Source organism: Gobio gobio, assembly GCF_949357685.1.
Source record: "Gobio gobio genome assembly, chromosome: 13".
Lineage (NCBI taxonomy): Eukaryota > Metazoa > Chordata > Actinopteri > Cypriniformes > Gobionidae > Gobio > Gobio gobio.
Window position 1 is genome coordinate 51462432 of NC_137106.1, and position 72089 is coordinate 51534520.

The window sequence follows — 72089 nt, forward strand, 5'->3', positions numbered from 1 at the left end:
GCGGGCTTTAGACGATGATGGACAGATGATAAACAGAAACGTAATCATCCACGTCATCAAAAGCGCTTGGGTTGAGTTTGTTCTAATCCTAAACAGAGAACTTGTTCGTATATGCATACACCTTTACTATTTCTCTCAGAAATGATGATCGTGTTGGTAAGTACTCTGTGTATCCTTAAATTATTTTTTTACAACAACGGCAAATATAATTTACACATCTTTTTCTTCTAACGCTAGGCTACTTATTCCAGCGTGCGTGCAGGGACAGGGTTGCCAAGTTTTTACAACAAAACCCGCCCAATTGCTAACGTTCCTCAAAACTAGCCAAAAACAAGCCCAATAGCTTTCCAGGGGGGGTTCTCCGGGAAAAAAGGCATTTGGGGGGGTAAAATATGTGTTATTTTGGCAGGGCTGGCAGCTAAAAATCGCATTCCTTGGTCTGTATATCACATAATTGGGGTCGCTTCAACCCGCGGACATGGCAACACAGTGCAGTTGAGTTCTGTTGACATTTGACAACTAACGTAACGTTATGCGTCGCTCCGTTGCTCTGATTGGTTGTAGGTCTATCCAATTGAGGTCTTTCCTGGTTCGGTTGAAACACGCCCCATAATCACAGCCCAACGGAGCAGTATCAGACTCATATTCTGACTAGAATTGAGTATGACGACGTCAGGCTAATAATTATGATAAATGTGTCCGTTTTAAGCTCAAACTCACTTCAATTTTCCAGAAAACAATTTTATATATATATATATATATATATATATGGGATGCAACAATACAGTTAGTCCACGGTTCAATACATACCTCGGTTTTTAACCACGGTTTTCGGTTCGGTTCGGTTCTGATGGCTTGTCACATACATTTTTTGTTATTCTATTCTTAGGCGACAGGAACAGCAAGAGGTTAAGGAGAAAAAAAGACTATTTATTATTGCAATACTTTATTTTACTTAAAAGAATTGAAAAACCTACCTTAAACTTAACTTTACTTAAAAAAGATGTATATAAGATTTACACTGGCAGCTCAGAGCTGTACAGCAGCATTAAAATATTAAATTGAATTAAAAAAATAAAACACTACATAGACTTCACTATAAAATATACACTGATTCTTAGTATTAGTTTTTCAGTCAAGAGCAGTGAGTGATTTTCTCTTTGTCTTTTGTTGTTGTATTAACATTAAAGGGATAGTTTATTCGAAAATTAAAATTCTGTCATCGAGAAATGAATACAGGTATGATTAAAACAATATTAGAGTGAGTAAAGGTGAACGGTCCCTTTAAGGACCGCATGTTCACTACTGCAGTGTTGTCAATTTAAGACCTCCGTGCATACAGACACACGCGATTTTACTTTCACTTTAGACATAACCGACTGTGTTTATGTTAACCTTGTGTGTATTTGACAGTATTAGCGCAGTAAGACGACTATTTAGTCCTGTAATCACGTGTTTGACAGGCGTTAAGTGCACGCGCTCTGAAAAGCGCATGTTAAAACCGCGCACGCGAATGAAACCGGCAAGGCTTTAAAACGCATGCAAATAATGAACCAAGTGATTGTGAATAACTAGTGTTCCGTGAGTATAACTCTACCACTAACGTGTGATGTGAATGTATGTCGTGTTGTTCAGTAGCCTATATTGGGATGGAGGCAAATGGTAAAATTTGTAGAAAAAGAATTAAATACAAAACCGAGAAAACCGCAATTCACAAGCGCGTATTGAACCGTGAATGCCGTACCGAATGGTTCAATATTATATTGAGTATTGTGGCATCCCTAATATATAGTTCAGCTCATAGGACTTGATGTTAATATCCCTTGTAATCAGCACTTCCTAGTTTTTAAATGGGGAGAGGGGTAAGAACGTCATCAGGGTCTTCAGGTGGGCACCCTCCTTCACCGGTGTTTCGTTGATAGGCCCACGACACCTCCAGAGGGCTCAACGGCAACACCTGGTGTCCCAGGTGAGCCCCCTTCTGCTTTTACCCCTCCTTGTTGTTCTTTGCAGCCCAGTTAGGATCCTTCCTCTTTATCCATATCCACCTGCTGCTTCGCTCTGCTGCCTCCGACATTGATCTGATGGCTTTCCTGAAGGCCTGTCCCCGAACTCCCACTCCATTCAGGAGCCTGGCTATGGATGTGGCCACAAATCCTCTGCAACCAACCTCTACCGGAAGTACCGGTGTACACCAGCCTAGTTGTTTTGCCTCCAAAGCCATCTCAGTGTACTTCAGCTTTTTCCACTCATACGCTTCTCCTACTGCAGCCTCCCATGGTACCGTTAGTGCCACGATGAACAAGGACTTCTGTGAAGATGACCACAGAACAAGATCCGGCCTGAGATTGGTGTTTAAAATCTCAGGTGGAAACTTGAGTTGCTGATCTAAGTCCACTTGCATTTTCCAGTCCCCTTTCCAATCTTGCGGTTGGTTTTGCTGGGCACTGCCCTGCTGTCAAGAAGGGGATAGTGGATGAGTGACCGGATGTTGGGTGAGGGAGAATGACTGCCAGTTGGCGAAGGACCTGGTTATGCCTCCAGGTGTAACGGCCTTGGGACAGACTGGTTTTGCAGCCGGTGAGGATGTGTCTGAGAGTTGCTGGGGTTTATATATAGTCACTTAGCTTATCTAGTAAATGCATCTTGATTTAAGATTTTTTAGATATATTTAGACTAGAAACAAGACAAAAATACTAAATAAGAGATTTTTTTTGCAGCGCACACATGGCAAAAAGTAACATATTACTTCTATATCTAGAAAGGCTTTATGGTACTTAGTCTATAAACAAATACAAATGCACAAAACTGCAAGTTTATAACAAATAGTCTGCAATTCGGCCTTTATTGCGCATTTAATGTATGTCTACATTAAAAATGAAATAAAAATGAGAACCTACATTTCTGACAAATTACCACGGTTTGGATTAAGAAAACTGCAAAGTAGTTCACAATTTGATTTATTGAACGTTTAAGCGATTTAGAACAGAGTGAAGCAGATGCCCGCATGTTGATATGAGTAGGAACCACTTTGCACACACACACGTTAGCATTACAGCAGGGAGAAATCTTTAAAAATCAAACAGATTCTGAATATTCACGGGAAAGAGTCAGAGTCCATAAACGGAATGGTGAAAGGTTCTTCATAAAGCATAGAACTGGGTGGTATATAGTATTGTGGTGGCTCATTGCCTGACCTTCCACATCCAGCAGCTGCAGTAGAGGGTTGAGGGGTGGTAGTTATAGGTGGGGTGGTAGGGATGTTGGGAGTTTGCTCTGGGTATTGTGAATAAAGCTGTTGCAAATAGACAGAATAATCGGGGTAATGGTTATACTGAGGGAAACCCTTTCCAGGGTACATCGGGGGTTGCGGCTTTTGGGTTGTTGCTGGGGAGGCAGTAGGGATGGCTGGTTTCTTTGGGGGTTTTGGTTTGCCATGAGGATGGTAATGAGGGTAGTATGGCAAAAAGCCTAGGGGGTATCCTGGAAATTGAGGCTTCCGGGTTGGTGCTTGGGCAACTGATGTGGTGGTGTGCATAGAGGCTGGAACTGGTTTCTCTGCGGGCTTTGGTCTGCCATGAAGGGAATGAGGGTAGTAATACAGCCAAAAGCCATGGGGGTGTCCTGGAAGTTGAGGCCTCTGGGATGGTGCCTGAACAAAAGTTGGTTTGGTGGTAGGGCCTGTTGGCTTAGCTGTGGGATAAACAATCCCAGGATAATGGTAATGATGGTAGTAGTAAGGCCAAGGACTTTGTGGAAATGCTTGAGGGTACCCAGGAGGTCGAGGTCTGGGCGCTTCTTGTGATGTGGAGGTAGACTCTTCACCAGTTTCAGAAGTAAAGGGTTCTGGCATTGGATCTGCTGCTGGACTCAGGGCATCAGGAGCAAAGAGAGATGGTAGAATTTGCAGATATGTGGGTGGATTAGGGCCAAGGAAGGTTTTGTCTGCAGTTTTAGGGATTATAGGACAAGAAATGACTGCAGTTTCTCCATTCCATTGTATCTGAATGGCATAACTCCCTCCCTGAAAAACATCATGAACATCCAGGTTGGTCCTCCTTAATCTGTGCTCACAATAAGTGGAATTGAAAGAGCAATACCTGTTGCACGACACCGCATCCATCATAGGGTGTAGTATAGACAAGACCTCCATTAGTGGGAATGGTGTGTCCACAATGAGGCGGCAACTCGGTGAGAGAAACAGGTGAACCATTATCTGTGATTTACATAAAGGATTATAAAGTTTCTCCCCCCTGAATTGATACAATTGACATTAAAATTAAGAGTCTGACAGTTAAGCCAGCATCATTATTTTGTAAACAAATAAATGTACAGGTTACCTCGATAAAGCTCAATTTGAGCCACTTCTGGACCATTAAGTTGCAGCTTCATGAGATCGTCACCACACCACAACTTTGGAGACAAGGCACCCAAGGCGGCTTCAGAAGAACTGACTAGTTGTCCTATAACGATCTTTTTCTTCTGCAGCGCTGAAAATAAGTTCAGAAGGGTTTTCCCCCACCAAAGACTGAAAGGCTTTACAAATTCCCACTTCATTACACTGGACAAACCGTAGGGTGTATTTAGGGTGATTGGGAAAGTTTGAGTTTCCGCCTTGTGTAAGGTTTCTTGCCATAAATTAAAAACATCAGCCCAACACGATGCATTTCTGTAATACTTCAGAGGTTACCCATCCATTTGAACATGAAACAAGTTTATATCATAATGAAAGGATGTGAGGCACTATTTTATGTAGAGTTGTCAAAAGTACAGATGTCGGTTATGGACAAACAAAAAAACAAAGTGACAATACCAGCTTTGCCTCTAGCATTCAGTCTCGGATTGGCCATTGTGTTGACATGCTCAACATATACGTCTGTGATTGGCTACAATGACATTTGACACTCCTCACCGAGCGTTTACACAGACTTATACCTTAGTCTGTTTAAATACTCGATTCTGATTTACTGCACACCTTCCAGCCAAACCGTTTAATGCACAGGTAGTTCCAGTCAGTTTGATTACAGTTCGAAATTAATCCGCCACTATAAACTTTGGTAACCATAGTCACAGTTGCGCTTGCAAACAGAGCGACAGTAGCAGTATTAACATTAAGTGACATGACATCTGACGCACAGAAGCCAATGGCACAGGTCACTATCAGGGTTGCCAACTCTCACGAATTTGCCGTGAGCCACACAATTTCACGCCAAATTGCCAAACCTGCTTTTGATTTTAAACAAAGTCTAAGTTTACATTTTTTAAAAGAAGTTTTAATATGAAATTCAAACAATAAATACTGCTTTGGCGCACTTAATGTGGCATAATATTTAAAGCAGAGCAGAGTTGCGACGCGCTTTCAGCTCGCAGCGGCGCGCGCGGTCAGGTGGTTCATGGAGCGCTCAATACTTCTAGCACTGTGTCAATGCATTTGAATGGCTCAAGCGGATACACAGCAGCTTCACTTTACAGGTATTTGCAGAAAGTTTTGGTAAACCGTACAGCATAGTGTGCACTGATTATTACGTCAACCATATTTACAGAATCATTTTATTATGGAGAGTGGTGGAGATCCAACATTGTTAAAATTAATGTTAATGTTTTTCTTGCATTTAGCCCTCAGGCATTCCTTATTCCTTGCGCACACTCATAGGTGGTCAAATGTGACCATACACCTAAACCATTTTTTCAATTAAATACATTTTCTATATTTTAGCTCAATAAAACGTATTGAATGTTTTGAGGAGATCTTTTGGTACTAAATACGATGTGCAATAGCTATTGTCAATTAATGACCACTTAAAATATTTCTCCTCATTTTTTAAATTACAATTAGTGTATTTGTAAGTAAGGTTAAAATATAGAATTCCAATTCAAATAGGCAAATTAGAGTCATTTTGTGGCTAGAAAAATAATAATGTTCATTTGTAATGCCATTACCCACTGTAGGTGCCTGTATGGCTCCTTAATAAAGATATATGCGTCTAGTTGCTAAAAAGTATTGCAGATCATAACTGCTTAATTCTTCGTAGGTTTTGCATTTTAATAAGTATTTAGATATGATCAAACTAGATTTATTTAAATGTGAAATTTTAAAATGTTAATAACTTACAGCCTAATATTTTTAATGATACTTATACAAGCACACACACACGTGAATATCAATGAATGCGAGAAAATATAATTTAACCCAAGAAGCATTTAAAATAGTGCTAAGGCAAACTTATTTTCCCTTATTTGTACAAATGCAAAACATAATTTCACCTCCAAGCCTAAACCTGAAATAACCCTACCCTTTGCCATGTCTAATTTCACCATAAATGGAAATGTTGAGTTTAACATCCATTAGTGTAACGACGAGTAAAACAATCCCCAAATGAAACTTCCAACTGTTTGATTTTTGGTGTTGTTGATTTTATTTAATGCATTTCAATAAATGTAATGTGTCTTTATATTTTAGTAGCCTAAACTGTGGTTAGAGACGCCGGTTTTATTTCACACTCTACATAATTCATTTAAATAAATATTAGTTCGAATAAAGCTTGCCTTGTCACTGTTAAGTGTTGCCTGTCGTTCATAAATAATTGTAATAAATCCATTAAAGAATCATTAAGTAAGCCTATATTAGCTATATGCTTAAGCAACAAGGGGACTTCAGACTTTAAAGGGATAGTTATATTTATGCATTTGCATTTGGCAGACGCTTTTATCCAAAGCGACTTACTGCCCTTATTACAGGGACAATCCCCCTGGAGCAACATGGAGTAAAGTGCCTTGCTCAAGGACACACTGGTGGTGACCGCTGGGATCGAACCAGCAACCTTCTGCGTATCAGTTCCATGGTTTAACCCACTGGACCACAAATCTCACCCAAAAATGAAAATTTGACATTTATCTGCTTACCCCCAGGCCATCAAAGGTGTAGGTGTCTTTGTTTCTTCAGTAGAATACAAATGGAGATTTTTAACTTCAACCGTTGCTGTGTGTCACTCATAGAATGCATGTCAATGGTGACTAAATCTATTAGAGTAAAAAAAAACATGCACAGACAACTTCAAATTAATCCATGCGGCTCGTGACGACACATTAATGTCTTAAGACACGAAACGATCGGTTTGTGCGATAAACCGAACAGTATTCATATAATTTTTTACCTCAAATACAACACCATGTCCAACAGCCCTGAAAGCGCAGCACTTCATTTTTGGGTGAACTATCCCTTTAAAGAAGAGCTGCACAGTGCAGGTGACTTGCGCACGCATCTCTCTGATCTTTCTCTTTCAGTTCTCTGTCTCTCTCTTTTAATAAAGAATTTAAATAAAAGGTGATAATTTGTTCAAAGAAAAATAATCCGATGACTCTACTTTACCGTAACTTAAGAAACTAACCGTTATTTTAACCTGTGTTAAAAATGTCACTGTAAACATCAGTTACAGCTTTAACTTGTTTTTAACTTAGCAAATAACCAAAGTATAAGTGGGATAAGCCACGGCCATGCATTAAAGGCTTCACGTCGGGTGGTTCTTCACCTCTACGTCGTGCATTCAAATCATTTAATGCATGGCTAGCCATGGATTATCCCTTACATATAACGTGGAGCGTGTCAACACAACGGCCAATCAGATGTTTAACAATCTTCCCAACGCTAGAAGGAACAGCTGGTCTCACCACATTTGTAATTTCAGTACCGACTTTGTACTTTTGACAACTCTACTTTTATGGAAACTGAGCCAACCCTTTTTGGACAACCTTTGGGTGATTGGGACAGCACATCTTATTGATTTAGGCTAGTGTAAGCAGATTTATTACACCAGTTAATATAATTTCATATGCAAGACTTCTCTGTTCATCTTTTTTGGTAACATTTGGTTGAAAGGTTGTGTGGCCTCATCCCCAATAAACTGGCAAACACAATTTGCCTGCACAAACCTAATGGAAACATGAATATATGGTGCAAAACTGCAAAAGGAAGTAATAAGAAAACCATGAGGTTTCTATTTTCAGAATTAAGCGTTTCCTGTTTAGAGCATACAATGGTTGTTTAATGCAAGGTTGATCATTTTCTTAATTAGCGAAGCCTTAAAGCACTGTCCCAATCCATAGATATACATAATAAAGGCTAGAGGTCTTGCGTCTAACGTCTTACCGGCGGCCATCTTGTCACAGGCAAGCTTTCTGGTGGGCTCTGTGGTACCTGATGTAAGGCCAGTGATCTGGGTAGGGTTGCACCAGTCGTTCGTAAGTTCTTTCTTAAATTGGAACGTAAAGTCCACACTAGAGGCTTAGTAACTACTAGATAGTTTGTATTTGTAACTAGCTCTATACTTTTTTCGGTTGCACCATTTGTTCTTAAGGCAGAACGTAACTAGTAGTTCGTAAGCTCTCCGTAAAGTAATGCGTAGTCGCATAATATGACGTTTACTCTCAATGATCCATAGCAGCCTTCAAATACGTGAGCAAAAGTTGTGTTGAAATACCGTGAATTTCAGTGTATCCTTCATTATTATAACTTATTTTGCCTCACGTAGCCTTACCAACGGTAAAAATAGGTTTCCATTAAATATACTTAATCATGAATAACAAGGTCTTTTTATATATAAATAACATTCAGAAGCATTCAGTAGGCTATATGAAACGACATTAACAGGATAAATAAATACTGAAAAAAAAAATTTACATTTATTGATTATGACGGATTTTATTTGACATCATGACATGCACAACACAGACCGATGGGACAGATTCACACAGTTTTGGATGGTTTCACGTTGAAGAGCATCAAATAAAAGTAATCTATTCACATAATGTTTTCTCTTAAAATTTAAAAGGAACTGTATGTAAGAAATGTATTTCAATTAATCATAAAATGGCCCTGATATGTCACTAGACATTAAGAAATCATGTTAATTTCAAATATTTATATCACTGACAACGGTTGTCCGGCCAAGATATTGTCATTTTAAAAGTGAAGTTGCAGCCCTCAACTGATGTTGATGTTGACATGCATTTTGGCCTGAAGCGCCACCCTCCACCTGTCTACCAATCACAAAGTCAGTAGTGTTTCTGCATTCGGGTTGCCAGCTCTGCTCTAGTTAACACAGCTGCAGCTACAAACTTTAGATAAACAATGTCTAACTTTACGAAACCTAAACGACCTCGTTATGAATCAGAAAAACGTCGTGACAGTGTCCGAAATAAAACAAGGATTTGTATAAGAGATGCCTTTGAAAGATAGAGACGGCTGAAAACGGAGAATTTGAAGACTGATGCCAACGTTGCTAATTTTCTCCTGGACAGGTAAGGTTCATCTATGTTTGGCTAACTTGTACTTAATGTAAATGGACATTTCAAATATTCATGACAGTCGAACAAAGTTATGCATGTTCGTGCAAAGTAACGTTAGGTTAGCGCAGATGGAGGAGGTGGGTCATTGAATTGAAAAGGTAACGTTAAGGAATTGTTTGGTAAATAAAAACGGCGAGTCGTCATTGCTAAAATTAGTAATGCATTATCAGAGCCCGTTTCTGTCATTATGCTGGGATGCTGAGGAAAACAACATTAGCACGCCTATTATGGCACTGAAAACGTATTTGAGACAGTAGCCTAACGTTACCTCGGTAAAAATTATTCCTCATTCGTTCTTCGCATATATAGTGGACAAAACATGCTGCAAGTCGACCTGTATGACCATTGCTAATGTTATTTAGCTTTGTTGTAATTTTACTATAGTATTTTTTCATGTGGGAATGGACTGTCACATACGAGCGTTCATATTTACGATTATATGTGGCTAATCGCCATTAGTACATTTTTGCGATTCATAATTACTTCAAAACATCGCTCTTGACGCATAAACATAATTAACAGGAAGAAAAAAAAAAAAACCTTACTGCGTACGACTCGTCACTTGCCATTGGAAGCTCCTTGTAGCAGCCTACGTTCCTGCAGCCTATCTGGCAACCTCAAGTCAGGGGGAGGGGGAGAGGGGATACACCGCTCTACAGTCATTTGAAAGTGATTGCAGTACCAGTTTTGGCCACAGTCCTACATACCGCTCCTTTAAGCGAGTGTAAATGTCAGCATTATCATATATGCAGAGCCGGCTCTCCCTATAAGCGAACTAAGCGGCTGCTTAGAGCCCCACCGCCACTAGGGGGCCCCCTAACTACAGATTGCACTCGCCAGCGTCGCCGCAGTTTCTCACGCAAGACGCTCAATTCGCGTCATTCGCACCGCGCGAAAAGCGCCTTCCGCGCCGCGGGACCTCCAGACGCGCGTCAACGCGCCTTTCCATTGACTTAACATTGAAATCAAATCACTCGCGCCAGACACTCTATTTGCGTTTGGTGTGAACGCAGCATAACGTTAGCTGTCCGTCGATTATGCTGAATCAACATTGCTTGCGCTATGGTCCAGCCGTCGGCCCCAGCTCTGGGCTACAGACCGCGTAGAGACAGACCCACCTCCTATGAATGCATTTTATTTTTAACAGTTAACGTTACATGACCTACACTAGTTCTGGGAAAGAAAAAAATGAAAAATCTTTGTCTCAATAGACGCTTATTACAATAAAAAATAGTTTAATTATTGAACATTCGAGAGAAAGAAAGTAAAAAGGAAGAGAGAGAGCAATCACTTGACAGTCAAAATCAAAATGAAGTTTAAAATAAAGCGGTTAAATACAAGCTTTTTCTTATGGTCTTAATTGAATAGGCAATTAAAGATTATTAATAAATATTAATCTATATACTATTATGAAATATTTTATATATTGTTAAGCTAAATCGCCCAGACCATTTAAACCTAAAGAAAACAGTGTCCTCTCTGAAACATTATTGAATGATGATCGATACAAGACACCTAAAAGCAAAATGGATTTGTGGTAAATTTTTGTAAAGAACACTGTAAAAAAAAGCAGGTCCCCAATTGAAAATTTTCTAGTGAGCGATCACATCTACATTTTTCAGTTGGCCAAATTGAATTAATGTGAATTGATGCAATTTAATTCAATTAAAATTCAAGAAATTAAATTTGGCCAACTGAAAATTTTAGATGTGATCGCTCACTAGAAAATTTTCAATTGGGCACCTGATTTTTTTTTTTCAGTGAATGTATTACTGTATGTAATCATAAAAGGTAAAAAATATCTCACTCCATGCTGTGAAGGTTTAAAATATGAACAGTATGTAAGAGTTAATCAACCAATAATTAAATAATATAATTTAACATTGGATTTCTTTTAATTTACCCTTAACATAATTGTAAAAAACAAAATGTCACTTTCTCAGGAGGAGCCCTTCTTAAATATTTTGGTGGTCGTGGAGAAACATTTCAGGAGGCTGACACCAGAGATGACACAAGTAAATATTTCCCACTGCCTTTCTTGTGAATAGTTTTGTGCGCAACTTCAACATAGCTAATTTTCCTCTTGCCAATAATTTTTTTTGTTTTATAATCATAATTCACTATGTTGTCTAATTGTACTTTAATATTAATTTTAAATTAATGTGTTTTATCTACTCTGCATACTGTATTTATTATTAATTATATTATAATCTCAACAGCTGGAGGAGGTGACTCTACTGCTGCTTCAGTAGAGCATAGCGAGCCGCAGACCACTATGGCTAATGTTGTAAGTTAGCTATATATTGTTAATGCTAAATTATTAATATTTTTTGTTTACAACAAATTGACCTTAAATTTGCAAATCTGTAATCTTTACTTTTACTGTTTCAGTGAGTGTACTTTAATAAGCAGTAAAATAATTGTAGGCAATCATGTTAAAAGATTGAAGATTGAACAGATGAAATGTGTAAGTGTTAGATTGTATACAGTTGCTGGTTTGCGGTGCAATACTCCATTATTCACTGCAAGGCAGGGCCCCAAAATTATCCTGCTTAGGGCCCCCAGATTTACAGAGCCGGCCCTGCATATATGTGTAAAGAATTGAAGTCTGTCATGTAAAACAAGAGCTTATTATGCAGTTCAGTCAGTCTGCTTTATTATTCCAGCCATTTTGAGGAGGCTTCCGTAAATATTTAGTTTATACGTAGAGTTACGATTCAACTAAGTTTAATGGTGCAACGTAAAAATATTTACTAGTGCGCAAGTTGTAACTTAGTGCCCATTTACATCAAAACTAGGCTAAGTTGTAACTTACGCACAACTGGTGCAACCGGCCCCTGAACACAAATACTCTTATCTCGCTGAAATCTTGACAGATTTACAAATGGTTTGGCTTCTTACAAACGTTTACTTGGCTATAATTCTGGATGCTTGAACAAATTATGAATAATTATTTATAAGTGTGCAGTGCACTACATCTCTGACGTTTATAACAAATCAAACAGTTTGAAAATCGGTAGAAAATTGAGCAAGTTATGGTTATTTAAAAAGTGCATGCACCATTAAAACACATTGTTATGAGTGAGCGAACTGACTGTGACAAGATGGCCGCCAGGCGCGGACGTCGACCTCCGTTGGCCAGCAGCGCGGACGAGACATCTAGCCTTTAGTATTTCTATGTCCCAATCACCCAAAATCATTCTGGAAGGGACAAAATTAAACCAACCCAATTCTGAAAATACAAACATTAAATTAACACATTTAACTGATTTTGTTGCGGTCCCATATTTGACATCATGCTCCAACCACCCTTAATTCACCCAGTGCATTTACAGCCTAATGAAGTTAAATCAAGCGCTCATTACCTGCGACACGGGCGCGGCCACCGAGGTACTCAAAATCAGCCACGGACCCACCAAACCTCTCGTGATCTGGCATAAATTGTCCCGGTCTAAGTTCGCGCCCTCCATCCTTTGTTTCAGATGATTGCAGGAAACTTCGGCACTCTATTAAAAGAAGGCACGTGGAAAAAACGAACAGTTTTACGCGTATTTTCCCATAAGCCATTCTGCTACACGCACGTTCGAGTGCACGTGATGCGATGCGCTGTTTAAAGCCTTGGCATGTGAGGTCAATGAACGCGCACCTGTGAAAACACCTGCTCCTTTTAATGAACACGCGTCACGTATTATTGCATTGCAGGAAATATAGGGATGAGAGGATGAGACTAATGCTGCCTTCGCGTGCTATCGGAAATTTCCTAATTTCCACTTTAGAAGTCGTGATTACGAGCTTGTTGCATTCAAGTGCTTTGTTGTCGGACACTGATTCTTGAAACTTTGGCAAAAACATGTCCCACTTAGAAAAGTGCTAATTCTGTTTGAAATTAATAAAATTTTCATGAAGAAAAAGAATCAAAGTTATAATCAGGGGGTCCTTTGCACATATGTAAGGTTCTTTTATAGGTTTATTTTTATTTTTTAATAATTTAATGATTAAATGCTGGCCCATTGCCTCTAAAATCAGCTGTCCTCCGATAAGAGATAGTAATTTCAACTTGATTTAAAAAAAACAAAATTAATAATTTAATTGAATAATATATTTACCACATGAAAGAGTACTTTTTAATATGTATTAAAAACTACAAACAGTGAGTTGTGAACAATATTTACTATTATTTTGTGATTGCTCAAAATGTGTCCCACATATTCGTCACCACCGTCAGATATTTATAAAAAGCATTCAAATCAGGCATCTACAGGATCAACTACATTCCTGAGGACCCCATTATCAAACCTTCAGCTCTACTGCATGCTTCAAGATCACTTCAGCTCCTGTAAGTTTGCTATTTTCTTTTAAACTTGTTCATATTTTTGGTTACTGCTAGTGATGGGCAGACCGAGGCTTCGTGAAGCACTGAAGCAGTTGAAGCAAATGTGTCATATTGTTTCGAAGCTTCGAATCAATCTGACACCCGTCTCTACGGCGCCATCTAGTGGTCACTTCCATGTGTTGATCTGAAATACCTTGACAATGATCCATGTAAAAAAAATTGTTTTTAACATCTGTCTGACAAGTACATGATCTTGGTTTTGTAACCTGTAGCCTCGTCATTGTAAAGAACTATATATATATTTGTTTGTTATACAAAATGAACATTAATAAAATAAATAAAGCCACAATGTGTCACATTTGTCACAAAACATTTTTATTCAAAAATATGAATTGCTCTGCTGTTGAAGGACTCAGCTGACTTCTTTTTTTACATATAATTTCTCCAGCCTTTGAAAAAATCCTCTCACAAGGGACACTTGTTGCTGGCATGCACAAATATTTTTGGATGATGTAAATACATGGATGATGTATTGTTGCAGAAGGCTAGCTGCCTATCACAATACACACATCTCACTTTATTTGGTGCTTCCAAATGGAAATGCTCCCACACCACAGATGTACGGCATCTCTTGCGTGCAGCCTCCATTTTTATATATTCAATTAATATATCTATCTATATATCACCTATGAATCTATATCTATATAATTCTATATATCTAACTTATGCTGTGCTATCTATCTGTCACTATCTAACTTAGCCTATATGAATGTGTCACTATATCTATACTATATGTCACTGTCTATACCTATCAGTCAATATATCTAATTTAAATCTAGCCTAAATATAACTAACCAAAGCGCACTATAAATCTCACTGCTATCACAAAATCACTCTCCTCTCACAAAAACCCACGAGGTGAAGATGGATTTACTTCACTTTTAAACTGTGGTGAATTTGGTTTACAGATGTGTGACTGTGTGGCTTGTTCCCGCCCCCTTTAATCAACGCAGTTTCGGAAGGCGTCACCTGATGAAACACTTTGAAGCTTCATTTAGCCATAGTCACGTGACATGGGTGTTTCGAATCACAGTTCGGAGCAGTGTTTCGAAACATCTGCGCTTCGGGATCTCGGCAAAGCCCCGAAACGTCTGTTTCGCGTCTGCCATCCCTAGTTACTGCTACTGTCACAACCATAACATGTCAACACCGTCTTTTTTGTTTAAAAAATATTAAATTAGATTATGAAATAAATGTATACTTTTTAAGAAGAGGTCTGAACTAGCTAGCAACAGAGGGGAAACAAGATAGCTAATGTGAACAACTCATGCATTTCATGTGAAAGAGTAGGTTTTTGTCACCACCGTCAGACGTCACTACCGTCAGGTTTTCTGTCTGACGGTGGTGACGTACAGTCTGATGGTGGTGACAAAAACCTCCAAATGGTCCTCAACGGAGGCTAGAATATAATTGTTGATCACAATAAATACCAATATGACCTGTAATGTTTCAATTAATGTTTTAATTAAAGGAAGTGTATGTAAGATTGTGGCCAAAACTGGTACTGCAATCACTTTTAAATGACTCTAGGCTCCCCCTCCTCCTTGTCTCGAGGTTGCCAGATAGGCTGCAGGATCCAGCAGGAACGTTTGTAGCTGCAGCTGTGGTAACTAGAGCAGAGCTGGCAACCCGGATGTCGTAACACTACGGACTTCGTGATTGGTAGATAGATGGAGGGTGGCGCTTCAGGCCAAAACACAACATGTCAACATCAACATCAGTTGAGGGCTGCAACAACAACTTTTAAATGACAATATCCTGGCCGGACTACTGTTGTCAATGATATAAGTGTTTGAAATTAACATGATTTATTAATGTCTAGTGACATATCAGGGCCATTTTATGATTAATTGAAATACATTTCTTACATACAGTTCCTTTAATTTCAATTATTTCCCCCTATATTTCTTCCATACCGGCCTTCACTGCATGCTTCTATAGCACAAGTGAGAGTGAGGATGTTCGATCCTCACGGCTGTGGTTCGGCTATGTTTCTTTTATACAGCAGTTCCACTTGCATCTGAACACGTTTGAAGCGATTAAAAAAAAATTTTTTCTAAAGTTTTAGTGCCCGCACTAAAAATTAGCTTGGTTGCTCTGCAACTCCATTGTCTTTGAACTTAGAATGTTTGCATTACGCAGTTTAAAGCAAAAGGAGGAGTGAATATCAGCTGTGAGCAGTGAAGATTCTATGGTCGAGTGAGGATGTGCATGGATATCCTCATTCAAAGTGCATCATAGGACGTCTTTCGAATGTCTCTTGGCCAATCGGAAATAAATAAATGATTCTAAGTAACTTTGACTTCATGTATTTTAGGAAGTTATGACTACAGTTTGCAGTCCTGTTTTCGGAAGGCATTACATTATTCCTGCTGGGGCCCGTTTCAGAAAGGAGGTTAAGTGAAAACTCTGAGTATGTTAACCCTGAAATAAGGGAAACTCTGGGTTTTCTGTTTCAGAATGGGAGGTATGTCAAACCCGAGAAAGCAGGGTAAGTCAAGCCCGTTTCTAAAAGAGAGGTAACTTATACTCAGAGTCAGTTACCAGGGTTACTTACTCTGTGAACCTAACCTGGTCAGGAGCAGGATTTCTTTGGTAAACCCAGAGTTTCTTTCAGTCTCCTCCCCTTTTTTAAAGCGCCAGCTGTGTTTAAATAGTTTATTAATTCATTCAAACTGCACAAATGTTTTTTTTACTTAGTATTTTGGTCGTATTTCAAGTACAAATATCAACAAATTATACATTTAATCTAAATCTAAAGTAAGTGAAGTTTACTTAAAACAAATTAAATTATCTGCCACTTGACAAAAATACATAAAAGCATTCTTTGCAGTGGAGGTCCATTCATTCATTGCTTATATTTTCATCATGAGGACACTGTCAAACTGACAAAAATGGCATGTCCTTTTATACAGGAAGGATCCTGACGTTCACTTGATAATCCTCTAGAAGTAACCCTGATAATTAGAATTTCCTTTAGGATTTCCAGTGGTTGGATGTATTTATGACACTCATATTCCCATCATCACACTTTCTGAAAACGGATTACTGTATGGAATGGAAGGATGCTGCCAGATGGTAGTACGAGATATATGCCATAACCACCACCACAGCTGTTAAATACATTTATTTACAATTTTTATGGTCATCTTTATTTCCTACAAATACTTTATTCTTTTTCCTGTTGGATGTTAATATTCTTCCTCCATCTCCTCTTCATCTGTCAGTGGTGCTGGTGTTTGGCTGGTCTGAGTAGAAGTCAAATGTTTAATGTCATTACCCTAATTAATAAATGTAACAAGTGGGATCAGAGAACATTTCATTATGTGAAAAGAGCATAGACCCTTTTCACATTTCTGAGTTTCTCAGAGCGGAAGTCGTCATAGGGTTAACTTTTATAGCGGTGAATGAAAGAATACATTAAATATATATTTTTTGTGTCCCCATTTGCTCAAATAGCAAAAGAAAAACTCCGCAATAGTGATTTAACAACTTTCAAAAAGAGGGAAAAAATAGAGTGAGTTTGATAACGGAAGTGGAAAGAGAGAAAGATGTTAATTTTCACCATCACTCCCATAGAATTAGAAACACTCTCACAGCAGCGGTAACTTGTTTTTTGTAATTTGATGCAAAAGTAATAAAATACAAAGTGTTAGTGTTATAAATGTACATACATTTAACAAAAATACAAAATACAAAAAACGTTGCAGGATTTATGATATTGATGACCATTAAAACGCGTCATCACAGTCTGTGAAAAGGGTATATGTGGGAAAAGCTGCTGCACATTGGACACTGAATAATATTTAATTCATATGTCAAATGTTTGTAAAGTCATTAAACCAACACCCATGAACATTTTATGCTTAAAGCTTTATCTGATTGAATTATGTTTTTTATTTTTCATTTTTAGCTGCTGCCACATTCTTTTTTTGCCTTTTGGATATCATGAAAATTAAACTTAATTCAAATAATTAAGAATTAAACTTACATATTGACCTGGAAGTATGCAAACATCTTTTTGTTGGGTGCTGTTGCCATGGTGAATCATAATTTCGGAGCTCCATTGATCGTGGCTTTTCATAGTTGGAGTGCATGAGCTTAACTCAGAGTCAGTCTACTCAGAGTTGATTGAACTACCTCAATTCAGCTGTTCTGAAACCCAAAACTCAGAGTTTCCCATCTCAGAGTAAGTCAACTCAGAGTTCAGGTTTAAACTCAGAGTTGGTTGAACCTCCTTACTGAAACGGGCCCCAGGTGTTGACTTTATTTTTTACTAATTTTATGTTTTTCACAGTTCTCAGGATTGTTATTTTTTGGACAAAATAGTTAAATAAAGTTGTTAAGCAAGAAGCCATCGACTTGAGTGGTATACATTTTGGAATTGTATGTTGTAATGAGGCCACTGTCACCACCGTCAGTTCTAGAGTCACCACCGTCAGTTCTAGAGTCACCACCGTCAGAGGGAGTTTTATTTGTTTTAAATGAAAATGCTCACAATATGTTTCTTCAGTGCTGTTGAGTTATTAAAGTAATAGTCTCTCTTAATACAAAAAAATATTTTTGTTAAATAAAAAAACATGACTTTTTCTATTTTGGCTTAAAGTAAATGTTGTATGATGTTAGAGCTTTTAAAGGAGTACACTTGAAACCTTATAAAAAATTAACACAAGTGAATATTCAACCTTTCACAACATATATGTGTACTAAGAATGTCAGATAATGATGTAAAAACTATAAATGCATATTAGACCAAATAAAAAAAACAGTGTTGACGGTGTTGACAAAAACAAAGTAATAACTGGAAAAATGCCTATTTTATGAAAAAAATACAAAATGAGGAGGTTGCACCGGTAAATTGATGAACAGCCAAGACCTTGGTCTATAATAAGATACCTTCAGATTTTGTAATTTAACTAACTTTTTATTTTCAAAAATAAAACCTGTTTTATCCAATTTTCCAAGAATCACTGCGGAGTGAACAGGAATCATGGAGGACACCGGGTTATTCTTGCCTATTTATTGGGAAAATCTTATTAAAACCATCATCATTTGAAGTCTCCATGCACCGACAACCATATAAACATTCCACATTGTCCGCTTTCTGCTGATTCTGTAATTTCAGTCAAATGCAGGCTATTTTCGCTGTGTACCAAACATACAATACACTTCATATGATTACTCTTACATGTAAATATGTACTACGTTAATGTCAAGACAAGACGACCAAGCTGTGTTGGAAAAAAAAACAAACAATAAAACCACACCTGCCACAGCAGTCTAGTATTCCCCGCCACCATGTTTAAAGCTTATGATACGCCCATCTCGGGAATTGGGGTATCAATATTATTTCCGAACTTCTAAATCTAATTATTATTATTTTTCTCAAATTCGTTGTTGAAATAATCATTTAGTGGCTGTAATTTTCATGACAGGTTTATTTAAACATACATTAAATAAACAAGACATCACTAACAGGCTAAGTAGTATATAATGAATATATATAGGCTAATATAATGAATATATAGGCTAATATAGTGCATGTATTCAGTGAAAGAGTTCATCTCTCTAGTGAACTCACAGCTGTGGACACTGAATGACTTCTGAGGTAAACGTGATTCTATATGACATTGTTTACAAGCTGTTTTAATGTCTTTCCGCGGTTGAAACACCGATGGAGCGATTACACAACATAAGATACGTTTCAGTAAGTTGTAATGTATCCTCAACATACCTTAAGATATTAATTTATGTTTATTCTTTCGAAGAGATGATCGCGTTCAATCAGTCAATTCACATTATAGAGCATTAAAACGGCATTTATCGTTTGAATTTCATGGTAAAATGGACTGAATACTATGAATACACGAATAAATGTTCGTTTGGGAACTCGGATTGAAGTGTGTTCCACGCTTTAAACAAGCCGACTGTTAACTGTTAAAGATTGCATTCATAACCGTTCGGTACACGCGCGCACCGTACCGAAAGCCCTGTACCGAAACGGTTCAATACGAATACGTGTACCGTTACACCCCTAATATGTATATATTATATATATCGTCGCTGTCCGATGAAAACCACGTATGTCCATTTTGCCGATTTTGAGATTTTTCGACGGATTGAATGTCCAGGTTCATTTCCGTATACAGTATGCTTCACATATCTAAATGGCCAATGAAAAGTTGTGAAATCATGTCATCTGATTTTCACGTATATCCATTTGGTGCCAAAGCTGTCAATCACGCCGCGTATCTCCCACCCTGTGGAAGCATCTCGCCGGTCTCGTGAATTTTCATCGAAGCTCAGCACTGGATAGCCGAAAGTACGACATTGAAGCTCTCCACAGTTTAGTTCTAATCTAGTTCTTCACAGATTAGTTTGCTTGCTAGTATGTAAATAAACTCGGTCTCATTGATAAGATTCAAACTTTTTTTTCTTAGTCAAACTATTCAAATTATAGCCTGTAATGCTACTGTCATGATTGTCACTAGAACATGCCTCACTCATACACATGTCCAGCACGTATTCCTCTGTCAATATGAAACGCGACTTGGCCATTCTAATTAATGATCGGAAGAACGCGTATCAACCGCCGTTACTGTAAAATATGCACGTATGTCCATTTAAACTGTACGCAGATATTTCTTGAAACGAGAAAAAAAAAAAGATCGGATAAGGAAAGTTCTGGCTTCGTGTGGACGGGGCCTCAGTTCGAATCGTCGGGGAAGTTCGCTAAGGTTCCCTTTCGAGGGAACTCGCACTGCATCGGAATGACGAATTTGGAGTGTCCCCAAATTCGTCGTTCCGATGCAGTGCTCGTTCCCTTTCTCAGGGAACAAGGGTTATATACATAACCCGAGCCGTTCCCTTTCGAGGGAACTCGCACTGCATCGGAACAACGAATTTGGGGACACTCCCTAAGCAACAGCGTATCTGAAGTCTGAATGAAATCATGCCAATCCTGATTGGTGTTGCGTCATGACGTAGCTATGACGGCATACCCGGAAGATACATAAGGGGAGCCTGTGCATAGTGACGGCAGTTATCGCTCTTCAGCATAGCGCTCTCTGTGAAACTGTCTGTCTATTTATTGTTGTTTGTCAAAAAGTGAAAGTGTGTGTGAAATGGCGACTGAAAAGTGAGAGAGTTTAAGCAGTGTGTGCATCCGTGTCCCCGTTACATGTCGGGCTCGGATGCACACCTGCTGTGTGTGCAGTGTCTGGGTGTTCAGCATGCTCGGGCGGCTCTCGAGGGAGCCGCTTACGAGCATTATGTGAAAGCTGACACTCAGGCTGCTCCGCTCTCGGCTGGCCGTGTTCGATGAGGCCGGCCAGCCTCGTGAGCCCTGTGGATCGGTCCCGCATCTGCCGAGGCGGTGCGGCGAGGCCGGTCATGGGGCTCACGGATGGACTGTCAGCGGGACTTGGGACTGCTGAGGCATCTTCCCAGTCTTTTTTCTGACAGTTCAGATGTTCTCCTTCCCCGTGTGGAAGCCCGCGCTGCGGCTTCTTCCCCCGGGGCGGAGGACCCGATGCTTGAGCGGTCTGATTCTGAGGAATTAGACGTGCTCAGCATCGAGGCAGTCGAAGTTATAAGCACTTTTATATGTATGCAAGATTCTATAAGCGCGATTGCCGAGGCAGCGCGCAGGTTATGGGTCTGCAATTAAAGTGAAGACACGCGATCGGTGTGCATGAGATACTGGTTGGTTGCTGAGGCAACGTGTGGGTTACGAGTCCGTATAGTACGATAAAACAGTATCGTCTGATGATTATGGCTGCATTTAAATCTGAGGATTTAAATTAAATATGATCTGACTCTGAGGAGTTAGATATTCAGCCTGTCATTCAGACCATGTTTCACCATATTGTTTTATACTGTTTGGCTTTTTTCTCGAGGGATGAAAGCCAATTGTATTATGACGGCTTGAACCACGTTGCTGAGGCAACGCAGGGTTTATGAGTCCATATGAATACAAATAAAACCGTGTCGTCTGATGATTACGGCTACATTTAATTCTGAGGAATTAAATTAAATATAATCTGACTTTGAGGAGTTAGATATTCAGCCTATCATTCAGACTATGTTTCACCTTATTGTGGCTGCATTTAATTCTGAGGAATTAAATTAAAATATTATCTGACTTTGAGGAGTTAGATGTATTTTTATTCAGCCTGTCATTCAGATCAGGTGGCACGTGTTTGGTGATTATGATGGCATTTTAATTCCGAGGAATTGAGTGTCATGTTATCCGACTTTGATAAGTTGGATACTTTAATTCTGTCACCCAACCGTATTTAACTTGTGAACTGGATATTCATCTAAGATGGAGCCCTCCTGAAGTTGGTGTCGTTCTCGCCGTCTTGTGGCCTGCGGGACACATCAGGTTCAGGCAATTGCTATTCGCAGTGTCCGCCCTAGTGTTGCGGCCCTGTCGAGCTGCTCCCTTAGATGAGGCCCCTGCTGGCCAGCCCCCTCTCCCGGGTAGGAGCGACCAAGGTCGTTTTCCCCTAGGAGCTCTCGGGAAATCAGTGCTGTGTTCCCGCCGTCAAAGACGCTTCAGGCCTCACTGATTTCCCGCGCACGCACGCCGCCTTCGTCGCCTCCAATAGGACTTGCGACTGGGCAGCGAACGTGTGCGCCCACCGAAAATCGTTCTCGACTGCTCCCTGCCGGTTAGCCGCTTCAGGGGGTCGGGAACGAGTTTCGGTTGACACCCAAGGCCAGCCTCGAGAGGCTGGTTCCCTTAGTAGATTATCTCGGAGCATGGTCATGCCTTCCGAGTGTGTCTACGTGGGTCCTGCAGACTGTAGAGCTGGGTTGCAGGCTTCAGTACGGTTCTCCTCCCCCGAAGTTCAACGGGGTGGTCCGGACTGTGGTCGGCCCAGAGCAGGTTCGGGTTATGGAACAAGAAGTACAGCCCTGGTAGCCAAAGAGGCCATAGAACGGGTCCCTCTGGCAGACAGGGAGTCCGGGTTCTACAGCCGGTACTTCATAGTTCCTAAGAGGGATGGCGAGTTGCGTCCAACTTTAGACCTGAGGTACTTGAATCGTTCTCTGAGGAGATTCGGATTCAAGATTCTTAGCAATTCCTCCATTGTGATTCAGATCTAGTCTGAGGACTGGTCTGTCACGATGGGTCTGAAGATGACGCATACTTCCCTGTATCCATCCTTCTGTGTCACAGGAAGTTCCTGAGGTTCGCTTTTGGGGGCAAAGCGTACCAATATCGGGTTCTTCCAGGTGGCCTAGCCCTTTGAGACTCTACACGCAGTAGCGTGTTGACGCCTTCTCAGAGAACTGTGTTCCTGGGAGTCGTATGGGATTCTCTACGTTGTGGGCACAATTGTCTCCCGCACATATCGAGTCCATACGGGCGGTGGTCTTTAAAATGAAGCTAGGCCACAGCATCACTGTGAAGCAGTTTAAGAACTGCTGGGGCTCATTGCGGCTGCGTCCAACAGAATATCTCTTGGCCTGCTGCATGAGACCCTTACAGTGGTGGCTGGGAATCAAGGGGTTTTCCTCGAGGGGAAAACCATTCTGTATGATCAGGGTAACTCGCAGATGCCTTCGTTACCTGGTCATATGGAAGAAACCTTGGTTTCTGTCCCAAGGGCCAGTGTTGGGAGCGTCCTGTTACCGGAAATCCGTTTCAACAGACGCCTCCCTCACTGCCTGGGACGTGGTCATGGCGGCCGCTTTGCAAGGTCCGTGGAAGACCCGGCATTTCTCCTGGCACATCTACTGCCTGGAAATGCTGGCGGTCTACAAAGCTCTGAGGAGCTTTTTCCCGGACCTCCGCGGCCACCATGTCCTGATACGGAAGTAAACCAGGTGGCTTTCCTTGAGGGGAAATCCATTCTGTATGATCAGGGTAACGCGCAGGGGCCTTCGTTCCCTAGTCATATGGAAGAAACCTTGGTTTCTGTCCCAGGTGCCAGTGTTGGGAGCGTCCTGTTGCCGGGAATCCGTTTCAACAGACGCCTTCCTCACTGGTTGGGGCACGGCATCAGGGGGGTTTAAGGTCGCGCCCTCTATGCAGACTGGCGCATCACATCCTCCTGTGGTCCCAAGGGAAACTGTTGTCCATCAGGGCAATGTATGTCCCGGGGGTCCAAAATCAGGGAGCAGACATCCTGTCGAGGCAGGGGCTGAGGCCCGGGGAGTGGCGACTCCACCCAGAGGTGGTGGAGGCCATGTGCGAGGGGTTCGGCCCAGTGGAAGTGGACCTGTTTGCGTCTCGAGAGACGTCCCACTGTCCACTGTGGTTTTCCCTCACGCATCCAGCCCCGCTGGGGTTGGATGCCAGGGTTCAGACGTGGCCAAGGCTGCGTCTGTACGCATTCCCCCGATTGCTCTGCTCCCGGGAGTCCTGGAAGGGTCCGGCGACACGGGGTCAGCCTACTTCTGGTAGCACCCCGTTGGCCGACTCGAGTTTGGTTCTCGGTTATCATAGCTCTGCTAGCAGGTCAGCCGTGGGAGATTCCTCTGAGGAGGGATCTCCTATCTCAGGCGGCGGGTACGATATTTTACCCCCGCCCGGAGATTTGGAACCTTTGGGTCTGGCCCCTGAGGGGACCAGGTACCTAGAGGCTGGCCTATTGGCAGAGGTGATAGAGACCATACTCAGTTCCAGGGCTCCGTCTACGAGGAGACTGTACAGCCTCAAGTGGAATGTATTTTCCACTTGGTGTAGAGAGCGTGAGGTGGACCCAGTTAACTGCCCAGTGGCTTCAGTGCTGGAGTTCCTCCAAGAGCGTTTCTCTGCAGGGCTTACCCCGTCCACACTCAAGGTGTACGTGGCTGCCATTGGGGCTTTCCACACACCGTTGGGTGATGGGCCTTTGGGTAGGCACCAGTTGGTTGTACGGTTCCTCCGTGGGGCTCGGAGGATGAGGCCTGCGGCTCGTTCCAGAGTCCCAACCTAGGATCTGGCAGTGGTACTCGAAGGATTGGCTGAGGCCCCCTTCGAGCCGCTAGAGTCAGCGGACCCAAAGAACCTGACCTTTAAGATGGCCTTTCTCTTAGCCATCACTTCTCTGAGGAGAGTGGGGGACCTTCAGGCCTTGGCGCTTACGCCGACTTGCCTGGAGTTTGCCCCTGGCGGAGTAAAGGCCATCTTACATCCTAGGAGGGCTACGTGCCCAAGGTACCATCTAGTGTGGTCAGGCTTTTGGTTCTTCAGGCATTTCATCCTCCACCTCACGTGACGGCGGAAGAAGGGAGACTTCACCTGCTCTGCCGGTCAGAGCTCTTATAATATATTTATTGAAGTCTGCACAGGAGATCTGTACAGCTGTCTATAGCTTGCACCTCCCTGCGACGCCTGGTGCTAGGGTGCTCCAGTCCTAGCTGTGCCCGGTCTCCGGCTTCACACTAGGGCAGGCGCTACCCTCGGTGTGGCCTAGTGGGTACTCGTTCCCCAAATTCGTCGTTCTGATGCAGTGCGAGTTCCCTCGAAAGGGAACGGCTTGAGTTATGTATATAACCCTTGTTCCCTGAGAAAGGGAACGAGCACTCCATCTCGTCGCCACACCTCGGCACGCCTGGAGCGCATGCTTCATCGCGATTACTGCCGTTACTATGCACAGGCTCCCCTTATGTATCTTCCGGGTATGCCGTCATAGCTACGTCATGACGCAACACCAATCAGGATTGGCATGATTTCATTCAGACTTCAGATACGCTGTTGCTTAGGGAGTGTCCCCAAATTCGTCGTTCCGATGCAGTGCTCGTTCCCTTTCTCAGGGAACAAGGGTTATATACATAACCCGAGCCGATTGCGGGTCCCTGGAGAATTTCTTTGAAGTTTTAGGAAAGCCTCTCAAGAAGTCTGCTGGTTTCTCTTTCCGTGGCGGGGATGCCAAAGGGATCCTCCTCTCAGGGTGGCAAAGGCCGGGGTGGTCTTCCTCGTTGTGGCAAATCGTTAATGATCAGTTCCTGTTCTTATAGATGGGAAGGCCGACGCCCAGAGAGTTGGAAGGATCCAATCACGTCTGGGGAGAAAGAAGGCGCGAGTGTTCCATTTTTTCTGGATCCCCCTCCTCTTGGTTAATCAATTGGGTGATCATTTTAAGCCTCTATTCTTAGAAAGCTGGTACTTCTGTAATACTGCATCTTGTTGTAATTTGTGAACGAAATTCAGTACAGTCGGGTCTCTGCGATAACAGAGATACCAAGAACTGTCATTCTGCGACGTGAGCGTACAGATATACAGGATTATCACAGTTACTGGCATACAGGGTTTGATTTACATACAGTAAACATCCTAGTTATTCTAATACATCGTATAAAAACATTAAATCCACAAAATATATATTTGAACATTATTGAGTTTTGAGTTTGAGTTTTTGGTCCACATGGTTCAAATAACGCGTGTGTGTGTGTGTCTTAGAGAGTTCAGCGTGCTGTGTGTGTGTGTGTCCATTCGTACAAAGGGTGTGTGTGTGGACGTGAAGTCATGTGAATGTCTCGGGCTATAACATTCAACGCTCCATTCTCTTGTGGAGACGTTGTGGCTCCTTGGGTTGTTAATTAAATTTAGATTAGCCCTATCAACACACAAAGCCCTTTGTTTATGTATGATCTGATTAGGAAAGTCACAAGTTGGTGTGAGGAGTTCAGGCTTTGACCATCCGGCCAGATGGCTGATTGAATCAGAGCATTATTGCTACATACCTTTCTATGTTCTGCTGAACATAAAGATGTTTAACCCTTGTAGGCCTACGGTCTTCATTTGGGAATTACACTCAGGGTCTTTGGGGTCTCCACAGACCCCAGGCAACAAAATGTAATTTTTTTTCAGAACAAATGTAATTTTACTCTGTTTATTAATGTTTTTACTCAACATCTGTGCAGTTTTTGAAATATTTATAATAATTTTTAAATTTATATAAATAAATTAAAACAGTTTTTTTAATGGATTTTCACACAAAATAAGTTTATGTAAAATTCACTTTATAAAAGACCCAAATTTCGAACTTTCATTCGTGGGGATAATATGGATAATTTGACATGGTTTAGTGTAAGATTTTTTGCCCATCTTTTGGAAAATACAGTTTTATAATAATAAAATAATAAAAAAATACTTTTACCAGTAAATGGCTGCAGAGCTCCACTATTTGCTATTTGACTGACTGAAATACATCTTTTCACAAGTATTTTTCAGTTGGATTCATATCTAAATGTTACGAAATCACAATTATAACAATTAAAATTAATTAATTTTGTCAACGTTTAGCCTTTTTTTGTACTGAAAAAATATTTTATTCAATGATGTTACATTATGATTAGAATCAAACCTGAACATCGGATTTTCTTATAATTCTACAAATTTAATCTACACTTCAGTTACTAACTGTAACAGAACAAAACTGAACAGAAATTAATAGTTATATTACATACTGAGTAAAAAATACACAACATGAACATCAAAATGCAATGAATTGAACATCAATAACAAATTGAACAAATATTCCTGTGTGTGTGTGTGTGTGTGTGTGTGTGTGTGTGTGTGTGTGTGTGTGTGTGTGTGTGTGTGTGTGTGTGTGTGTGTGTGTGTGTGTGTGTGTGTGTGTGTGTGTGTGTGTGTGTGTGTGTGTGTGTGTGTGTGTGTGTGTGTGTGTGTGTGTGTGTGTGTGTGTGTGTGTGTGTGTGTGTGTGTGTGTGTGTGTGTGTGTCTGTGTGTGAGAGAGAGAGAGTGTGAGTGAGCATGATAATTTTGCATTGTGGATGTTTTATGCATTGTTGGAAGTGTGCCACTTCATTTCTGTATGCGTGTTCTGTGTTGTTTCTGTTTTTGAGGATACATTTTGTCCATTTTCTAAGCGGCCTGAGTGTGACTTTTTTTGTCACACGAACATAAAAACAGATATCAATCCAATTTTTTTTTTTTATTTGTAGATCTAGACAGTGTTGACATCCGTACAAAGTCTCATGCCATTTGGACAAAGGGAAATTTTTTTTTTAAATTGAGCAAATGTCCCTTGGTATCAGAAAATGTTTGTAACCAAGCAGTTCTCACCTCTCATTAACTACCCTAATCATTTTTCCCTACAATGGTAGTTAATGGGAGGCGAGACCTGCTTGGTTACAAATTTTTTTTTAAACATCTTTGTGTTCAGCAGAACATAGAAATGTGGAATTCATAGGTTTGAAACGTGAACGTTTCCTTTTTCAGTTCCTTATGATCTGTGATCAGTGATTTCTGATGTGTAGCTAATTATTCAAGTTCACACAGAACTTTATTATTCGTGCTGCGGCTTCTCTCTCTCCCGACAGAACGGTGTTTTCTATCTTGTGAGTCAGTGTTTTTGTCCGTCTTCGTCGCGTCTATCTGTTCTTAAATGTGCATACAGTTGTGAGTTTCTGCTCAACATCAGCAGAGCCACATCTTTAGAGATAAACCTCATGCACGCCGAAGCTCGGGCTGCACTGACCGGTGGGCCTTCAACATCCCCGACCCCCAGTACTGCATCTGGCCCACAGCGGAGGCACCAAACGCGGCGCGAGATTAAGCAGAAGGGGGGTAAGCGTGAGAGTATCCGGCTAGGCTAGCCAGCTTTCCCCACAATAAACTGGATTACATTCGATTACTGCTGTAGTGTCTTTGTTTGCACTGTGTACTCAATGCGCGTCACTGACACTTTTCATATAGGAATAGATAGGAAAATATCTAAAAATAATGCTATAATCAACACTTACTCGTAACTCGTTCATCTCCTGTAATGGTACATTACATGTGTTACAACCGGTTGAACCAGTTCACCAAATCGGACTGAATCGTTCTAAATGGTTCGCGTCTCGAGTCAGCGCTGATCCATAATTTACTAAAGTTACTAACTTTCTGACATGAGTGACAGCCCCTCCGACTAGAAATAAAGTAATAACCTGAAGTATATGCTAGTAACTACAACAGTTCACTGAACTGAGACATGCTGAGAACCAGAGGTGGGTAGTAACGAATTACATTTACTTCGTTACATTTACTTGAGTAAATTTTTTGGGTAACTTGTACTTTTAGAGTAGATTTAAAGATGGGTACTTTTACTCTTACTCAAGTAAATTTCTTGAGAAAAAACTGTACTTTTACTTAGTTACATACGGTGGCGTTCCTCCGTTACTGTCAAATGGTAATAATTATATTATATTTAAAATAAGTTAATATGACTTTCGCAAGTCTCGCGAAACGTTGAAGAGGCTGCTTCGCGAGAGGTTGCTACGCATCACCCGCTTATAATTAGCGCGTGTTTCGTCGGAAGATGATGGCCGAAGCAGAGGAAGATGTGTGTGAGCTACGGGAGGCAGATTGCCTGTGGCCTCAAGTTCAGTCTATGTTTTCACTGCAAGATGTCAAAAAAAATAGTTTCATAATGCGATGCATGTTGTGTGCACCAAAACGAACTGACATCTCTCAGCATACAAGAATTCCACCCTGAAAAGAACATGTAGTGGTAAGTGTCACAATGATGCCTATATTTGAACACTATTAATGGTAATTTGGTAACTATGGGAAATTTTCCCTCGTTAGTGTTTTCCTCATATGCGCTCTTGTGCAAGCAATGACAAATCGTTTGAATCCTCCAAACAACACACGTCCACGAACAAACGTTCACATCTGCACATTTACATATCCTTTTCTTCACAAAACGACTTCATGTCATTTGTAAATATGCATCCTTTCCTGTCATTCAGACCTGCAACACATTTCAAAAAAAGTTGGGACAGGAGCAATTTAGGGCTAGTAATGAGGTAAAAGGGTTAAATAATGATGTGATTTGAAACAGGTGATGTCAACAGGTGATTGTAATTATGATTTGGTACAAAAGCAGCATCCAAGAAAGGTCTAATCCTTTAGGAGCAAAGATGGGCAGAGGATCGCCAGTTTGCCAACAAATACATGAGAAAATTATTGAAATGTTTAAAAACAATGTTCCTAAAAGAAAGATAGGAAGAGATTTGGATATTTCACATTCAACAGTGCATAACATAATTAAAAGATTCAAGGAATCTGGAGGAATTTCAGTGCGTAAAGGACAAGGCCAAGCCTAAGCTGAACAACCGTGATCTCCGATCCCTCAGGCGTCACTGCATCAAGAATCATCATTCATCTATAAGCGATATCACCACATGGGCTCAGGACTACTTTGGCAAACACTGCATGAAAAGTGGGATTTTCGACCCCGTAAACGCCTGTATACTCCCGGAAATCTCCCTAATTTTCGGCAGTTTTCGACAATTTAGAGGCAGCGAACATCGCGTTCGTCTGTGCCACAAATTGTCGTAAACGAACCATGACATAGGTGGAGAGCCCCCCGCTGAGAGAGCCCGCGGAGGTGCGACGCCTCTAATTTGCATATGAATAGCAGCGAAACCAGAGAGTCAACGGCCAGACTTGAATTTACTCACTCACTATTGGCTGAAGCCACTACATTTAAAAAAGAAAAATCCCTCGTGATTGGTTGGCAGATCACTGCAAACCAATCATTATTGGTCCTCCTGGCTCATTATAAATGTAAACCCCAATAATAATAATAAATATATAATTTATGTTGTAATAATTTGTTTTATATTAATGTTATTGTGCTATGAAGTATTCATACCATCAAGGAATATATGGGAAAATTATACGGACCGTGCCGTTTATTCAAACAAGGGGCTTCATTCATAAGCATACAGCTGTTCATTCAAAGAAAGGGCTTAATTTATAAAACACAGCGGTTTACTCAAAGAAAGAGCTTTATTGTTAAACACACAACTATGTACAGTGCAGCAGTAATGTCTCGTAATGTAATGTAAAGTTCGTCGAGCTCCAGGCTGCGAGAGGGCGGTGGCCGCACAATCCATCCAGACACCCCGTCAACAAAGCCGTCTTCCTCGTCAGATATGAGTTCAATGGTTGCGGACTTCCAAATGTCCACCTCATCCAGCACACTCTCGCTTCCAGCAACTGTAATACAATCCATAAAGACAATAAGCAACCTGAAAAATACTCACATTGACAAAAAAACGGATCTAATATAATAAATCTTACCCTTTTTCTTCTTGATCGACTCCGAGCTAAACTTCGCAGTTTCCGCCTGCGATGTAAGTTCAGGTTGTTTGTATCTGAAGCTCCGGCGTGTCGATTCATAATACTTCTTACAGGCAGCTGGAAAACAATTACATGAGACTGGTATTAATAAAAACAGTCACGGTAAAATTAAACAAGGAATGAGAAAAACAGAAGTTATACTTAAGTTACACACAATGTCGTCTTGATCAGCGGTTAAATCTGGACTCGCGGAAATCGCTCCAAGCAGATAAGAGCTCACGGTTTCGTTATGAGGCGAGGATAGTCTGTGTAAACAAAATGTGCAGTTTTAAGCTCGGATCTATTAACGCATCCATTTCCTTATACAGCTGAATAAAAGCATATTCTTTAAATCGTAACGTTACATTACCCATGCTGTGGTTCATAGCGCCTGCAGTTTGCCTCAGAGTTGTGAAGACGAAGACAGCCTCCTGAAAATGAGTCCAAAAAGTTTGTCGCGTCCATGCAGAGATTGAGTTGAAGACGGTGTCCTGTCATTGTTGAACGCGAAAAAGGAAAGCAGCAAAAAACATAGGAAATGTAAAAAAACAAAAAAGCTTAAAGCTTGTCTTCTACACGTCATGGCCATGACCTCGACCTCGCACCTCATTGGACTAGAGCTCTAATATGGAACGCGCCCGGGGCCAATCTCTTTATACGAAACGCGTGACTTAAGACCGTTTCAACACGCCCTGTTTTCCGCGTCAACGCAGCAATTTTTTACGTGTTTCTTTTGTATGTGTAGACACGCACATTCTGGTCGTGTAACAGGCATACACACACAGTCGACGCACAGTTTTAACATGTTAAGAAGACACATTTGAACGTGTTTCTTAACGCGCACATTCTGTACATGTCGAAGTGTAATTTTTTTTTTTTTTAAAGCAGACTTACCTTTAGATGTAGCCTAGGCTACGTATATTAATATAAGATATTAATTAATTGCTTAACTGACTACTGTGCTAGAGTAAAGTAGCCTAATGTTGCAATGTATATTAAATGCTTAATATTATACAATTATTATAATTTATCTATATGGGTTATTGTTTGTTTTTTAAAGTTAGGCTATATATAATTTCTGAAAGTATAGGCTAATTTACACAGCACATATTTATAACTGAAAACACACACACACACAACTTTATTCACTTTCACATAATAATGTTTTTGTAATTTGGTGTTTAGTTTGTTGTATAGTTTGTTTATACTGTTCTGTCTCTGTTTTGTTTCCAGGAACATCTGATGAGTGCTATAATAAAATGACTTCATTATATTTAAAATATGTTTTGATATTCATTTTATTTATATTATTAATATTTTATTTACCCATAAACGTGTCTTTAGGAAGCCATAAGTTATAGAGACAAGAATGACTTTTGCCATTTAAATGCCACATTAATTTACTGAGGACCCATACAGCCAATGATCATGTGTGAAAACACTTATACATAAATTGATCACTTAGAAATCAAAACTAAGGTTTGAGAAAGAAAGAATATGCATACAACAAAATATATTTTTTCATAGCAGCTTCAGTAACAAGTTCAAAACAAATTCTGCTGTAAACCGGCTCTAACAAGCCAATATAGTGTCAATATTCAGCTCAAGTGACTTCAGTGTTGATTCAGTTCAGTTGATTTCAGTTCAACTGTAAATTCTTCAGTTGTGCATATTTGTGTGTAGTTAGATATATGCAAAAACAACATTTTTGGAAGAGTTAAAATAGTTTTGCACAAAGTGTTGCTTTTGCAAGAGATGTCTGATGTTTTGTGTGTTTTGTGTGTAGAGTTACAAGAAATGGAGCCATATTTTCAGAAATTGTGTGTAAGCAATTAGATAAAACTGTAAATGAATCCAGTTTATTTTAGTTCAGGACTCATAGTCCAGGTGTTAGTAATCTGTGCTTAATCTTTGTTCCAGGCAACAATTTTTTAACTCACGATTAACTAGATTAAGGCCTACTCTTGGCATAATTTAAACCCTGTCCAGGAAACCACCTCTTGAAAATCTGCATTGATAATTCATAAAATGTGGTGTGAGCTCAATTTAAATGACAATTACAGAAAAACACAATCTGACTTAACTATAAACACACAAACTTGTACTTTTCACATTTATGATTAATAGCCATTTAAAAAATCATTCACAGTGCAGGGTGGAAAATTTTATTTTGGTATGTAAACTGTATGCTTTACTTGATTTATTTGTGTGCTTTGGTTCATTGTCTTGCTGTCTTCACTGCTGTCCTGTATTATTTTATTTTTTTTACATAACATTGGTTATTGCTAATGACATATAGAGTAATTAATCTACACTGTGAGCCCGGACAAGTTGAATCTACTTAAAAAATTGGAGCAAACTGGTTGCCCTAAAAATTTAGTAATGTGAACTAAAACGAGTACATTTAACTTAAATTTAAGTTAACATTTTAACTTAAACTTTAAACTTGTTTAAAAAATTCAGAACCTAGATAAAACTCCCCCTGCTGCTACTCTGATTTGCATTTGTGTAGCTCACAGCATGTTCATTTACATGATAAAGCCTCCCCTAGAATTAAGGGGAGGGGGGGTCATGGGGGGACAACTGCCAAGCAAGGCCCACGTCAATTTACGACAATTTACGGCAGTTTTCGGTGTTGCCTGCAAATTGCCGTGCACAGTCGTAAACCTGAAGTTTCACGGCAATCTACAGTGTCACATACTGACGAAAATCCCACTTTTCATGCAGTGAAACCTTTGTCAAGTACCACAATACGTAGTTATATCCACAAGTGAAGTTTTAGTAACTAATTTCGGGAGGAGCACGTCCAGATAATTAAACCTATCTAAACAATGGAGCACGCCACATAATGTAACCTAATCAAACCCAAGTGGAGCACCCTCAGATAATTAAACCTAATTAAACACATGTGGAGCATATCAAGCCAATCGATTTAATCAACGATAAGAGGTGTGTGTATATATACAGCATATTTACCTTCTTTCGTTGACCGTTTTTATTTTTAGCATAGACTGCTAGCAAGGTCGCCCTACCCGCCCACGCTGTATAGCCTAAAATAGCTCAAACAGCTTGAAGCAATTCTACAATGCTAAAATCTTTTCCTTACAGATTTCTAAACCATTTCGGCCGCTTCCATCAGCATTTACGGTAAAATAAATTCAGCTTTTCCCAGATGTAACTGTTAATTGTGTTTGCCACAAATCACAATTGAGATTATGACTTCTAAATTCTAATCGTTGTTCTAAATGCATGTTAATAGCGTGTTGTTTTAGGAAAATTACGACAGCGTCAACCACGAAAGTGCTCGGACAGTGTAAAGAGTGCACTCCGCAGACTTGCAACAGGGGAAACTACAACAAGCCTTTCTTGCGATCTTGCCGCCTCTGTGTAGCCTATACAGACATAATTTTCACACGCGAGAAGTAGCCTACGTTCATCATGGACACGCACGCGGTAATGAACTATGAATATACTTGCTGGTAAAGCTAAATCACTAAAATGATGACAGTACAAAACGGCATATTATGCCAACAATCAGCCATTTGTTGGAACCAGCTGATAATCACTGCTTTGATTCAATACTTCTCAACTTGACGCTCGCTCACATAAGCTCGGTCACACAGGGCTCGACAGTGCGACCATATAGGTACTCACATTTGCGACAAAAAATAGAACTGCGAAAATAGAAAAATAGTGTGCAAACTAGCACACTGTATCTTGGAGCACCCATTTCCTTAAATGTAGCATCAATACCTTACAGTAGGCTATATTGTATACCATGCTATTAACGATTATTTTATGGCATCTTATATTTTGGGGATAGAAAAACATATCAGGTTACTGCAAACTTCAAAGGCTATTTCAATAAATACATGTGAAACTCACGTTTTAGATTCCGAGCGTTGTACGGGCTTGCACAACTAGGCTTCAGTTCAGAGCAGTTCACAATCAATGAATGGCGCACATCTAACATTATGCCAAGCGAATATTTATGAACAATGACAATGTTTTCTTTATTGTGATTTAATATTGTATGTTGTATACAGGCATAGCTCTTCACACAGAGAGGCCGGAGAGCTGGCCTGAATGTGTTTATTATCCGCGTCGATCCCACGCACACATGGGGCAGTTCGCATACACTCCTGACTGACAACTGCGTTACTGAACAGAAAAAATAAATGGCAAGAGCAACAGAATTTAGAACGCATGCAACGTTCACATCGCGCGCTCCATCTACGGACTGCCCACTCATCAGCGAGTGAGTGAGAGAATGTGTTCCGCCTTAAAGGAGCCGTTTTCAGTGAGGTAAAGTATTTACTAGGTTGCTTTAGGGACCGTCTGCAAATTCACCACACAGTGCAAAGCGAATCTCAACAAACCATTCAAATAAATTTTTACAGGGCCATGGTAAATGCCTAGCGAGCGAAATTATTTGGCTTTCATGATCCAAAGGTTGTGAATTCCTACTGGCCAGACTGACCTACAGGTGAAATTAACTGGAGTAAGCTCCATGACTTTGGATATTCGATATCCGCGGTTTTAGGGACTGTCTCTAAAGTTACACATGTTTCTGACTTCAATGGCATTTGAGGAGAATGGCTTTGTCATAGAACCAACTGTGAAGTGTTCATCTAGGTGTCAGGTTGATGCACACATTTTAGATTTTTATTTTTAGATTTAATAGAATAAACAAATTACATGAAGATATGGACAATTGTTTCACTGGGCTACTGTATGGGATCCATACATAAAATATGCTAGATTTAAAAGTCATAGCTGTTTCCCTAATATGAATGTGGTTCTCCATTGTCCGTCTAACCTTTTCTCCAGTGCAGCAGTGGTGCTGTTCCCTCTGCTCCCGCAGGAATTCAGTTTCTCTGGCTAACTTCTCCCTCTGCTCCCGCAGGAGCTGAGTTTCTCTAGCTAATTTCTCCACTGCCATAGCAGTGCTTCTCCCTCTGATCCCGCAGGAGCTGAGTTTCTCTGGCTAATTTCTCCACTGCCATAGCACTGCTTCTCCCTCTGCTCCCGCAGGAGCTGATTTTCTCTGGCTAATTTCTCCACTGCCACAGCAGTGCTTCTCCCTCTGCTCCCACAGGAGCTGAGTTTCTCTGGCTAATTTCTCCACTGCCACAGCAGTGCTTCTCCCTCTGCTCCCACAGGAGCTGAGTTTCTCTGGCTAATTTCTCCACTGCCACAGCAGTGCTTCTCCCTCTGCTCCCACAGGAGCTGAGTTTCTCTGGCTAATTTCTCCTCTGCCACAGCAGTGCTTCTCCCTCTGCTCCCACAGGAGCTGAGTTTCTCTGGCTAATTTCTCCTCTGCCACAGCAGTGCTGTTCCCTCTGCTCCCGCAGGAGCTGAGTTTCTTTGGCTAATTTCTCCTCTGCTCCTGCAGGAGCCGAGTTTCTCTGGCTAATTTCTCCTCTGCCACAGCACTGCTTCTCCCTCTGCTCCCGCAGGAGCTGAGTTTCTTTGGCTAATTTCTCCTCTGCTCCTGCAGGAGCCGAGTTTCTCTGGCTAATTTCTCCTCTGCCACAGCAGTGCTTCTCCCTCTGCTTCCGCAGGAGCTGAGTTTCTCTGGCTAATATCTCCTCTGCCACAGCAGTGCTTCTCCCTCTGCTCCCGCAGGAGCTCAGTTTCTCTGGATATTTTCTCCACTGCCACAGCAGTGCTTCTCCCTCTGCTCCCGCAGGAGCTCAGTTTCTCTGGATATTTTCTCCACTGCCACAGCAGTGCTGTTCCCTCTGCTCCCACAGGAGATCAGTTTCTCTGGATATTTTCTCCACTGCCACAGCAGTGCTGTTCCCTCTGCTCCCACAGGAGATCAGTTTCTCTGGCTAATTTCTCCTCTGCCACAGCAGTGCTGTTCCCTCTGCTCTTGCAGGAGCTCAGTTTCTCTGGCTAATTTCTCCACTTCTGCAGCAGTGCTGTTCTCTCCCAGAACCTTCCAATCCTATACGACCACTTGGAGATGTTTAAAGCATTCCACTTCTCTTATAACATGCATACCCTCAAATTTTCTCTCCTTCAATCAACTCGTTTCCTATCTTAATACCGTTAAGGGCCTCCAAGTATTGCACCTTAATAATTATTTAATCAACATCATCCTCAATAAACCCGTCTCCAGCATGTTGCCCCCGGTCCCTCGAATATTCCGATCTATTATGACCTCTGAACTGTAAAGCTGCCAGAATAATAATAATAATACGCTGTTTGTTAATTGGCCAGAGGAGAAATGAAGCTTATGCGCAAGTTCTGGCAGGAAGATGCAATGTTACGTCACTTATCACATTCAGACCTATCCAATCAAGTCATAATTCTCAGAGTATAAAAGATCGGTAATTAACACATGTCTGAGTTCACAGATGCTGACGCCAGCATTGCAGTTGACGATCCGGACGTTCCGTGGCGGTCGATCGCTGGTCCTAATGTGCAATACAGTGGCGTTCAAAGTCCATGTCAGCCTATCATTCTGTTCATTGGGCTGTCGCGGCAACAGACACGCGTTTAGATGCGGAACAATCACTTTCAATGGAGGACTATCCGGGCATGTTATCAAAGACATGGAAGATCTTCATCACCATTCTGGCGTCATCACTTCATCACCATTCATCACAGTGATATGTATATGATTATGCATTTCCGATATCGATCGGGTGTAGTATTTTTCTCTTTCTCAAATTGTCGCAAGCATGCGTGCACGAGACGCGCACCTGCTTGTGCGTTGCTCGTTATCGCTTGCTCGTGTTGTAAACTATCCACAGTGCCTCGTAAATGATTCGCATGACACCGGTTACCGTTAACGATTGTATTTTGTTTAGAAAAGCTGAAACCGAACAGCTGGCACAGCATATTAGCCTCTATCAATCTCCCCACGAATGCAAGGGATCCAACACGGGTTTTAAAGCGACATGCACCCATTAATCGGGGCTTCATGATTAACAGAAGTTAAGCTGAAATCGCGATGGGTTCAGTGTTATCAGATCGCTAAAGTTGAATTAACTACCGTAAATCCTCTAATATTGGCCTGTATTCCATTAGCGGCCGGGTCTCCAACATTGGCCGGTCTCGCTGTCACCGAAGGTAAATAAAGGCCGGTCTCTAATAGCGGCCGGGGCTATTATTAGAACCAACGTTTTTCTGGGCAGGCCTCAACATTATGCTTGCATGTGATAGTAACATGCAAGTACCACAGGGTACTGGTCATGTCAATCACCCAGACATCCCAAGTCTCCCGCATATTTATAGCAGCTCCCTGATGCCCGCAAATTAGTAAAATTCTCCCGCAATCTAGAGCGAGCGAGCAAGAGCGCGCATGCGAGACACAAACTGTGCACGCGCGCACGGCAGAGAGGGAGAGAGCGAGAAACCTTACGTGTGTGTGCTAGTGTGCACCTAATGAAGCGCATGTAAGACGGAGAGCGTCCTGATTGGCTTGTTTCGGTAAGTCAACCAATCAATTGTCAGTGTGGGCGGGCTTTTATCTCTTCGGGCTTTTATCTCTCGCCCCAAAAAACGAAAGTATAAAGTATAAACATAATGACAATCTTGCACGCTCTACAGTTTGTAACTAACATGTTATGGTTGAGTTAAACAAGTTTCATTCATTTCATTTAATTACGGCGCGAGGATGAGAACAGACGCGCAGCGGAACATGAGGAGGACGAAGAGGATCTGTACAATAATTAACTTGTTGTAGAGGCTGGCGCGAGTGATGAGGAGTTTACAGGGAGAGATGAAAAGGAGGAGGAAACTGAGGAGGACGAGGATTAAACAGAATTGGAGGATTTTTTTTTTTTATAACTTCAAACCAAACGAGACAGGAATGGTTAAACTTTGGAGCGGTAAGGTGTCTGTTGCCTTTTGTTATGAATCAATAACCTAATTATCACCGTGTATGGTTAAGTGTTTACAATGCACTACCGGTGGCCTATGTTTGCTACGTTTTTGTTACCATATTTCTACACTGGAATTTAGCCTGAATTACCGGTATTTGTTGTTAATGTTCTGTATGCATACCATAATGTTATGGTAACTGTACGTTTTCAATAAATGAACCTAGTATTTTATAGGTTGAAATAGACGCAAAATCTCATTTTTAGTCATTCTACTGGTAGTTTGATTTGCTCAAATAGAAATTGAGGCCTGCCTCTAATTCTGGCCTCCTTCCAATAAAGGCCTGGATCGCGATGCGCTTGAGTAAAATAAAGGCCCGGGCCTATATTAGAGGATTTACGGTATGCTAATTTGCTCAGCATATATTTTTAAGTACAGCACCGACATCAGTGCTTGATCCGTCTCATTCAATGGTGCTATTCATCTTGCAAGCGCTGTGAGTTCGTCACATACAAAATGCAATTGAAACTGACACCATAGTTTCAAGCTTAGAAGTGTTATGGGCCTGTCATCCAGCAGAGTACATATTTTGCTCAAACATACAGGGCACCCAGTGTTGAAATGGCTTCCCAGATAGCAAATATGCTGGCTCCTCGCACTGGTGTCGTCCGTGTTCTCAACCCAACACCGATGCATTTTCAATCATATTTCCCGGTCAACTATATGTCGATGATTTTTCAACAACAGGTCGTTGCCCAGTCAACTATAAATCAATGACTTTTCAACACATTGGCAAACGCTCGGTAAACCAAATATCAATGCTTAATCAATCATAAAGATAACTATAGATCAATGTTGTTCCAATATTGTTGCCATCAACATTAATAACGTCAGGTTTCATCGATATGGCAATGGTGATTCAACATTTATTTTGCATTGAAATTTCGATATCAACCATAATGATGATTCAGATGGAAAATCAATATTTATTCAATGTTGGCTTGCTGTCTGGGTTCCTTGTGTGATTCAACATGGCTTCCTTTACCATGAGGAAGAACCGTAGCGTTCTGTGCTCTTATAAAGGTGCCGTTGCTTATTGCTTTATAAATATGCGCTTCATATTAATAAATTAGTTCATTAAAGCAAACATGTATAGTAATTGTGCTTTTGTCTTTGCGTTACTCCAGTTAATATGACTCTATTCGTGTTCTATTCCGCTACTGATATCTGGATGCCTCTGTCTATTTTTAGGAACTTTAGAATTTAGTGCTATGTCTCATTCGGTCATTCTGTACTACGACGCCATGGTTACAATTATGAATTAAACAAAGTGTATCTCGCTAGTACTCAAAGCACCATATGTCAAGTAAGGTTTGCTTAATAAACAAGGTTTGACTGGATATTCAATAGCAGTAATTTAATTCCGTACTCAATCCGACCCATTTCTCATAAAGATTGCATCCTGTACAGCAACTAAATCGCAGCACGGGAATACAATTATTCAAATCTTTTATGAATATAGTAAGTGAGCAGAGTGCGTTTCCTTTATAAATGCATGAAACCATCAAATGCTTCAGTTCAACTAAACTCGGACACTAGTGGAAACCGTTTCGGTCAATCTGACTAAACCAAATCATGCATCTATAGCATGTTCTACTCTTCGTTGGTCAAACGTGTGCACTAGAAGGCAGAATTGGTCAGTGAACAAGCGCTGAGCCATTCTATCCTGATTGTGTATGTTCCGTGTCGTGTTGGCTCCTCCAATTGGCCATTGCATTCAAGCGCTCCACAGACATTTACATTTACGCATTTGGCAGACGCTTTGGTTCAGGGCGACTTGCATCGTATTTAGGGTGCACATTTGGTATTTTGTCGGATCTTGCTTTCCCTGGGAGTCGAACCCATGGCTTGGCGTTGCTGGTGCTACGCTCTACCGTTTGAGCTTCAGGAAAGACGTGTCTGTGATTGGCTACGCTCGCATTGTAAACACCAACATTTGTCAGTCTATCGAGACTAACACAATATACGGGGAGTAAATATAGTGTGACTGTTTGACAAAGTCTGCACATGCGTACTGATTTCTGCAAATTACGAGCTCTCTCGCAGTGAGCTTTTTGTATTTCTCGTCACCAAAGCTGGCACACACGGTGCGGCTTATAATCATTGTGAATCGTTGCTTTTCAGACTGTGATCCTGATGTCACGCTGTGGGAACTCCGCTGCATTAATGTCAGACTGCATGATAATCAAACGCACAAGAATTTGTCTGGAGGTTACATCAACCCACTCACATTTGTTTAATTTACTTCAGGTTACAATTTTATCATGGCTGTTGGTGAGTATGTCAAACATGTTATCAAAGACACAAGATTTTAACCTATGGTCAAAAGAATTTAGGATTGCGATATTTGTCTCAGACTGCCAAACGTGGACAGAAAAAAAAAAAATAATAAAAAAAAATAATCATCATACAGTGTGAACTTGGCTCAGGTTATCAAACGATGACTCTCACATTGATTACTGTTTTTCATTGATTCGGTTGCTTTGCAGGGTTCTATAGCCAGCTATGGTTTATTAGCTAGTAAAGCGTCTTCTAAAACATTCTTATCCTTCTGCAAGGGCATTTGTTTGGTTTTCAATTGTCAGTTATGTATTTGTCATGCTGTTCTGGTTTATTTTCTTCTGCGGGTTCTCTCAACAGGTTCTGATGGTTAGATGGTGTTCTATCTAGCTGTGAGCTGGAGTCACGCCCAATGGTTTCGAATCCTCCAACTGCAGATGCTAAGAACTGCAGTTCCCCAACTCCTCTATGCCTAGGTCACTCTTTGGATTGGGGCTGCTACGAACGCAGCTCAATGCGTGGAGTCCGCATACTCTATCAAGGTGCCGTGTACATGGTCATCCTCCGCATTATAGTACAAGCAAGATCTGACTCAAACACTCAGCAACTTCAAGTAATAATTTTCATGCAAATACTGGCGGTGGCATGTTTTCTCCTTCATTACTACTCATCAATCCTGTTTTCGTCAGTCTCTATGCCTTTCATGAATTTCTCTGTGGCCTAACGTGGTCTCTGTCCAGGTGGCCTATTGTAGCCTTCATCTCTGTGGCCTACTGCGGCTTCATCAGCGTGGCCTTCGTCTCGGTAAAAGAGGATATTTCTAAGCACATCCCTGCACCCCTAATCATTCTGCAATTTTTATATTCCCCAACGCTCTCCCATATCAAGGTGGTTAACTCGCCTAGAGACAGAACTACAGACCATCTCCTCAGTATACCGGACATTCATTCAGGGTTATGTGCTGCTACAACAGCAACTGAACGCAGGATCGTTTGGTGGTCAAGATGGTCGTCAGCATTTTAATATTATAGAATGAGCAAACCTTCAGGTAATCTAAGATTGCCTACGTGTCTTGACAAGCATCAGGTAAGTTACAGTTTATCATTTAACTCCTAATACTTTTTCATGGGGTCTATCGAGACCAACTCATGCACCCACGCTGTCTTCTCTTCACTATGGGCTATTGCAGCCTTCTCTGCGCACCGGCTTCTCATTCTCAGTCGCCGCGTCTTTCTTGTACCCTCTCCTATCAAGGCTGTATACACGACCTAACGTGGCAGTCCATACAGCCTACGCAACTTTTCGTACCCCGGCCTCTCGTGGCAGTTTATACGACCTAACATGGCAGTCATACAGCCTACGCGGCTTTTCGTACTCCGGCCTATTGAGGCAGTATACACGGCTAACATGGCAATCATACAGCCTACGCAGCTCTCTGTACCATAGCCTATTGAGGCAGTGAATATATGGCCAACGCGGCAGAACATACAGCCTACGTGGCTTTTCGTACCCCGGCCTATTGAGGCAGTGAATTTATGGCCAACGTGGCAGAACATACAGCCTACGTGGCTTTTCGTACCCCGGCCTATTGAGGCAGTGAATATATGGCCAACGTGGCAGAACATGCAGCCTACGCATCTTTTCGTACCCCGGCCTATTGAGGCAGTTAATATATGGTCAACGTGACAGTTCATACAGCCTACGTGGCTTTTGCAGTAGCATAACAATTCCCTCTGTTTATTGGTCAACACCTATGTCAATATCCATATCTATCGCATGTTCAATGTCCATATCCTAAGTAATTCTCATGCAAATACTGGTGGTGGTGTCACAGCGTCACATTCTCAGATTATTACTCATGCCGTTTGTCAGTCTCTATAGCTCTTATTCTTCGTCAATTGCCTAACGTGGCCTTTGTCTCCAGGTGGCCTAACGTGGCCTTCGTTTACATGCAGCCTAACGTGGCCTTCGTCTCCAGGTGGCCTAACGTGGCCTTCGTTTGCATGCGGCCTAACGTTGCCTTCGTTTACATGCGGCCTAACGTGGCCTTCGTTTACATGCGGCCTAACTTGGCCTTCGTTTACATGCGGCCTAACGTGGCCTTCGTCTCCAGGTGGCCTAACGTGGCCTTCGTTTGCATGCGGCCTAACGTGGCCTTCGTTTGCATGCGGCCTAACGTGGCCTTCGTCTACATGCGGCCTAACGTGGCCTTCGTCTCCAGGTGGCTTAACGTGGCCTTCGTCTACATGCGGCCTAACGTGGCCTTCGTCTCCAGGTGGCTTAACGTGGCCTTCGTCTACATGCGGCCTAACGTGGCCTTCGTCTCCAAAAAAAAAAAAAAAAAAAAGCGGCCGTTCAAGGCTTTCGTCTCTACCTGGCTGATCAAGACCCGTCTGTGGCCGTTCAAGGCTTTCGTCTCTACCTGGCTGATCAAGGCCCGCCTGCGGCCGTTCAAGGCTTTTGTCTCTACCTGGCTGATCAAGGCCTGTCTGCGGCCGTTCAAGGCTTTTGTCTCTACCTGGCTGATCAAGGCCCATCTGTGGCCGTTCAAGGAATCGCAGCATTTACGACGGGCGAGTATACAATTCTTTTACAATTTTTGGGGGTGAGTAGGTCCCGTCCTGGAGGAACTAATTTCCTCCACCAATTTTTGGGGGTCGGCTGCTCCCCTGCCTTCATCTTCAGGCAGGAAATGCAGAGTCCGTTACCCTCGTGACGAGCGCTACGGACGGGGCCTACGCCAAAGAACCTCTAATTAATACTTGCTGGTCTGCTAATAAACTTGTGGTGTTATCATACTTTATCTGGTCTCCCGAGTCTTCATGGTAGAAATGAAGCTTATGCGCAAGTTCTGGCAGGAAGATGCAATGTTACGTCACTTATCACATTCAGACCTATCCAATCAAGTCATAATTCTCAGAGTATAAAAGATCGGTAATTAACACATGTCTGAGTTCACAGATGCTGACGCCAGCATTGCCTCCATCCTCCCCACCACCACCAGGTCGGTCCCTGTCTATACCTCCCGGGGGTCGGCTGCTCCCCTGCCTTCATCTTCAGGCAGGAAATGCAGAGTCCGTTACCCTCGTGACGAGCGCTACGGACGGGGCCTACGCCAAAGAACCTCTAATTAATACTTGCTGGTCTGCTAATAAACTTGTGGTGTTATCATACTTTATCTGGTCTCCCGAGTCTTCATGGTAGAACTGGCACCCCGACTGAGCCTGGTTTCTCCCAAGGTTTATTTTTCTCCATTAGGTCACCTAATGGGGTTTTGGTTTCCTTGCCACTGTTGCCTCTGGCTTGGCGTGCTCAGTTGGGGACACTACATTTTTCAACTAAACATCGAAATATATCTAATTAATAAACTAAATTAACCATTTAAACTAAATTACTGATCGAATTATTGATCTAAAGCCCACACTGTCACTGTATGATAATTGAAATGAACCGATTACATCAGCCTTTTTTCCAGAATGGCTATACAGCTGAATAAAATTATGCTGCTTTATTTTCCTGTTTAAAAACTGTAAAGCTGCTTTGAAACAATCTACATTGTTAAAAGCGCTATATAAATAAAGTTGACTTGACTTGACTTGACTTTCGGATGCTGCTAGAGCTCTCCTGGTCAAATGCTTATCTTTCCTCTTTTTCTGTCCAGCGAGGGCTCTCCTGGACAAACCTCTACGTTTACCTTCCACCCGTCTGCCAGCGAGGCTTACTCATCCGATTGCAGTGAGTCTCGATCTCCCGTCGGATGCTGTGAGAGCTCTCCTGCCGGGTGTTTCACATCTCTTTCACTGTACCATTGACCGATAGGACCCACTCACCTGATGCCAGTAAGCCGCTCCAGACAGAGGCTGGGTGGGCCCCCTCGGTCAGTCTTCCTCTTTAATTAAGACGCTCCGTTTATAGGTTGGTAGGGCTCACCCATCTGACGCCGAGAGTCTAATCTCCCGCCAGATGTGGCTTGAACCCTCCCGATTGGCCGTTTCAAAAAATTACACGCACGTTAAATCTCGTTGCTCCGTCTTTTCCGGCCGGTAGGGTTTTTTCTCGTCTGTTGCAGTGAGCCGGGCCCCCCTCAGACGTTGCAAGAGCCTTCCCAATCGGTAATTTCTGAGGATGCTCCTCATTTATCAGCCGGTAGGATTGTTTCTCGTCTGTTGCAGTGAGCCTGGCCCCCCTCAGACCTTGCAAGAACCTTCCCGATCGGTCATTCTAATTCAAGGCTGCACCTCGTTTATTGGTCGGTAGGGTTGTTTCTCGTCTGTTGCAGTGAGCCTGACCCCCCTCAGACGCCGCAAGAACCTTCCCAATCGGTAATTTGAGGATGCTCCTCATTTATCAGCCGGTAGGATTGTTTCTCGTCTGTTGCAGTGAGCCAGGCCCCCCTCAGATGTTGCAAGGGCCTTCCCGATCGGTAATTTTAATTTAAGGCTGCTCCTCGTTTATCGGCCGGTAGGGTTGTTTCTCGTCTGTTGCAGTGAGCCTGACCCCCCTCAGACGTCGCAAGAACCTTCCCAATCGGTAATTTTTGAGGATGCTCCTCATTTATAAGCCGGTAGGATTGTTTCTCGTCTGTTGCAGTGAGCCGGGCCCCCCTCAGGTGTTGCAAGAGCCTTCCCGATCGGTAATTTTTAATTTAAGACTGCTCCTCGTTTATCGGCCAGTAGGGTTGTTTCTCGTCTGTTGCAGTGAGCCTGACCCCCCTCAGACGTCGCAAGAACCTTCCCAATCGGAAATTTGTGAGGATGCTCCTCATTTATAAGCCGGTAGGATTGTTTCTCGTCTGTTGCAGTGAGCCGGGCCCCCCTCAGATGTTGCAAGAGCCTTCCCGATCGGTAATTTTAATTTAAGACCGCTCCTCGTTTATCGGCCGGTAGGGTTGTTTCTCGTCTGTTGCAGTGAGCCTGACCCCCCTCAGACGTCGCACGAGCTTTCCCAATCGGAAATTTGTGAGGATGCTCCTCATTTATTAGCCGGTAGGATTGTTTCTCGTCTGTTGCAGTGAGCCAGGCCCCCCTCAGATGTTGTAAGAGCCTTCCCGATCGATCGTTCCAAATCAAGGTTGCTCCCAGTACATCGGCCAGTAGGACCCGTTCCGCCCGACGCTGTGAGTTGCTCCCACCAGAGGCAACACGGGCCCTCCTGGTCTAGCAACCAGGCCTATCAAAACGCCAGGCCACCAATTATCTGCGTATTTGGGGGGGTTTCGTGGTGGCTGTCCGGTTATTTGCATTTTGGGGGATACTCTGGGTTCGGGCCAAATTCCGAGCCCGGAGCCCTCCCCCGGACAGCACGCCAAATACGCATAATCTTTACTCCATTTCATTTGATGTACGTGTGAACTCGTGAAGTGAAGTTTTAGTAACTAATTTCGGGAGGAGCACGTCCAGATAATTAAACCTATCTAAACAATGGAGCACGCCAGATAATGTAACCTAATCAAACCCAAGTGGAGCACCCTCAGATAATTAAACCTAATTAAACACATGTGGAGCATATCAAGCCAATCGATTTAATCAACGATAAGAGGTGTGTGTATATATACAGCATATTTACCTTCTTTCGTTGACCGTTTTTATTTTTAGCATCCCTCCACCAACCCATCTCCTCACTTTGATTTAATAAACTCATTAGACGTCAACACAATCCATAATAAAATACAGTCTAGTTCTAGACTGTCTTCATCATGGGGGGGGGATACTCTGGGTTTGGGCCAAATTCCGAGCCCGGAGCCCTCCCCCGGACAGCACGCCAAATACGCATAATCTTTACTCCATTTAATTTGATGTACGTGTGAACTCGTGAAACTTTATTGAAAACTAAAATGATTTAGTATGATCAACAAACATTGCTTGAATGTCTTAATTACAGTACGCCTTATGATATTTGTGGCTGCTCGGGGTCCGTCATTACTAGGTTAAAGTTACGCCACTGAGGCTAATCATGAGCAATCCATGGCACCTGTTACCATATCTGAACTGTAGGCTACATCAATGAATTACAACAATTTCGTGCTATGGGCACTGGCATTGATACAGACCGCGGATGAGCCTATTTTACGCTGAGCTTGCTTCTGCTTTTCAAACAAGTGTGACAAAGACATGGGCTAAATAAATTCTCTAATGTGGATACAGACATATATACACACACATCGCTATATAACACATGTCCTTATTAGGAGAAAATATATGTTGTTTTACCGATAAAAATATGCTGTTTTAACGACATACAATCTCGTTATTACGAGGAAATTGTCGTTTTTACAACATAAGATCTCGTTATAACGACATAATTGAGTGGAAAAAATAATATGTATGTGGCAGCAATGCGTCACCGTAGTTTCAGAGGAGTGGAAAAAGTAAGTGGTTCACTTTACCCCCTTGATTTCTCTGGTCTGTCTCAGTTTACCCCTAAGCTGTGGTAAAGTGAGGCACAAGACGACTTTTAAAAAAGCAATCATATTTTCACTGTCCTTCGTCCTGAATAAATTCTGATAATTTCCTTTGCTAGGAAACATCATGTCAATTTTACTGATATATCATTTTAGCTTGTGTGAGGGACCGAACAGTCAAGGTAAGGAAGGCAATGAAAAATAGTTTCCCAAAAAATGATTTAATATAAACTGAGGCTTCTACACAAAAGATTCAACAAAGGAAACTAAAGTCCAAATAAACAAATCAAATGTTTAGGCCTATAACTGAGGTCAACAGAACAGAACAAAACAAAACTCAAATAACTCAATACATGTGAGAACCAACCTGAACTGACCTACTAATGAGACATGTGGGGCACGTTCAAAGCTCAAACCGGTGCGCAACGTTTTGCTACGGTTTCCGGTTGAACGTCATGTTTCCTGGAAACGGTGTGCAACGGGTTTGAGATGCGTTTGATCTTGTTTGGTGGGTGTGTCAAAAATGTCAGTCCAATCAGTGGCAACATGTATATAAACCACGCGGTATTAAAGAGACAGCTCACACAATGGAAGTAAAGTTGTTTAATGTGTCTGCTGGTATTAGAAGACATGATTGTCGTAAGAGTTATATATATATATATAATTAACATGATGATGTATTTATTTATATCTTTAGCTTAATTGCAAGGCAAGTTTATTTATATACCAAATTTCATATATGGTAATTAAATGTTTGACATAAAGTGAGAAAGAAAATACAAGCTATTAAAAAAGTAAGAACTAGAAATAAAATGATTTAAATTAGAATTGATTACCAGGAGATAAAGTTAAATAAATGGGATTGGGGTGTTGTCATTTATTCTGGACGGCAAGGGCAGTGATTGCATGTATTTTGCAGTATTAAACACGTATTTATATCGATTTTATCAGGCTCCGAAAATTCCTCAAAAAGAACACAAAGAATGGCCTTCTCGGCTGCCATAGTTACAACTCTTGCGTCAACAGAACAGGGTGTTCAACGCAGCACTGTTTCCGTTTAAAAAACGTTTTTCCACGTTTTGTCGGGGCTGAGAGCAGCCCAGGGACACATTTATACAAACGGACTAGTCCACATTAACACACAAGGGGGAAGACAAAACACAAACTTCAAAATACAATCAAAAATCAATAATAACAAAGGCCAGTTCAATAATTAGAATAACAATAAATACATATCTTAAGTCAACAAAGAAAAAAAGGAAGCAGACAAAAAATTAGCATATGAAATCCAGATCCAAACATTATATTCCCCCCCACAGTCAATCTGCCGATTGGTAGCGGCAGGCGGAACCAAAAACGGCAGTCCAAGCAGCCTGCCGGCCCTTAACACGCACGCACTGCAAATCGGAAGTCGCTGATCGTCAGTCAACAGTTCCGACCATCTGCAGCAGCCCAACGGTAACTTAAACTCAAAGAAATCAATATTAATATCAGTGTACCATACAACATAAACTAGATTGTGTGCACTCCAACCAGCTAATGATGTACTGCCACTCAAAACAAATATGTAAATGAGGAATAAAGTGTCTGAGTCTTATTACCAAATAAATATGCTATGAATACAGAAATCATTACACGGGGAAACCGAAATACTAATATATACAAAATGTGCATGTGCGTGTGTGTGTAACATTACCACTCATTGATGTGTGGCTGCATCACGGGCCATCACAGCTCGTTTAAGGGGAGCAAATGTAAAAAAAAAATGTCTAACTTTACCCCACTCTCCCCTATCAAGTTGCTACCATGTTCTGACTGACTAGATCAGTGGTGGCCGAACTCAGATTCGATGTTGTGGACACACTGATATAACTAACATGTTTTGTTTCTTGGAAACATGACAGACTTGACAAAAGCTTAAGCTGACAGTAGAGTAGCTTGAGATGGGACACAGATGTAAATTTATAGTGATGTGTTTTGGGTCCTCGCTATGATAACAGTAACTCTATCAAATGTTTACAGAACAAGCGGGAACCCAGTGTGCCTGTCTCTTTCTCTATTTCTGTTCTGTTACGTGATAGAAAGTCTAAGGCCTTCTCAGGCCGTATTGCAAACCCATTGTGGCGGAGGGGGCGTGGTTTTGCGAGGTCTGCAGCGGGAGAGAGAGGGCGGGACCGATCGGTGAGTAAGTAGGTCAAGTGCAGATCACGAACACTTGTGTCTCATTGCAGTAATTGACGCGAAGAGACCGCATAAAAGCCACTGCGGGAAGAGAGAGAGGCAGAGAGAGACCTGGACTGGGACTCTGGACACACCTGAGCCTGAGAAAGAAGCAAGCTGCCAGAGAGAAACTGTTCTGAGAAATGTATGAGTCTGAAACGCCCACGTGCGTACTTTGTGTTTATTATTACTGAGTTTGAGAATAAAAAGCAAGTCCCAGTCTCGCCGACCCTGTCTTCTTCCTTCCAACACACACACACACACACAAACCTTCGTTACACTGGTGCCGAAACCCGGGAAGGGAGAAGATCGCCGCCGCCATACAGACCCCGCCAAAGATGCCACTTGCGGACCTTGTCAACTCACTCGCCGGTCTTCACCAAGAGCAACATCAAGACCTGCTGGCCATGAGGGAGGAGCAACAGAAGCGTTTTGAAGCCCTCCTTCGGGCCCAGCATGAAGACCGGGAGCTGTTCCGGAGCTGGATTGGCCAGGAGATTCGGGCCGTCCCCCCCACCATCACCGACTCGGCCGCCGCCCTTCACCTCTCGAAGATGGGCCCGAGGACGATCTGGAAGCGTTCATCAACCCTCTTTGAGAGGTCCGCCCAGTCCTGGGGATGGCCCAAGGCGGACTAGCCGATGCGGCTCCTGCCGCTGCTGTCTGGGGAGGCGCAGGTAGCCGCCCACCAACTGCCAGTCCAGAATCTCCTGGCTTACGACGACCTCAAGCACGCGATTCTACAGCGGGTTGGCCGGAGCCCGGAACAACATCGGCAGCGGTTCCACACCCTGACCCTGGATGACTCCGGCCGACCCTTCGCCTTTGCGCACCAGCTCCGGGACTCCTGCCGCAAGTGGCTGATGGCCGACGGAAGCGACGTAGAGGTCATCATCGATCGAGTGGTACTGGAGCAGTTTGTCGCGCGGCTTCCCTACAAGACCGCGCAGTGGGTCCAGTGCCACCGCCCGACGTCGCTGAGCCAGGCCATCCAGTTGGCGGAGGATCAGATGGTGGCGTGCCACGGGGTCGGCAAACCCCTCCTCTCTGCTTCTCTCTCTCTCTCTAACTTCTTCTTCCCCCACCCCCTCTGTCTCCAAGCCTGTTCCTTTTCCTAGGTCCCGCAGCGGAGGCCCGCCCAGGCCGGCCCCGCGATGGAGGATGGGCGGAGTCAGTGACCCACCGGCACCTCCCCGGCCGGCGCCGAGGGGAGGCGCCACACCGCCGGATCCCTATCCCTCTTCCTCCGCCCCCGCGCTCTCTCCACGCCAACCTGCCGACTTACTTCCGGTCGCTAGGGCAGCGGGAAGGTCTGGGACAGCTTGTTGGCGCTGCGGGGATCCGGGCCATTTCATTGACCGCTGTCCGGTCATGGAGGTCGGGACGCTGGTCCGGGTCCCCGCCGCTCCACAAGCCGCCCCTGATCAAGCTGGATTGTACCTAATACCCGTGAGCATCAAGGGGGTACTTATCAGGCCTTGGTGGATTCTGGTTGTAACCAGACCTATATCCACCAAAGCCTGATTCAGCCTAAGGCATTGGGTAACAGCTGTGTGGTTACGGTGCGGTGTGTGTACGGGGAAGTGGTGAACTATCCGTTGTTGCCCGTGGATATTCAATTTCGGGGACAAATGCATAGTGTTGAGGTTGCAGTTAACCCGCACCTCCGGCATCCGATCATTTTGGGAAACAATTGGCCAGCCTTTAATAAATTATTGGGACACTTGTGTGCGGATGCCTCTTGGGGGAAAAGAGTAAAAAGGAAGGTGACGGTTGCTCAGTTGGGGGAGGTGGATTCGGGACCTCTGGGGTCGACTACGCAACGCGATATCCTGAGGCAGTTCCGCTCCGCACTATTTTGGCGAAAAGTGTCGCCAGCACGCAGTTCTCTTTAATCTCCCGGGTGGGAATCCCGAAAGAGATTCTCACCGATCAGGGCACGGCGTTTATGTCACGGACAATCCACGAGCTTTACGAATTGTTGGGCATGAAATCGATTCGCACCAGCGTCTATCACCCACAAACCGACGGGCTGGTTGAGCGTTTTAATCGCACATTGAAGCCATGATTCGTAAGTTCGTCCACAAGGACGCCAAAAATTGGGATAAATGGCTAGAGCCTCTGTTGTTCGCTGTCCGCGAGGTCCCCCAAGCCTCCACGGGGTTTTCCCCCTTTGAACTGCTCTTTGGACGCCAGCCTCGGGGGGTGCTGGATGTCCTTAGAGAGGTTTGGGAGGACGGACCTTCCTGTGAGTAAGAACGAAATTCAGTATGTCCTGGACCTGAGAACAAAACACACTTTGGGGTGGCTGTCTATGGAGAATTTGTTACAGGCTCAAGACAAACAGAGACAGCAGTACAACAAAGGCGATAGACTCCGTCAATTTTCACCGGGAGATAAAGTGCTTGTGTTACTCCCTACGTCTAGCTCTAAGTTACTCGCAAAGTGGCAAGGGCCCTTTGAGGTCACACGGCGAGTTGGAGATCTCAACTATGAGGTGATATGGTCAGATAGTTAGATCCACGGTACCAGATACGGTTCAGTGGACGGAGCGGTGCCAGCAGGCTTTTACTCAGATAAAGGCTGCTCTGTGTGGTGGACCGCTCCTTACAAGCTCCTAACTTTTCTCTCCCTTTTCTCCTACAGACTGACGGATGGCTCCCCGGCCTGAGTCGGGCGGTGGGGGTATGTGGCGGAGGGGGCGTGGTTTTGTGAGGTCTGTAGCGGGAGAGAGAGCGGAGCCGAGCGGTGAGTAGGTCAAGTGCAGATGAATAACACCTGTGTCTGATTGCAGTAATTGGTGTGGAGAGACTGTATATAAGCCGCAGCTGGGAGAGAGATGGGAGAGAGAGCTTGGATTGGGACATTGCGTGTGTCTGCGTGCCTGAGAGTGTTTCTGAAAGCCGAGTGATTAAGCTGAAGCAAGTTTTGAGTATTGTTGCTGTTTATGTGCCCCAGAGTGATTGTTCTGTTTACAAATAAAGTTCTGAGTAATAAAAACGCGAGTCCCAGTCACGCCGACCCCGCCTTCTTCCTTCCACACACACATCGACCACGAACCTAACTACAGTAAGAAAGTATCATTTGGTGACTATTTGTCTCTAGAATATCTGGGCATTGTGCTAAAAGGTGCTCCATGCATCCTGCTTATCATTATTTACAGGCCTCCAAAATTTTCTCCGGCCTTTATTGAGGACTTTACAGTGCTGTTATCAACAATCTCATCTGAGTATGACTGTTTTGCTATTGCTGGGGATTTTAACATTCACATTGACAATGCTGAATCCAGTACAACAAAAGATCTCATGACTTCTCATGTTCTTAAAGGTCCCATGGCATGGCATTTTTCTATTATTTTATAGTGTTTCCTGAGGTGTACTTATATTGTTAGTATGATTTTTACATCATAAAATGTCATAATTTAGAAATAAAAGGCATTTTTTCTATACTGCTGTTTGCCCTGTGGCTGAATGCCCTGCTTCAAGAGGCGTGTCTGCTGTGAGACTTCAGTAAAAACGCCCACTCTTGTGATTGGCTGACATCTTTGCATTTTAAATGAGCGGAGGGGGCGTGGTTTAACGAGGCACGAGCAGGCACGAGTCTGCCAGAGACGATGGACCTGTGTTCACTTCTCATCAGTTCTCTCAGCATGTCTCAGTTCAGGGTGAACTGTTGTTACTAGAATATACTTTAGGTTATTAGTTTATTTCTAGTCGGAGGGGCTGTCACTCATGTCAGAAAGTTAGTAACTTTAGTAAATTATGGATCAGCGCTGACTCGAGACGCGAACCGTTTATGATTCAGTCCGATTTGGTGAACTGGTTCGGTTCACTAAAAAGAACCGATTCAAAGGAATGATTCGTTCGCGAACCGGACATCACGGAGATGGAGCGATTGCTAACAAAGTTATTTATAGTAACTACTGAGTTATGAGAGCGCTGTCAGTCAGCGCGAGTTTATTGTGTTTGTATCTGAGAGTTCTGAATAAACACGAGTCCCAGTCACGCCGAGTCCGTCTTCATCATAATTCTACCAACTTTGTAACACATGCAAAGTACCATTACAGCGAGATGAACGAGTTAGTAAGTGTTGAGTATAGCATTATTTCTAGATATGTTCCAATCATATGAATAGCGTCAGTGATGCGCATTGAGTAACGTTACACAGCGCAAACAAAGACACAACAGCTGTAATCTAATGTAATCCAGTTTATTGTGGGGAAAGCTGGCTAGCCTAGCCGGATACCCTCACGCTTACCCCCCTTCTGCTTAATCTCACGCCGCGTTTGGTGCCTCCGCTGTCGGCCAGATGCAGTACTGGGGGTCGGGGATGTTGAAGGCCGAGCTTCGGCGTGTGTGAAGTTTATCTCTAAAGATGTGATTGCTGATGTTGAGCAGAAAATAATGTATGCACATTTTAGAACAGATAGACGCGACGAGGACGTACAAAAACACTGACTCACAAGATAGAAAACACGAAAACACCTTTCTGTCGGGTATAATAAATAATTGCACGAATAATAAATAATTAGCTACACATCAGAAATCAATGATCACAGATCAGAAGGAACTGAAGAAAGACTTCTGTTTTCATTTGTACATCCAAACACTGAGAAACTGCCAGCATTCACTCGTTCACAAGCAATGATCTCTCCAGGACAAATATAGCGTTTGCATGGGCGTGCCAGATTCTCTGGGCGGGGGAAAGGGAGGAAACCGTTCCTGCTTGGACGTCAAAGCAGGAGACTTCAGGATTGGCTCGTCTGGCCTGTCATTTTCTCAAAGGCAGAGAAAGACAGCCAGAACTCGGGTTTACACCGATCAACATTTCTATCCACTTGGGGACAATATTCAGGCTAGGGGAACTCATATTAATGTTGAAATACCTCATAAAATGAAAATTTCATGCCATGGGACCTTTAACACTTTTGATTTGACACAACATGTACATGGACCCACACTTGATCGTGGACACACTCATCTCATTTACTCATCAGTAAGGGTCTAAACATTTCATCGATAGTTATTAAGGATGTGGCACTGTCTGATCATTTCTGTATCTTCTTTGCTATATCAATCTCTCCTGCCATTGAAACTAGATCTGTCTCTGTCAAAAAGAGATTTTTAAATGAGAACACTAGTGTGCTGTTTATGAAGGCTATATCTCTAACACCAAGCATATCTGCAGACTCTGTTGATTTTCTCCTTGACTCTTTTAACTCAAAAGTTAAGAGTGTAATTGATGATATTGCTCCAGTGAAAGTCAGGAAAAAGAGTGGCAAACAAAAAGCACATTGGAGAAACTCAACAGCAGTGCAATTAATGAAAAGACAATGCAGAAAATCTGAATGCATGTGGTGAAAGACAAAACTTGTAGTCCATTATAACATCTATAAAGACAGTCTTCCTGCTTTCAATGTGGAACTAGGCAAAGCTAGACAGACCTTCTTTTCAAATATATATAAACAGAAACAGAAACAACACGCGCACTCTCTTTGCTACTGTAGAGAGACTAATAAACCCTCTGAGTCACATTCCCAGTGAAAGGCTCTCAGACAGCAAATGCAGTGAGTTTGCTTGCTTCTTCTCCGAGAAAATCAATAATATCAGAAAGGCGATCAGCACATCCTTGAGTTGCTCTGGGGTGAGTCAGATCAGACCACAACCTCAGAAAGTTAATATGACTGATTTTGAAGCAATTGATGATGAAATTCTAGAAGAAATGGTACAGCACCTTAAAACATCAACCTGCACCCTTGACACACTCCCCACTTCTTTTTTAAAAAGTGTGTTTGACTGTTTAGAAGCAGATCTCCTAGAAGTGGTAAACTCCTCAATTCTTTCTGGGACTTTTCCAAACTCCCTCAAAACTGCAGTAGTTAAGCCTCTCCTGAAAAAGAGAAATCTGGATAACACTTCGGTTACTTACGTAACCTCGGCTCCCTGAGAAGAGGGAACAAGTATTGCGTTTGCTAAACGCTAGGGGGATTTCCTTTCCTCGAGAATTTGAAGCAAATTTTTATCCTAAAAATTACCATGTAAAACGCCGTGCAGCTGCACAGCTCCTCAGCAGGAAGCAACTGCGTGCTGATTGGCTGTGCTGCTGCAACTGCAGGTACCTATGGCGATACCGCTGGGCGGGAAGGACCAATCAGGTCCCTCTAACATTCCTGCCTCAGGGGGCAGCGGAATTTGCATAGCCAGGGTATAAAAGACCCTGTCTCGCCAGATTCGTCAGGTTAATCGACTGAAGCGACTCCCTGAGCAAGCGTAAGCACGGCAAGCAATTCAATACTCGTTCCCTCTTCTCAGGGACAGAGGTTACGTAAGTAACCGAAGCGTTCCCTTTCGAGGGTACTCTCGTATTGCGTTTGGGGGACCAATGCAAAACGCTGTGCTCGCTTAACGGCTCTGATAGCCCGGAGACACCATACCCCAGGCCGACCTAAGTGGGCCCGTAAATATGATATATGGGAAGTCCCTAACATGAGCCAGACCCAAGTCGGGCTATTTCAATGTGAATAACACACAATGGTATATATATATATATATACATACATCGACCAGACAGAGTCAGGTTATATTAGGTACATTGAACGACCAGACAAGTCAAGTCATATAAGGGGATGCGTGCTTATGACCTTATACAATTACTTAACCCAGACCGGAATATCAGGCCATAAGGGGTTAATATGTATTACACAGCGAGAAGCCCAGCCTGTAAGGCAGAGACATCCAAATAATAAAACCTGATAAAAGTGCACAGATATCATACAGTGAAATGCCAGTAGACCAAGCCCATGAAGAGGCCATGCCCCTAGTAGAATGAGCTTTGATGCCTATAGGGCAGCTGAGTTCTTTGGACTCATAAGCCAACGAGATAGCGTCCACTATCCATCGTAACAAGGTCTGCTCTGTAACCGCGCACCCACGGGTGCGGCCGCCAAAGCACACAAAGAGCTGTTCAGATTGCCTGTAAACGGCGTAACGCTCTATGTATATTCTCAGCGCTCTGACAAGACAGAGCAAATTCGCATTTTTCTCATCTAGTGATGATGGAAGTGCTGAAAGTGAAATGACCTGTGCTCTGAACGGAGTCGAGAGCACCTTAGGTATATATCCATGCCTTGGTTTGGCCCAAATTCCAGACAAGAGGCACTCACGGAGAGCGCGTGCAGATCACCCACCCGCTTAACTGATGCAAGTGCCAGCAGAAAAGTGGTCTTGAGTGAGAGGAGCTTTAACCTCTTAACCTGCGCCCCATTTTTTAGAATTCTTTGAAAAACGATATACCCAAATGAAAATGTCTGCAGCTCTTAAACCCTATGGTCTATATTCATAAATCTGGTCTTATTTTAAACTAGACACTTGAAATGTTGCTACCCAAGAGTCATAATAACTCAAAGTAATATGGGAACAGAGTAATATACATGTAAATATACATGTAAGTGACTCACGTTTTTTTTTTAAAGAGTAGTTTTTCATTCAAATAAATCTGCAATAAACTGCTAATTATAATGGATAAACAGTTTCTGAAAAACTAAAGCAACTATTTACAGAGATTACAAAGTGTAAAAAAGTAATTTAGCTGATAAGAAGTATCAGTCAGAGTCTGTGCGCTCCACTGCAGTTTCTGCCCTAAACACTGGCAGGCGCCATGAGAAACGCGTGCCGGTGTTATGAAAGCTTACGCACTTACACTAGTAGTATTCACAAAAGCCTACTTACGTAAACTGCGCAAGATAATGCCTTTTGATTGGTTACTAAGTCCATCAATCAAATCTTTGTTGGAAAAGCATTGGCTAGGAACCGAGTGCCTTTATCCAACGAAAACCATGGGCGCAATGATTGACAGCTCACCAAGCCTGTAAGGCGCTTCCTCTATATGATGCATCCCAGGAGAGCCTCTGATTGAAGGAGAGAGACGAGGGAGGTTTCATTTCACGTGGAAGAGACTATTCTAGCAGGGGGAGTTTGCCAGAAACGGATTAGAATCGATATTTCATTGAAAATGGACATGATTGATTACGCTAACTCAAAACTCCCTTGCAAACAACGGAGGATTTTTAGTTTTTTCCCTATTTTTTCGTTGTTTTGGATTAAAAAGTGGGATGCATTTTGAAGAGTGGACCCTTACACAGAGATGTATGCGGGTGTTTATTGGATTTGTCCGATCTGATCTGAACGGCAGGAGATGAAAGATGAGTACCGCTAATATTATGCTAATGTTTACATGGCCGGTCCTTTAGCATTTCATTTAACCCTTTCTTCTCTGGTGTATTTATTGCAAAATCAAGTTCAGAACATGAATCTTGAGTGTTTTAGCTTTCAAATGATGCATAGTTTGTGATAGTTGATTGAATATTTTGTATAAAACAAAAGTAAATAAAAGTAAAGACACGCCCACTTCCGTCAACCTCCCCGCCCACGAACCGGTGCGGGTTAAGAAGTTAAGCTCACCGAATGAAGAGGCGAGGGGGGCGAGGTGAAGCCTTCTAGCCCCTCTGAGAAAGCGCACGATCAGAACGCTCTTCCCCAGTGATTGTCCATTCACCTGAATGTGAATCAAAGCAGCTGCATAAACTTTGAGCGTGGAGGGGGAACGACCCGCGTCCAGAAGCCCTTGTAAAAAAGTGAACACTTCTGATACTTTACAATTATGTGGGATCAGACTTCGTGCTTTACACCAGTCCAAAAAGACTGACCATTTGCCTGAATAGAGCCGCCTAGTCATGGGGGCTCTAGCTTCAGAAATGGTGTTTAAAACACTTTCAGAGAGGTTCTCGTGTACCCGTTGATGGGCCAGACATGAAGTGCTCATAGATTGGGACAGGGATGCCAGATCTGCCGTTTCCCCTGCATGAGGAGGTCTCTCCTCTGCGGAATTGGCTACGGGCTGTGTCTGACATCTGACTTAGCTGTGAGAACCATGGCTGATTCCTCCAGAGCGGGGCTATTAAAAGCACAGCGCATTTGCTCTCCCTGATCCTCTCTATGACCTGAGGTAACATTGAGATTGGGGGAAAAGCATAAGAGGAAGGCTGGGCCATTCGTGGGCCAGCGCGTCCTTGTGTTTGGAGAAATATGTTGGGCATTGAGCATTCTCTTCTGAGGCGAAAAGATCCACTTTTGCCTCGCCAAACATGCCCCAAATTATCTGGATCGTTTGTGGGTGAAGAGACACCTCTGCTGGGGAAATGTTGCCCCTGGACAGCATGTCCGGACCCAGATTCAGAATGGCTGGCACATGAGTCGCTCTCAGCGAACTCAGGTTGTGCTCTGCCCATATAAGGACTTTTTCCACCATTGTGTGCAGACCGATAGATCTCAGGCCGCCCTGGCGATTTATGTCCGTTTATATCCTGTCCGTTCGGATCAGGACATGGTGGTGCTTTATGTATGGAAGGAAAGCTCTTAGCGATAGCGTGACCACTTTCATGTGGCGTCAGTCGTGCGTTCATCTGTAGTGAGTCTAACACTGTCCCCAGAAACGAAACATTCTGCGTGGGAGACAATGAGCTCTTTGCCACATTGATTCTGAGTCTCAAGCATTTTAAATAGTTGAGAAGCCAAGATCTGTGGTTTAGCAACTGTATCTCCGACTGAGCTATTATGAGCCAGTCGTTGAGATAGTTGAGAATTCTCATTCCCCGAAGCCTGAGCGGGGTTAACGTCGCTTACATGCACTTCGTAAACGTGCGGGGAGCCAGGGATAGACCAAAGGGAAGGACTTTGTATTGGTAAACTTTCCCCTCGAAGGCGAATCTCAAGAATGGCCTGTGATGAGGGGCTATTTGGATGTGGAAATAGGCATCCTCTAGATCTACAGTGAAGAACCAATCTCTCGGGCGAATGTGCGTGAGGATTTGTTTCATTTTCAACATTCTGAACGGGCGCTTCATGAGGGCCTTGTTCAATTGTCTGAGATCTAGAATGGGTCTGAGACCACCATCCTTTTTTGGTACATGGAAGTAGCGACTGTAAAAGCCTGACTCGCTCTGTGAGGGGTGTACGGCTTCCACTGCCCCTTTTATTAACAGTTTCAATATTTCGGTTCGAAGCACGTGACTTATGTCATTCTTCTTACCGTTGTCTCTGGGTCTGCAAGCGAACTGTAGCGAGTAACCTTGTTCTATTATGTTCAACACCCATTTTGAAATGCCGGGAATAGCCTGCCAGGCCTCGGCTTTCAAAGCCAGGGGCTGAATTAATTTGTGGGGAGAGTCGCTGAGTATCAGGGACTTGGTGGCCCCGATAGTGTTGTGTTATGGTGGCGCTTATTAGAAGCCGTGCGAGGCTGGGAAGCTGGTGGTGCTGCCCTGGTGGGCTGAGCTGGTCCAGCCTTGGTGTGACGACTAGCAGAGGAGCTGGAGCGCCTGGGCAGGAAATGCCGCATTGCTTGAGAGGCTATCTGCGCCTCGGTGAAGTGTTCTGTGAACCCAACCACAGAGGCACCGAATAATCCGGAAGGCGACATGGGCGTGTCCAGGAAAGTGGTCTTGTCCGAGTCTTTCATCTCGGTTAGGTTGAGCCACAGATGGCGCTCCAACACCGTCAAGTTGGCCATGCATCTGCCAATTGCCTGAGCGTTAGCCTTGGTCGCATGCAGGGCCAGGTCAGTGGCGCCACGCAGGTCCTTCAAAGCCTCGTTGTCAGGGACAGACTCGTCCAGAGAACGGAGGCGTTTGGCCTGGAAGACCTGTAGCACTGCCATAGAGTGTAGCGCTGAGGCAGCCTGGCCGGCGGAGCCATATGCTCGACCGGCGAGGTTGGAAGTAGTGCGGCAGGCTTTCGATGGGTGCACAGCCTCTGACTGCCATCTTCTGGCGGAGGGCGGGCAAAGGTTTGCAGCGACGACTTCCTCGAGGGGAGGAAGACCGTGGTATCCTTTTTCCTGCGCGCCGTCGACAACCGAGAGCGCGGGAGAAAAAGAGGATTTGGCGCAAGAAGAAAATGGCGCCTTCCACGACTTGGAAAGTTCCTCGTGGACTTCTGGGAAGAAGGGAGCGGGTTTTTGAGTGGTCGGATGGCGGCAGTTCTCGAAAAACCACTCATCCAGCCTGCTTCTCGTGGGCTCCTGAGGTTGAGACCATTCAACTCCGAGGTCGTCCACGGCCTTAGTGAGCAGGCGCATAAGCTCAGCGTCAACTGAGGTTTTACCGTCCGTGGCGGTCCGCGTCGAAGTGGCGTGCTTTGAGACGGTGTCCGACCACTCGGTTTCTGATGCAGCAAGCGAAAGGCTGTCTTCCTCCTCCTCTTCCAGCCCGCCAAAGGAGACAGCAGCAGCCGCCAGACGAGGGGAGCTGTGCTGTTCCTCAGCGAACATGACAGGCGATGGCGAGGCATGCGGGGAAATGGCCGGTGTGTGCTCGTCAGAACGCTCCGGGGGCCTCTGGTCACGGCGTTTCTTCTTCCGCAGCTCGAGAGTGCAAGGGACGGGATCCGGATCGAAGCTGGCGAGCCGAGCCTGAAGGGTCTGCAGCGCCATTTCGTCGCACTCCAGGCAGCCGCCCTGGTTGAGTGTGGCCTGCGCGTGGTCTCGTCCGAGACATGAGATGCAAATAATGTGCCGATCCTCGTCCTGGAGAAAACCTCTGCACAAGGCGCAGGAGGAATAAGACATTTGAAACAACGTCTCGGCTCTTCTTGGGGAGTGTGTAGCAACGGCAAACACCCGGATTGGTAATTAAAAGGATATATGCTGGATGGCGCAGCTGGAAGGCAGGGCTGAAGGTGGAGAATCCGACGTCCTCAGGCTGCAGAGTTCCGCTGGGTGCGTGTCGACGGCAGGCTTCAATCCAGAGCTCAGCGAGGTGAGTCGCTGAAGAAGAAAGAATCTGACGAACCTGGCAAGACAGGGTCTTTTATACCCCTTGCTATGCAAATTCTGCCCCCTGAGGTGGGAATGTTAGAGAGGACCTGATTGGTCCTTCCTGCCCAGCGGTCTCGCCATAGGTTCCTGCAGTTGCAGCAGCACAGCCAATCAGCACGCAGTTGCTTCCTGCTGAGGAGCTGCGCTGCTGCACTGCGTTTTACATGGTAATAAAAATTAGGATAAAAATTTGCTTCAAATTCTCGAGGAAAGGAAATCCCCCTAGCGTTTAGCAAACGCAATACGAGAGTACTCTCGAAAGGGAACTCCATACTGAGCAACTACAGACCAATCTCAAATCTCCCCTTCATAGGCAAGATCATTAAAACAGTGGTTTTCAGTCAGCTGAACAAATTCTTGAGCTCAAACGGATACTTTGACAATTTTCAATCTGGTTTTCGACCGCATCACAGCACAGAGACAGCGCTCATAAAGATAATAAATGATATTCGCCTCAATACAGATACAGGCAAAACATCAATTCTGGTACTACTCGACCTCAGTGCTGCATTCGACACTGTTGACCACAACATACTTCTTGACAGGCTAGAAAATTGGGTTGGGCTTTCTGGAATGGTCCTCAAATGGTTCAGGTCATACTTAGAAGGGAGAGGTTATTATGTGAGTATAGGTGACCATAAGTCTGAGTGGACATCCATGACATGCGGAGTCCCACAAGGGTAAATTCTTGCACCACTCCTATTCAAACTGTATATGCTGCCACTGAGCCAAATAATGAAAAATAACAAAATTCCTTACCACAGTAATGCTGACGACACCCAGATCTACTTAGCCCTATCACCTAATGACTACATCCCCATTGACTCCCTGTGTAAATGCATTGATGAAGTTAACAATTAGATGTGCCAAAACTTTCTTCAGTTAAACAAAGACAAAATTGAAATCACTATTTTTGGAAACAAAGGTGAAATTCTCAAGGTGAACGCAAATCTTGAGGCTAAAGGTCTAATAACAAAAAATCAGGTCAGGAATCTTGGTGTGATTTGGGAGTCAGACCTGAGTTTCAGTAGTCATGTCAAAGCAATAACTAAATCAGCCTACTATCATCTGAAAAATATTGCAAGAATTAGATGCTTTGTTTCCAGACAAGACTTAGAGAAACTCGTTCATGCTTTTATCACCAGCAGGGTGGACTATTGTAATGGTCTCCTCACCGGCCTTCCCAAAAAGACCATTAGACAGCTGCAGCTCATACAGAATGCTGCTGCCAGGATCCTGAGCAGAACCAGAAAATATGACCATATCACACCAGTCCTCAGGTCTTTACACTGGCTTCCAGTTACATTTAGGATCGATTTTAAAGTGCTATTACTTGTATATAAATCACTCAATGACCTAGGACCTCAATACATTGCAGATATGCTGATTAATTACAAGCCAAACAGATCACTCAGATCATCAGGATCAAGTCAGTTGGAAATACCAAGGGTTCACTTTGGCTATTATGCCTGCCGTCGCTGGAACCAGCTTCCTAAACAGATCAAATGTGCTCCAACAGCTCCAATGAGCACTGTGCCACTGTACGTGCTTTGTCCGAACTGCTTGCATTTTAATTTATATGTTTCAATTTAACCATGTTTTTATATTTAGTTTTAATTATACTCTTTATTTTTATCTTTCAATGTTTTTTATTTTGTTAAGGCTGTCTGGGTGGAAGAGGTTGAGAGTCGGGGAGTGATAAATAAGTGGGGAGGATAAACCATAGGTGGATGACTGATTCTGTGGTAAATGCCATCCATCAATCCATCCATCTTCTTCCGCTTTATCCAGGGCCGGGTCGCGGGGGCAGTGGTAAATGCAACGTGATTAAAATTTTGAGAATTTTGAGATATCACGTGGGCGAGGAGGCCGTGCTGTGAGCCGGTTTTGGGCTATTGAGAGCCAATAAGAGAGGACACTATTGGGATTGTCCGCCCGTCTGGTCTTGGGTGAAGAGATCAGATCTGTACGGAGACGTCCGACAGATTCATTAGCAAATTAATTAGACCGGGAGTCTAAGGACTGGGAGTCAAAAATAGGGCACTTGAGGTGTCCGCCTTTGGTTGGATATCAAGGGTAATTACAGGGCGCTATTGTGAGCGTCTGCCCGGCTGGCCTTGGGTAAATTGGTCAGATCTGAACAGAGATGTCCGACAGATTATTAGCGCGTGCACGAAGAGTCACAGAAATAGACTGCCAATATGGGGAAGTCCCATCAGCTGAATTTGTTTTTGAATTAAAATTTAAGATTGAGGGATAAACCATAGGGGAAGTCTGACTCTGTAACGAAATCAGTGTGAATTTATTACGCTAGAGGAGAAAAACCACAGAAGCAGACAGCCAATATGGGGAAGTCCCAAAGTTGAGTACTCTCTCCGGTGCGAGGAAGACCCGTTTAGATCTGCTCTGACGGGTAAAACATCTAGAGAACGCCCTCAAGTTTTTTGTGCCCTCAAGAAGATTTGTCTGCAAGTGTACTGTCTAAACGCACAGTTACCTGACAAATATTTTTAAAGTAAACCTGACTCTCCATTTTCTTCCACCCCAGATAGGGGATTTCATCTTTATTTTTTATTTATTTTCATTCCTATTTTAACTGTTTTAATTCACTTACGAATATTTTAATTTAATTTCTGTGTAAAGCACTTTGAATTGCCACTGTGTATGAAATGTGCTATACAAATAAACTTGCCTTGTCTTGCCTTGCCTATAGATATATTTAACAATATGTAAAACTTTCATTAACCAAACAGTTTTAATGGGTGAAATTTAAATATTATTACTGAGTTAGGGTTTTACAGTCTATGGTTAGAACGCTATTCTTACTTAAATGAACAAGTAAAACCACACTGCAAAAAAATTTGCTTTTCTTACATAGTAGCCTACTTCTGTCTTTTTTCCAGTACAAATATTGAAAAAAAAAAACTTAAATCAAGATGCGTTTACTAAGGAAAATGACATGAATTGTTTCTTGATTTCTGGGGGAAAAAATCCAAATGAATTGGGTTTTTGCTTAAAACAAGCAAAATGATCTGCCAATGGAGTGAAAAAAATAATTTCTGTTTGGGACACAAACAAGAAACAAGATTATTGTCCAGTGCGGGCTCGGCAGAAGTGCGTATCGAGGGCACATATCGACCTCAAAGGGGGCGCTCGCCAGCACCCTTCTGAGACCTAAAATGACAAATGGGACACCCTACGGTCTCGTGGACTTAACAAACACGCGCACACAGCGACCATTGTAAGTGCACAAGACCGAAAGTGCACATGATTTTCATCTGATTCCTATAGGATTCTGTGGGAATTGTCTTATAAGACAATACATAAATATCATGTAGGATAATTTCTACAGGATTTTAATGGGATTCAATTGGGTCAGTCGGTTGGTCTCTCTCTCTCTCTCTCTCTCTCTCTCTCTCTCTCTCTTGTGTGCATGTGCGGAGTGTGTGTTGCGGGGAGCATGTGTGAGAGAACGCTGCAGTGGTGAGAGTGATCTTTTCTCTTTTCTTTCTGTTTTTCCCACACTGCTCTGTCATAGCTGTGGAGTGTTTTAAACTAATGGTGTATTGTTGTGTGAAGTATAAATTAAGGGGATGCTGTTGGCAGGTGTTGCCGGGGTGGCCATGGCGGCATCCCCGGCGCTGCCCGGTCAAAGTTTAGACAAACTTTCACGTAGGTATGGCATTAAAGTATTGCCTTCCTTTAATTGTTCGGTGGAAGATTGTGCTTTGGCTGTTGGGAAGGCTGTTGGTTATAATAGTATTGTGTCGGCTTCCCAAATGAATAGCGCTGTGGTTTTCTTGGACGCCAAAGAAAAAGTGAATAGTGTTGTTCAGTGTGGCGTTGTGATCCAAGATACGCTTCTTTCTGTTGTACCGTTAATTCAACCAGCAAAAAGAATAATGCTCTCTAATGTTCCACCCTTCATTAAGGACGAGTTGCTAATAACAGAATTGTCCAGGCATGGCAAAATCATGTCGCAACTTAAAAAAATACAGTTAGGTTGTAAGTCTCCACTGCTCAAGGATGTTGTTTGTTTTAGACGGCAAGTGTATATGATTTTAAACAATGGCGAGGATGAATTGAATGTGACATTCAAATTTCGAAATGACGGCTTTGATTATGTCATTTTTGCATCTTCCGATACAATGAGGTGTTTTGAGTTTTTGTGGCTGAGGCGACAGGTGCGGCTGAGACTGGTCTGTTGACAAATGAAGATGCCGGTAGTAGCAATGTGGAGCAGACTAGTGTTGGTAATGTAAAGGTGAGTGTGAGAAAAGAGGTTGGAGATGGTGAAAACAGTACGAGTGTTGATGCTAGAAGGGTTGAGGGTGAGGAAGGTATGGATGTAGAAAGTACAGAAAATGGGAATGAAAATGGAGATAACGTGACAACTGATAGTGTCATAGCCGCAGCTGAATGTATTTTAGCTGAGGAGAACAAGAATAACGAAAGCGGTGATGGATCAACAAGCTGATAAGAGTGATGAGACTGAATGTAGTTCAGTGGATGATTCTGATAGTGAAGTTGTCGATGGTAACAATGAGAACGTCTCGGTTACGGATGTAACCCTCGTTCCCCGAGGATGGAACGGAGACGTAATGTTAGTGACTAACGAATGGGGGTTTCACTTAGAAGCCTATCAATTTCGAGATCTTAGAAAACGCCCAATGGCAGTGCCAATGCCATGGGCATGCGGAATTTGCATACGTAACTCCGCCTGGCAATATTGCATTACGTTACCTGCTGAGGAGCCCCGGGGCACCTGGCCTCACACGAGGGTCTGGGCTCGAGAGAGGGTAGACTGAACTGGCGTCGGCGTAGACAGTGCTGGAGGAACTCAGGGCTTTCGGGAAGCTCACCTGAGGAGAATAATCGCACGTATCCAGTCCGTGGAGTGGAATGGCGAGCAAGCGAAGACACCTGAGCCTGGTCCATTACCGGCCACTAGTAGAGGCGAGTACATAGTCGGACACTGGCTCCACTCGGAGATTGTAGAATCTGGCGAATGTGTTGGGTGTCGCCCAGCCTGCAGCTCTGCAGATGTCTGTTATCGAGGCGCCATGCGCTAGAGCCCAAGAGGAGGCCACACTCCGAGTGGAGTGGGACCAAACCCCAAGGGGACACGGTCGACCTTGCTGCTGGTAAGCCAAAAAAATGGTGTCCACTATCCAGTGAGACAGCCTCTGTTTCGAGAGAGCTCTACCCTTCCACTCTCCACCATAACAGACAAAGAGCTGGTCTGAGGTCCTGAAACACTGCGGTCCTGACTACGTAAGCGCGGAGAGCGCGTACTGGACAGAGCAGTGCCAAGGCTGGGTCTGCCTCCTCCAAAGGCAGCGCTTGCAGGTTCACCACCTGATCTCGGAACGGAGTGGTGGGAACCTTGGGCATATATCCGAGCCGGGGTCTCAGGGTCACTTGAGAGTTGGCCGGTCCGAATTCCAGGCACGCTTCGTCAACCGAAAATGCTTGCAGGTCCCCTACCCTCTAGATGGAGGCCAATGCGGTCAGTAGGGCTGTCTTCATAGACAAGAACTTAATATCGACCGACCGCAAAGGCTCAAAGGGGGACCTCTGCAGAGCATCTAAGACTACTGAGAGGTCCCAAGAGGGTACGAGGGGAGAACGAGGAGAATTTAGTCTCCTAGCTCCCCTCAGGAACTGGATGACCAGGTCGTGCTGACTTACCTTCTTGCTCTCCAAGAGGTCGTGGTAGGCAGATATTGCGGCCACGTAAACTTTAAGGGTGGAGGGAGACAGCCTTCGCTCCAGCCCTTCTTGGAGGAACGAGAGCACAGACCCGATCGGGCATTTCCAGGGGTCTTCTTGGCGGGAAGAACACCAGGTGATGAAGAGGTTCCACTTCAACGCATAGGCATGGCGAGTGGACTCTGCCCTAGCGGAAGTGATGGTAGCCACCACCGTAGGTGGTAGGGTACTCAAACCTACCGTGTCCCGTCCAGGAACCACATGTGGAGGTTCCACAGGTCGGGACGCGGGTGCCAAAGGGTGCCCCATCTCTGAGTGAAGAGGTCACGTCTCAGAGGAATAGGCCAGGGAGGGGCTGTCGCAAGGAGTAAGAGTTCGGGGAACCAGGTCCGGCCGTGCCAGTACGGGGCGACCAGAAGGACCTGCTCCTTGTCCTCCCTGATCTTGCACAAGAGCTGTGCGAAAAGGCTCACTGGGAGGAACGCATACTTGCGTAGGCCCCGCGGCCAGCTGTGCGCCAGTGCATCCGTGCCGAGTGTGCCCTCGGTCAGGGAATAGAACAGGCTGCAATGGGAAGAGTCGTGGGAGGCAAACAGATCTACCTGTGCGTCGCCGAACTGTTCCCAAATCAGCTGGACCGTCTGGGGATGGAGTCTCCATTCTCCCGGAAGTGGCTGAAGCCGTGAGAGCTCGTCGGCTGCACGGTTCAGGACTCCCGGAATATGGACAGCGCGAAGGGACCTCAGGCGCTTCTGACTCCATAAAACGAGATGGCGGGCGAGTTGAGACATACGGCGGGAGCATAGACCGCCCTGGTGGTTGATGTACGCTACAACGGCCGTGTTGTTTGTCCTGACCAGCACATGTTGACCCTTCAGCAACGCTCGGAAGCGGTGCAGGGCGAACCGTACTGCCAGCAACTCGAGGCAATTGACATGCAGAAGGCGTTGGGGTCCTGTCCAGGAGCCCGCGGCTGCTTGTCCATTGTACATGGCACCCCAACCCGTGGCAGAGGCATCCGTTGATACGACAACATGCCTGGAAACTCGTTCTAAGGGCACAACGGCCCGTAGAAAGCTGAGGTTCGACCATGGGGTGAGTGTCTGGAGGCAGGCCTGGGTTATTTGGACCCGGAGCTTGCCAGACTGCCATGCCCATCTCGGGACTCGGTCGCGAAGCCAATGCTGAAGCGGTCTCATATGAAGCAATCCGAGCGCGTCACCGCGGCTGCAGATGCCATATGCCCCAGGAGCCTCTGAAACAGTTTCAGTGGAACCAAACTCTTGCTATCAATTTGACGGAGGCAAGTCAGCAGAGACTGCGCGCGCTCGCTCGAAAGCTGCGCGAACATGGCAACCGAGTCGATGTCCATACCGAGAAAAGAGATCCTCTGCACTGGGCAGAGTTTGCTCTTTTCCCAGTTGACCCGAAGGCCCAGACGGGCTAAGTGTTGGAGCACTAGATCTCTGTGTTCGCACACCAACGCTCGAGAGTGGCCCAGTATGAGCCAGTCGTCGGGGTAGTTGAGTATGCGAACCCCGTGCTGCCGGAGTGGCGCAAGGGCTGCCTCGACAATCTTCGTGAAGACGCGAGGGGACAGAGATAGCCTGAATGGGAGGACAGCTTACTGGTATGCCCGCCCCTCGAAAGCAAACCGTAGGAACGGTCTGTGTCAAGGAAGGATGGAGACATGGAAGTAGGCGTCCTTCAGGACGATCGCTGCAAACCAATCGGCTGGACGAACGCATTCGAAAAGGCGTTTCGCTGTCAACATTTTGAACGGAAGCCTGTGAAGGGATCGGTTCAAAATGCGCAGGTCCAGGATTGGCCGTACCCACCGGTTTTCTTGGGTATAATGAAGTAGGGGCTGTAGAAGCTGGACTTCATCTCGGACGGAGGGACAGGCTCGATCGCACCCTTCGCCAGCAGGGTGGCAACCTCCGCACGCATGACGGGGGCGTTGGCCCCGACCACGGTATGGAGGACTCCCCTGAAGCGGGGAGGAGCCTGCGCGAACTGAATCGTGTAGCCGAGTCTGATAGTCTTCGCGACCCAGCGGGACAGTCCGGGAAGCTGAAGCCAGGCTCCCAGAAACTGCACCAGCGGGGTCATTCGGACCACAGACGTACCCAGGGTGGGGCAGCGAGGCAGTGTTACCGGCCCGGACATGGGAGGTGTAGCGCCCCAGTGTGGGGGCATGGTTAACGGCTGCGTCCTGACAGAGGAGACCAGGGAAGGACGTGCGTTCCACTGGGGTCTGCTCTGAGAGGAGGCTGGCGACAGAGAGGGATGCGAGTGGCGGGACCTGGGGGTGGCGTGCACTGTCATCCCCAGTCTCTGGGTGCTCAGGGATGGGGGTGTCAGTTCTTTCTTTAACCATAATAGGGTGCTGCTGACCCGGGGGCCAGCAGCTGAACAAAGGATTCTCCCCCGGGGGAAGGAGTGGCCCTGCTGCCATCTCCTGGAGAGAACTGCCCATCCCTGAGCTGTCCGCGTCAGGAGCGCCGCTTGGCCTGCCGTTTTTTCGCAGGCTGCAGGGCTGGAGCGGACTGGGACACCTTCCTTCGGTTACCTCTGCGAAGCTCTCAACCGCGCCGCCGAATAGCCCATCCTGGGATATGGGTGCGTCGAGGAAACGGGTTCGCTCGCCGTCACGCATATCAGTCAGGGTGAGCCATAGGTGTCTCTCCTGGACCACAGCTGTGGACATCACCTGACCCAGGGAGCGTGCGGTCACCTTCGTCGCCCGGAGAGCAAGTTCGGTGGCGGCACGCAACTTATTGCTGAGTCCTGGATCAGCTCGACCCTCTTGCAAGTCACATAGCAACTGGGCTTGGTAAGCCTGAAGAGTTGCCATAGGTCTTCGCCACCAGGGACGACAAAAACCTACAAGCTTTGGAGGGGTGCTTTGGGTCACCGCGCCAGGTCGAAGCACTCTGAGGACACAGTTGCATCGCAACAGGGCATTCGACTGGGGGGACCCACTCAGGTCGGGGCGGAGGGTTCCACTCCTACTCAAGCGCTGCGGCGGCCCGAGACAGCATGGCTGTCAACTCTGGGTCCGACTCGGGCAATGCTGGCACACCCGAAGGCGGCAGCACAACTGAGTCATCCTCCTCAGATGACTCCAGCCCACCTTGCGATGCGGCAATCGACATTTCCTCATCCTCCGCGGCGCCAAACGCGACATTCGGGACAGCAGGAGCCGGCCCGATGCACACGCTTGAACGCTCGGCGGGTTTGGTGCATTAGAGGGGGGTGTGGGCCAAGGCATGAGCGTCGGAGCTTGATTCCACACCGTCACCCTCAGGTCACCCTGGCCACCAGCCAAAGTGCCGCCTCTCATGGAGACCGCAGATTGGGGTGTGGCAGAGGGGACTCTCGCTCCGGCATCAGCACGGAGGTCACGGAGTCTCGACCGTAACACCAAGATGATCATGTTCCCGCAGTGGGAACATGAATCATCCACCAGCGCTGCATGAGCGTGCTGAAAGCCCAAAGACGTCACACAGCGCTCGTGCCCATCAGAGGGCGAGAGAAACCTACCGCACCCAGAAGTGCACGGGCGAGACGTCCTGAAAAGGACGTGCCACGTAAAAGCTCTTTTGTGAGAGAAAACTTCGCAGTCGATGCCGAAGCGCCTAGGAAAACACACACGAGCTGGATGCAGACCACTACACAGATCAGCAGGCAGGAAGTATGCGATCACTGGAACGTGCCGTCACAACAACACCGACTGGAAAGCTGCTCATCTCGAAGAAGCTGACAGAGTCTCAGAAGGCTGTAAGGAGTGAAGAGGTAGGTACTTTTGGCTCCTAAGCAGAAACGTAATGCGATATTGCCACGTACTTCCTATTTATACCCACGCTGTTGAGCGGAGTTACGTATGCAAATTCCGCATGCCCATGGCATTGGCACAGCCATTGGGTGTTTTCTAAGATCTTGAAGTTGATAGGCTTCTAAGCGAAACCCCCATTCGTTAGTCACTGACGTTACGTCGTAGTGACTGAGCGAAAGGGAACATGCAATTCCAAAATCTAAAACCTAAAAATCTCTAAACATTTACTTAGGTCTGTTGTGAATATGTACACAAAAAATAGAAGAACAAACAACTGACTGAGCAATTATTAGATGGAACCAAAAGCAATGGTTTAGGATATTTCACACTATGAATTCAGTGATATCTCCAGTCTGTAATCGTTGTTGTTGTTGCTGCTTCTTCTTCTTCGCCTGTTTTAATCAAGAGACGCTGTACTCGTTCAGGAGATGTGTAATAGCGCCCCCTACCATATAACATGGAAACTGGAAAATATCGTAGAGATAACAAAAGACAGGGAAATAAAATCACTCACAACACTTGACGGAATAACTTTTAATAAGGGTTAATCTATATTTATATGCAGTGATATATAATTTAATGCAGACTATGCAGTAATATTTTTCAGTTGATTATGTACCTGAAAATCTAGTTTACTAATGACTAATGATCATGGTGACAGGGAACGGACCAATACATTTGGGAGCAAGCGGAGAGGAATATTCTTGGTTGAAAAGCCACACTTTTTGACCTATGACGACCGTCTTAGACCGGTGGAGATCGGCTTGGGCCTTGGTACACGCTCCCACCTGGGGCAGAGTCTCACGACAACTCTGGATGAAGGCGTGAGCGGAGGGGACCGCGACTTCGGATTCCAAACTAGGAAATATTGGTGGCTGATAACCTACGCTACATTCAAACGGAGAGAGGCCCGTGGACGACACTGGTAACGTGTTATGTGCGTACTCAACCATTGACAGTTGTTGGCTCCAGGGGGAAGGATTCTTGGATACCAGACATCGCAACACTTTCAAGATCCTGATTGGCCTGCTCTGTCTGACCATTGCTCTGGGGATGGAAA